Source organism: Lucilia sericata, unplaced genomic scaffold, assembly GCF_015586225.1.
Source record: "Lucilia sericata isolate MDLA Ls3-8-SP2 unplaced genomic scaffold, ASM1558622v1 Contig001127F_arrow, whole genome shotgun sequence".
Classification (NCBI taxonomy): Eukaryota; Metazoa; Arthropoda; class Insecta; order Diptera; family Calliphoridae; genus Lucilia; species Lucilia sericata.
In genome coordinates, this window is record NW_023995098.1 from 2,228 (window position 1) to 74,316 (window position 72,089).

The window sequence follows — 72,089 nt, forward strand, 5'->3', positions numbered from 1 at the left end:
TATTTCCTGGTATTGTAGAAAATTATAAGGAAAAAATAGAAATAATGAAACGATTACATAACACCCTGTACAAGTTGCATACATCCAACAAAGCAATAGCTTCCAAAGAGATTAAAAGAAACTTTGAATTCAATAGAAGCTTTACATAAGCAGGTCGTCCTTTTTTAAACTGAATCTAATTATGTTGAGATATTTTGGAAATTGAAAACTTAGTAACAAATTTAAATGGATAAATTGATAAATAGCAGACTACTACTTTGGAACGTTACAGATGACCTAATAAGCTGTAGGGTGTAAAAAATATAACAAGTTCTATAACAGTCCAATGAAAGAAACAACTTCAAAGGTAATAAATTAAAAAAAAAAAAACAAGTAAGAATTTATAGTCAGGCATGACCGATCATATGATACCCTACATCAGTGATTATGTTCAAAATGTTGATAATTTTTTTAATAATAAAGTATTTCATTTCATTTTTACCTTAATTCAGAAATATTTTAAAAATATATTGACAAAAATGGGATTTTCTAAATGAGGGGATATATGGGGGCAGGGGGTTAATATGGTCCTATCCTTGTAAATTTTAGTAGAGGGATTTACGTTTACATTCGTTATTTATGCACAATATCATCCTGATGTTAGTGTATATAAGTGAATTTTGACCATCATGTCATTTTCTGAAGAGGACATTGTATGGGGGTTAGCGTCAAATGGCCTTTTCATTACGACTTTTATAAAACTAAGTTTTGAAGATTTTTGAACTGATACAACAACATTTAACATATTTATGAGCTCAAAAGCCCTATTCGGGGGAGACGGTTGTATGGAGGCTATACGAAATAATGGACCGATAAACTTTGTCCATGGGTCATAGGAAGAGTATGTGGCAAATTTCATCAAATTATCTTGAAAATTGCGAACTGTAGAGTGCACACACAGACGGACAGACAGACAGACAGACGGATATAGATAAATCGACTCAAAAAGTGATTTTGAGCCGATTGGTATACTTTAAGTTGGGTGTATGACCTCCCTACTATAGTGATGTAGGGTATAATTAAGAAAATACAAAAAACGCCACCCAATTCTAAAGTAATTGTAAAACTAAAGTCCTACAAGTACAAGGACATTTCCCCATAAAACTTTGGGAAAAAAGAAAAACATTTAATCTGTCATAATTCACCTGCTGTTTTTGTACAGCATATACATACATATATGTACATTTATTCAACTCTTGGTAACAACTATTCAAGGCCTTATAAACTACGGAATAATAAGTGCTAGGGGGACAAAATCTGTTAGACACAAAAAAGCCGGCCATGGTCAGACACTAAGACGCGTTTCTTTTCAAACATCATTATTTGTACCACAACATGCAAATTTTTCTTTCTTTAACAAGTACAAAAAACTTCAACTTGTAACCAAAAGTACCAAAAAAAAAACCAAAATTTAAAAGAAAGAAAAATCATTTATCATGGCATTTATGAACTGTTCTAAAGAGAGCACAGTGTTGTGGTTGTGGCAATAGTAGACTTGTAATGGTAATAAATATAATTTACATCATTTTTCCAAATGAAAAAAAAAAAAAACGGAAAAAATATTACATGTGAAACATGGTCTCTGGGTTTCTATAAGATGAAGAAAATTTATTGAACTTTTTTAATTTTTTCTCTCTCTGTCTCACTTTTTCATTTTTAAGCATGACTTTTAAACCCTAGAGCCTCATTGGCACTTAATCATGTTAGAATAAAATTTAACATTATTTTTCGAGTTGATTTCCTGTTTTAGATATAAAATGATAGAATTTTTTTTACTTTTTGAAGTTTATTTAAGAGTCAAGTGGAGTTATTTTATTACAAGACTTTTTTTCTCCAAGGTTTACTATAGGTAAATGTTTAGTTAACCTTGAGGAGTTTTAATAATAGGTTTTAGTATGTTAAAGATGTAGAGGAAATTGAATGTTAAGTTAAAGGAAATTTGAAAATTTATGAGTTAAATGGTAGTACAACAGTCTTTAATAGGAAATACATTTTCAATAAAATAAAACTATAACAAGAAATTGTTCACAAGAAGAATTTAAAGACTATATCAACATGTTGCTGGTATGTTTTATTAGCAATGTATTGCAACATGTTGCTATAGGCCTGATATACACACTTGAAATGACGTTAAATCCTAACAAGGCGTTACTTTTTGATTCAATGTTTATAAACCAAAAAGTGGGTAAAGAGATTGCGATCTCGACAACTTTATGGCCGAGAGTTGACTATAAAGTTGTCTATAAACTCGACATTTTCAATTACAATTACATTTGAAGTAATTGTAATTGAAGCTTTACTAATTACAATTACTTTCAATTACAATAATATTTGAAGTAATTGTAATTGAAGCTTTACTAATTACAATTACCTTTAATTGTAATTGAAGTTTTTCCAATTACAATTATTTGTAATTATAATTGAAGTTTTGACAATTACAATTACTTGCAATGGTAATTGAAATTTTGCCAATTACAATTACTTGTAATTGAAGAATTTCCAATTATAATTACTTGTAATTGTGAATTTTGTTCCTTATAATTACATGTAATTTGTAATTAGTAATACCTTAATTACAATTACAAGTAATTTTAATTGGAAAATTTCAATTACAATTACAAGTAATTGTAATTGGCAAAACTTCAATTACAATTACAAGTAATTGTAATTGGTTATTGGTCAATTAAACATTACAAGTAATTGTAATGAAAAATTTCCATTACAATTACAAGTAATTGTAATTGGTTATTGCTCAATTACACCTTACAAGCAATTGTAATTGACCACGTAATGAACTACTTTGTGTAATCATTACCCCTCATGCCTGATCTAGGGTCCATGAGATCATCTATAGAGTGGACTAGAATTTTGACTATAGAGTCGACAAAACTACGACTATAGATTAAAATAGAGAGCCGACAATAGAAACGACTAGACATTAGACTATAGAGTAAACTGTAGACTATTGATTAGAATTGACTATAGAATCGATTATAACTTGACTATAGAGTCGAACAGAAACCAGACTACGGATTTGAATTAAGAATCTACTACAGAGTCTACTATGTAGAGACTGAAAACTTGACTATAGAGTCATATATAAGCTTTTTCTAATAAATATCAAAAAAATATATATATATTTTTCATTTTTATTTTCAAAAGATCACATTACTACTTTTTATAAATTTCTACATCATAGTTTTTGTTTAATAAAAAAGGATTTATTGTTTTTGTTGCCTGTTGGTTGTTTTTTTATTTATGGCAATATTAATGTTATCGTATAGTTTTTTCACACTATTCCACAACTAACCCAGTTTCCAGTTTTCAAATCTCGCCTCTAAACAAACAAAAAAAATAATAATAATACTAAAGGCACACCAAAATAGCAAATGTATGGAGCATATTTCACAGGGAAAAATAAATAGAGGAAAAAAGAGAAAAAAGTGTTATGCTGTAAATTCAAGTGTAAAAAAATGATGGACAAAATGGGAAAAAATAAAACTTTTTATATTTTCATTTAGACAAAAAATTTAGACAGTCACCACGTCATACCAAAACAGACAGACAAACAGTCAGTCATTCTTACATTCATTTCTTGCTCTATTCATATAATTTTTAGTTTTATGCTAAAAACCCACAATAGTTCAATATGGTTTTTATAGAAGAAGATTTTAGTGGTCTAAAATTTACTCCTCTTGTTTTTTACTTACAACCGTCCATGCTGGTATCTGGTTATTTTCTTTGGTTGTTAGGAAATTAAGAAAAAAATCCAACTTATTTAAAAAAAAAAATTCATTCCATTCAATATTTCCTTAGCTACAGTAAAGTGCTAAGGGGAGGTTGGGAGATTTAGCTAAAGTTACTACTGTCTATGAACAAAATTGATATATTTATAATCTTAAAATATAGTCACTCGTGTATCAAAATCAGTTAGTTTTTCTCTTAACTTGTCTTATTTCGTAGTATTTTTGTGTGGCTAAACGAAAAAGAAGAAACTTTTTGCAAAGTTTGCAAAAATAAAATATATAATATATTTTGTTGTATTAAGTAGTATATTCATATTGATTTTTTATCATTGAATCTATTTATTTACAATTTAAGCAAAAGAGTAAATAAAAATAAAGAAAAGTTTGTTTCTTTCAAGTATAATGAGGGTTTTGTAAGTTTATTATAACATTTGCCACACATTTTCATGATTTGCCTTAACATTAGACAATGGCTAGCAATTTTCTTAATCTGTATGATTGGTATTACGTTTTACTAAGGATATGTTGCAAAAAAAAAAAAAAAAACAGAACTTTTCAAATAAATAAAATTCAAAATAAATTACGGGTTTTTTTTGTTCTCTCTTTATTATATTTAGTGCAAACAATTTGTTAACAAAATAATATGGAAACAAAATTAATAAAGAAATATTTAATATAAAAAAAGGAAAATATCCTTAAATATTTGCATTATGGATTTAAAGGAGCATGATTTAGAAGTATGATTTTATTGGCAACATGTTTATAAGGAAATTGAATTTGTCATGAGATTACTCCCATATTCATAAATAGTATTAAATGTTTATTTATCGTTTACTACACACAGGGACAAAACCGGTATATAAGTCCCGAAATTGATACAATCCGTTGTCAAAAGTGAGCATACAACGTTTGTTAACGATGTGTATAAAATTTAAATAACAACCAGTTATCATTTTCACAACCACCGTTTTTATTTTTTACAACGCATCGTTGTCATTGCAAAAATGCATTGTTGTCATTTCGATGACGCTTTGTGTCATTTCGGTCATTCATCGCTGTGATTTCGACAATGAATCATTGTCACTTTGGCAACACATTATTGATTTGTTATCGTCGTGTATTTTAAAATTTTTGTTGTTGGATTGACAACTATCCGTACATACTTTGACAATGGATGTTATTGAAAAACTATAAACACTTTAGTGTCAATTTGGTGTGTATAATTTTAAAACGTCTTTTATTCCTCTGTATAGGCATTTTTTTACAAAATAAGTGTTTATCGGTTATTTAGAATTTTTAACTTGAAAGTAATTAAATATGTTGAAACAACATGTTTATAAACATATTTAAAAATCTTAGATTTGGTATATATTATCTTATTTTAGAAAAATGTTAATAATTTTGAAAAATCTTAAAAATTATTATCCAAATGTATATAAAATTTGTAAATGTTGCTAAACATGTACTTGTAAAACTAGTCTCATATGCCAGACAATTTCTTTCAACAAGTTGTGAAACATTTTCTAAAAAACGTGAAATATTTATAAATATACTTAATAATAATATGTAATAATCTTTAGAAGTTTCTGTTCATTTGTTGGCATACTTAATAAGGTTTCTAAACCTAATAACTGTAGGTACTTTGATTGCCGAAATGTTGCTAAACATATTATAGAAATTCATTGAATAAAACTTAAGAGATTCTATACAGTTTTGTGTTTTATATATAAATATGATTCCAAACATAACAACTTAACATAAACTGTACTTTTTTGTTAAGCCTCAATGTTTCTAAACATAGTAATGTTCCTTAGCATTATATCCTAAAGAATGACAATACAACCAGTCGAGGAGTTATAAAACAAATATTGAATTATGTGTAAAAACTACTTAAGAAGTATTTATGCAAAATGTTGCTAAACATTTTAAAGAACACTTTTGGAGTTGAACCTGCATACAAATATCCGTTTTACTATGACGGTGTATTTTATAAGTACAAATACATTTCATTGCAATAACAAAGTTTAAATGAACAAATTGTTATTAAAAGAATGTTGTATTTAAAATACAGATTACTAGTAAAGTTTCTAAGCATTTTGAAGACAATTTGTTGCATAATAAGATAAGATATTTTACAATGTGTATTACATTGTGTGTATAAAAACTAAAATATTTCGATGGCAACATGTTTAAACAAAAATTTTATAAATACAAATATTGCTAACATCTCGTTATTATCAAAAACCTATTGTAAATGTTTAGATACATGTTTATATACATGTATATAAAAAACGTAATAAAAATTATCATAATTTGAATGCATTTTTATAAAAGTTTTTTAAAATAGATTTCCAACATACCCAAATAAATAGTGCAAACATGCATAAAGCATACAACAAAAATTTTAAATAATCTCCATTACTTTTGACTTAATTTTTTGCAGCACTTAAACTCGTAAACTTCATACATCAATTTCCTTTTTAGTCAAATTTAAATCAATTCAATGTTCTTGCATTTTTACTATCTACTTGCTAAACAAATCAGTTTTCAATATAATCTATGATGGTTTCTTTATTTATGGCTCCCAATAAGCAGCATCGGCAGCAAAAAAAATGTTGCCAACAAAACGAAGAAACAAAAAAAAAAAACAAATAGAATTTGCAACTGTCAAACAGAAAATAAAGGATAATCTATGAAAAAATATCATTATTGATAATGATACATATGGTTATGTGTCCAAACTGTCTGTCTGTTCTTTTAACAGACTGTCAATTGTATATAAATAAAACACATACTTATAGAAAAAATATATTTAATGATACTTTTATGTTTTTTATGTGCATATGGACATATACAGATCTCTTTTTGATTTAGGGCACAAATAAATGTTGCAAAAAAAACAGTATCAACTTGCAACTAAATGAACATTAATTTTCATATACATATATTATAATTTTTTTCCAAAGAAAAAAAATGTATACAAAGAAGTAAATTCATTTTATGGGATCTAATAAAATATATTCAATATATATATTTTGTAAATGTTGCCAACAACTTTCAATGTCAGTGTGCAGTAGTTGTTGCCATTACGTTCAAGTTGAAAATCTTATGAAATTTTCAGGCAGACATATACATATGCATTTTGTGGCATAAAGGGCAACAGAAAAAAAGGGCAAAATCTCTTAAGGAAATCTTTTGAAAAGTAGCGCAAAGGAAATAGACCACCGTAAATAAAATCAAATAAAAATATACTAAACTACAAAATAGCATTCGTTTGCAGTAGTATTAGTAGAAGTAGGAGTACAAGTGCATTTTCACAAGATCATAAACTAGTGAAACTGTGGATTTCTTAGCTCTGCTTGTGCTGCAGAGGTGGTAATAAAGCGCTAACTTAATGGAACACTGCATAACATTTACAGTTTATATAGTCGTAAAAAAAGAAACGAAACGAAACAAAAATGAAAATGTTGAGAAGTCATAAAAAAATGATTTCTATTTTATTTCCATTTGCTACAATTCGTTGCACATTTGTTTAAATGTATAAAATGTGTTGGTTGTTGCTCTAAACCATCGCCATCCAAATAACACCCTGCTAGTTTGTTGAACTAGCTGCTGCTCAAGTTAATCTTTACCACCAAAAGTCAAGAATGTATAGAGATGAATTTTTGTAATTTTTAGAATTTCAAAATGTGTTGAAGACAGTGGGAAAAAATTATTTTAATATAACTTACTGTTTATTGGTGGCAATAAAATATTAGTTTATGATTTGAGACACTTACCTAGAAAGAAAGAGAGAGGAAAAGTGATAAAATTAGTTATGTTTTTAATAAAAATTATTTAAACGCGAATATATATGTATGTAAATATGTAAATTCTTATAAATATATACATACATACGAACTTGTATTCTACACTAGGAAATACAAGATCGAAAACTTCACGCTACATCGATTAAACGGGGTCGTACTTTCACTTTCGGATAGCGCGAAATATCTAGTTGTGATACTTTATAATAAACTATCATGGAAACACAACATCACAGCCAGTGTGAATAAGACCTTAATGGCAATGTACTTCTGCAGGAAAGCCATATGCAAAAGATGGGGACTTAACCCTAAATTAGTAAACTGGATTCATTAAGCGGTTATTAAACCTACTCTCTTTTACGGGGTGGTTGTCTGGTGAAAAGCACTTGACAAAAACTCCAACTGTATACTCCTTGATAAAGTTCTAAGGAGGACAGCAATCCTTATAACAGGAGCACTGAGAACAACATCGACCAAATCTCTATTCGCAATGCTAAATTGGATCTCAACCGATCAGTTAGCCAGAAAACTGGCACTGCCTTCAGACTCAATGCAATAGATGCATGGACACTATACGGTCATGCAAGTATTATTAATGAGACAACTTGTCTCCCAGTTAATATTGATTGCTGCATTCTCAAACCTTTCTTACAAAGAAATGTCGGCTACATTATCTCCGAAAACTCTGCTCCCAAGAATCCTTTCGGTGTATACGGACGATTCTATGAAAGGGGAATGAGTGGGAGGTGGCATTTTTATCCCTGAATTTGGGATTAAAATAAATTTTAGGATTCAGAATGATTGTAGTCCAATACAGGCTGAACTAGCAACCATAAAAAGAGCTGCAAATTGGCTTTGGTACTAGACGAGACATTCAACAATCGTGCTCAAATGGGTACGGAGACACGGGGATTTGATTGGCAACTATATAGCTGATGAATTAGCGAAAATAGGAGCCTCAAGGTCCAACAGGGACATAGACATCTATTGCAGCATACCACTAAAAGCTTGTAAAAGACACATAAATTGTTCTATGAACTTTCGCAGACAAAATGGCGTAATGAACCAACTTGTATCTGCACCAGAAAGATATGGCCAAGTTTGGATAGCAAACGTACGTCATATCTTCTACAACTAAGCCGTCCTCATCTCAGCTATCTTGTTGCTATTATCACAGTTTATTTAGAAACCATGCAAGAAGACTTGGTATACCACATTACGACTTCTGTAGAAGCTGTCAAGACTTCAAAGAGGAGGAAGAAAGCATTATACATCTCCTCTGTTATTGCCAAGCGCTGAAAGACTTTCGATTCGAATTTCTAGGAAAGCGACTATTTGACAATATGTCAGCACTATCCAGACTAAGACTGGAGAACATTAACACCTTAATCAGGCACAACAATTGGTTTTAAGACCCCAAGCCTAACTGTATCGAGACACTTACTAGTCCGCAAGGACAAAACTTTCTCTCACTTTCTCTACTTCTATCTTTAACTACTCTTAGAACTATACTCTAAACTTAATCTACACTTCTTTTATGACCTAACCCCACTTTCTCTCTTTTTGTTTTCATTATCTTTACAGGTATCACAAAGGGACCAACAGGACCCAAGTGTCCATCTTTTGCAGCCTGAATACCATACCATACATATATATTAATAACATATATTAACGAACATGTTTAGCAACATTTAAATTATCTAGATATTTTTGGTTGATTTTATTGATAATTTAAGAAAAGATTTCTTAAACATAAAATGTTTATAAACATGTTTCAAAGAATAGCTAAAACCATTTTTATATAATTTTTTATATATAAACAATTTTAATATATTTGTTTATAAACAATTTATATAGACATAAAATAGGTTGAATTATAATGTAGAATTTTCTTTAATATGTAAGTTTATTTTAATACAAAAAAAATATGTTTAGATACACTTGATTGATAAACTGTGCTTATAAACATGTTGCTAACAGAATTTGGCACAAACTATAGAAACATTACAGTAATTAAACGATTTAAATTTTATACTCTTGTTTATGGCAAATTAAGTTGTTCGACATAAAATATTTATAGACTTGTTCCAAACAATATATAAAAACTTTTCTAAATAAATTACACTAATTTTGTTAAAAATGTTTATAAACATTTTATATAGACAAAAATTTGTTTTAATTATTATGTAGAATTTTCTTTAATATATAAGTTTCTTTCAACACAATATAAACATGTTTAGATACACTTGATGGCTTAAACGTGATTCTAAACATATTGCTAACAGTATTTACCACAGAATAAAGTAAAACTTAAAAAAAAATAACAGTTATTAAATGATTTATATTTTCTATTCTACTGTTGTTTATGACAATTTAAAATCTATACATATATAAAATGTTGTTTAGACAAACAGCCAGCAGGCAGGCTCAATTCTATAATATTTCTTCCTGCAAAATCTATAGAAAATAAAAATATATGCCATACAACTACCCTACATATCAAGAAACATACATATACACATATTGTTATAAATGTGTAGTTAATATATAAATTTATTGTAAACTGTTGAAGCAATTGTTTGCTCTTCATTCCTGCATCAACGCATCTAGCATGTGAATTGCGTAAACAGTTGAGGGTCTGGCAAGAAATTGAATATACATATATATATATAGAAAAATAATCTCACATGATTTCCGCTTTAAAGTTCGTTTATATGCCAGTAGTATAAAAGTATTTGAACGTTTAGTTTTTTTTTTTTTTTCTACATTTACTTAGAAACCTTTATTTTGTTGTGTTTTTTTTGCCATTTTTATTAAGTCTACTCCACAACATTTTATTTTCATCTCTGACTTTAGAATTTTTTATTGTGATTTTAGTTGAGTTTTTATTTTTCTTTAACAAGTTGCTAAAAATATATTTCTTTTTTAATACTGTTGAATTTAGTAAAGGTTGCAGGTTGCCATTGACTGTTTTCCTATAGTGTTTTTTTTTCCAACAAAAATGCATTTAGTTTCATTTTGTAGAACAGCTTTTGAAATATCCTGGCAAGGATATGAAAATGGCAATAGTGTGAAGGGTTAAGATATTGAAAGTATAGAATTATTATTTAACTCTAACGTTTACCGCTTATAGAGTATTGGCAGTGTTTCTTGTTTTTGTTACTTTCTTCATTATTTCAAATTTTGTTGAATGTTGCTGGGCTATACTTCCCTTTAAATCAAACTAAAAATATGTATTTCTTTATTCTTTAGTTTATTTTCATTTTTTTTAATGTTATCAGGAGTTATTGTAAGCAGCTTTTACCTTTAGCATTTCATTTCGTACAATTGTGTTGCACCCCGGTAGTTTTTGCTTGAAGTCGGTAGTAAAATGTATAATAGTTGATATTTGTTGTATAAGACAAACTTATTGCTTCTATTTTATGAAAACTAGTCACGTTTAAGTGGTCATCATCAAAGTAGTTAGAAGAAAAATTGTAGAACGTACATACATTCATATGTATAGGTATGTAGAGAAGTAGGTATTTTTATATATAGTAAGCAATTTAGGGTAGTCCATACAGGTAAGGGATTTCGTAAAATTTATTTGCGTACCAAACCTTCACAGAATTTAAAGGATTAAGGAATTAAGAAACAATATTTAAATATCCGCGTAACCTGGAGGTTGAAAATATGTTCATATATCAATCGGGGATCGAGGGTTAGCATATAAATCGGTATTAGTACTCTTTTCATGTCTATGCATTTGGCTAACCCTGCAAAAAGGCATCTTTATAAAAATGCGACCATCTACAAAAAGTCCATACAACTAAAATATTTATATGTTACATTTCATTTCACTTCATCTTTTCCCTGAAGCTGATCAACAACTTTCCTCTTCCATGATTTCTTTATACAAATAGTCCAAAGAAATAAGAGAACAAAATAAAAATATATATTCCTTTTTACACTCACTACACTCGTATCTTTTTGAAATATGTTCTGTAAGCATTGATTAAAAAGGATACTTTATATTATACAAAAAAAAAAAAAAACGAAGCAATGGCCAAATGGAAAAAACAAAAGTAATACAAATATCACATGTAATGTTCGAAATTGAATTCTGAGAAAAAAAAATAAAGAAAATCATAGAAAGAAATAAGTTAGTCTTTCGACCGTACAGGAGTTCTGTTTTTTTCATTCATGTATGATTTCTTTTTTTTTTTTTTTGTTTTTGAAAGAAAGTCGAGTACTTGTTGAGGTGCAACGAGTCGAGTATTTACACCCAGTGGAATTTAAAGGGGCAAACGAACATTAATTGCTGGAAATATTTTTTTAATTTATTTTTTTTTTACATACATAGTTTGTTGGTTTTACCATCATATTTTTCTTATATCAGTTTTCAATGAAAACTGTTAAAGGCAGCATGTTAAAGCAAAAATGGCGGTATGTATATAGAACAGATGTAAAAAAAAAGAACTAGTAGATTCTTCAGGAATTTAATATAAATGGTAAGTTTTTGTAACATTTACTGTAGATAAGTTATGTTTGCAATATTTTGCATTGAAAGTGGAGTTTTGTAAAATTTACTATAGTTATTGAAATTTGATATACTTGCAAAGAAAATTTACTATAAAAAGTAAAGTTTGCACCAAATTTACCACAAACTTTGCCCAAATTTAGAAAGTAAATTTTACAAAAAATTTACTATGGAAACAAAATCTTGCACAAAATTTACTAAACAAAGTAAATTTTTCACAAAAGTAAATTTTGCTCAAAATTTACTTAAGAAAGGAAATTTTGCACCAATTTTATTATAGTAAGCATGATTTATTAATATTAATATTAAAAGCTAAATTTACTATAAAAAATTAAAAAGTATGCAAAAAAAATATGTTTTTGAAATCTCCGTACTAACTGTATATTGTTTAAAATTTTCATAAAAATCGGATCAGAACTTTGAAAATATTGAAATTGTTAAATGAGTTTTATTATTTTGTATTGAACTTTAAAACGTTCTCCTGAAAAGTAGAAAAAACTACTTATAGCTTTTGCCTGATTACATGTTCTAAGATTCAATATTGCACAAAAACCATAAAGTACCAGTTATAGAAAGAAAAAGTACCAAAAAGTCCCTTTTATTGTTCAATATTAATGAACATTAAAAAATTACCTTTTAAAGAACGAAAAAGTACCAAAATGTCCCCTTTTAGAGGTTATAACTTACTCCGGGCTCTACGTGTTTAATGTCATGTTTCTAGGTTCAATATTATAGAAAATTCAAAAAGTACTTTTGAAGAATGAAAAAGTACCATGTTTAATGTCATGTCTCTAGGTTCAAAATTATATAAAATTTAAAAAGTACCTATTGAAGTATGAAAAAGTACCAAATGTCCCCTTTTATAGATTCTCACTCAATCTAGGCACTACATGTTTAATGTCATGTTTCTAGGTTCAATATTATAGAAAATTCAAAAAGTTTTATATTTTATAGGTTCTCATTTAGTCCTTGTTTATATAAACAAGTACAAGAACAAAATTTACCATGTGAAGCTGTATGTTGTTTTTCCTTTTTGTCAAAGAATGCACAGAAAGTGCTTATTTTTTATGAAATTTTCAGAGATTGTCTCGGATTTTTACTCATATTTCCGTTACTTATGAACCCATTCAGTTGAATAGCGATCATCTTGAAAGCATTTTTGATAGAACTATAGAAGATTCGCATCTCGCAGATATCTGAAGTCTTTTGAAAACTAATTTCAACATCAGCTATCTATAAGGACTCGGAATATACATATATATTTTATAGGGTCGGAAAACTATATTATAGAAATTAGAAACGGAAAGGCAAATATATATATACCCTACTCATGCCCCCCGGAGCATGTCTCCTTGATGAACCTTTAGTCAGCCGGGACTATTAACTGGTAACAATCAAATGTATCCTCGGCCTTTCCTTGGAATGATTTGACATGAGGTCGAACCAGAGCATCCAGTACTACGGGTGGCCTGTTGCCCGCAGGACTTTGTCCTGGTTGATCAGTTGGTTGGGGTTCCTTCGGGATCCTCTATAATTCGGGATAAGTTCGGTGCTTTTGCCGATACCCCACAGAGGAGTGACTGTGGGACTAAATGTTGGAAATGTATATAATACAGGATGAACGTAGCACGGGTCTTCCCCCGCCCGTATACCTAGAGTGAGTGTGTCGGATGAATGAGAAGTGTGCTGGGTTGAATAATGATGGATGAAAGGTATCTTATACAAGTGATACCATTAAATTTTCCTTCCTTGTCCAGTTATGTTCAGGAAAAACTCTGTTCATACCAGATCTACTAGTGTGTTCTCTACACAGATATAATAACAGATATACGAAATATATAATAATCAATAACATCCGTTGTCAAAGTATATACATATGTACCACAATGTAATGTTGACAACGCAACGTTGTCAACATTGCAACAATTCGTTGTCGAAATCTAAATTTTATACACATCCGTTGTTTAAATATTAACAAACGTGGTAAGCTGACTATTGGCAACAGATTGTTTGTCAATAGTGAGCTTACCACGTTTGTTAACATTTAGACAACGGATGTGTATAAAATTTAGATTTCCATAACGAATTGTTGCAATGTTGTCAACATTGCATAGAGTTGTCGTACGTATTACTTTGACAACGGATGGTATTGAAAAATTATAAACAGTTTGGTGTCAATTTGGTACCAGACGTGTATATTTCTTTTTCGTTCTGTGTATGAACAAGAACCAAAGTCCTAGGCTTATTTGAGGGATTCGTGTTACGGTATACCGAATACGTTTCTAGGTGCTGTTGCCTACTCAATAGAGGCCATCCCATCTGCGTGGTTTATCTCGAGTACTTGAGCCACCTACGTGTAAGATACACAAAGAGGCTGTGGTGAGTCGTCAAAGAATCTCACCCAAAGGATGAAAAAGACCACAGTGAAATAAGGACGACACTCCAGGTGTTCACGTATAACAATTCGACATTCTTCTATCGTACTCACGAAGGTACCCTTCACATAAACTAAAATAATGTTTTATTTTTTTCAAAGTAGCGCATTTAAATTTCGTTTTCTCTAACAAAAATATGAAAAATTATTCTTTTATTTGATTTACATGAATTTCATTTCAAATAGTATATTTTTAATATGAAACATGTTTTGGTATAAAAAACCGAAAAAGAGAAAAAAACTACCAGAGCCCCAGTAAAACACACTTTTAATCAGGAATATGGAAACAAAAAAAAAAAAAAACGTTTGTATGAATATGAGATGCTTGCTGTTTGGTTTCATCTTCTTATTTAAATTTCATTCTTTTGCATTTCTTTTAAATAATTAAATTGAATATACTAGAGTATAGTGTGGAGTACTTTTGTCTCTTCAAGTATTTTAACTGTATTTTTAATGTTGCATATAGAAGTTGTGATGTGTCATGTTGCTAGCGCCATTGGAACATTATTTTAAGAGTTCTTTGTATTATTTTTATTATTTTCTTTTATATACAAAACTTATGTGATTTGACTTTTTTTATGTGTGTTCTACATGCATATTTTTGAGTACTTTTATAGCAATCATATCAATTTTTACACATGATTTTTGTAATTTTTTTTTGCAACACTACTTTCGAAAAAATTTAATTGAAATTTAAGGGGAATTTACATTTGTTATGTGATGAAAAGAACAAATTTATAATAATGCTAAATTAATTAGAATTCTAAAATTAAAGTTGATTTTTGAGCCAAATTTTTTTATTAAAAAGAAATTTTCCTAAATAGTAATTTTTTAAGAATTTTTTCCAAAGTGTAATTTAACATTGGAAAATTTTAATAAAATTCTCTTTAAATATATATTTTTTAAATGAAACTTAAACAGCCCCTACTCCCCCTAGATTGAAACCCTCAGCTTCAATAACAAATTCCAATTGTCGTTAAAGCAGCAATTTTCATTTCTGTCATTTGTGTCATGTATCATTGAGTATTTACTGCGTGCATTTTTAAGTTATGTGTACTTTTTTTAGGGTTTTCTCCCCACAGTTTTAATATTTGTTGCATGTTGCTGCTGAGTAAGTGTATGGTGTATGTTTGTACTTTTGTATTTATCACTCATTGTCAGTGATGCTGTTAAAATATATTTTGACATGTGCTTCCTTTCATTCCATTGCTTTTTCCTTGTTAATATGAAATTTTTGCATTTTTTTGTAACAAAAAAAAAATGGAAAATAATAAAAACAAAACTGATATAAAAACCGAAAATAACAAATAAACAGAAAAATTGTTGCAAGCGAGTGAGTGGTGTTATGCTGAAAAGTATGTGTGTGTTCTGGGGCGCTGTAACTGTTGCCACATCTGGTTTTTTTGTTTTTTTTTTTTTTTGTGATTTTTTCCCATCTTCATTTTATCTCTTCTCTCAGATGGTTTACCAACAACATGTGTTAAACAATATCACATGTATGAATGACTGAATGAATGAATAAATGGATGAATGAATGGATAGATGCAAGTATGAAGTAATACATTTACTTGCATTTCAATGTACAGAATGTTTGATTATGACTACATTTCACATATGAATGTGTTTATATATATATGTACAAATGTATGTTATGTTATATTTATGCCACACTTTATAATGGGGCATGTTTCAGTGCTACTGTTGTTATTGTATGTCACTGTAGTGAAGATTGAACAACACAAATGCAACAAACATATTTTGATGGTTTTGTAATGAAGTTTTGACATTTGTCTTGTATATTATATTCCCGCACTTCCACTATCTGGGCTGCATTCTTACGTTTTATGCTAGTCTTCCTACAATTGGAATACAATACAATTCAGTCACATTATTCGATCAACATTATTTACTACACATAGTGTTGTAGTTGTTGTTGCTGTTGGTAGAGGGATTCGTAGTGTCACTATACAATTGTTGAGGTTTATATTTTTTTGAAAACTCAAAACAAGAACTGATATTAGTTATTCTTGTGCAGAAATTATTGGAAAATTTCCTTTATATAGTAAATTTTTGAAAAATTTCATTTTAATAAAAAAAAAATATGTAATAGTAAATTTTTGAAAATCGCAAACATTTTAAAATTATGTTTTTAATAATAAATTTTCTGAAAATTTTGCTTTATAGATTTAAAAAAAATCCTTTAAATCATCCTCCAGTGTCACTGGAGCTACTGTAACTGCGACGAAATATGCAAGCACCCCGGGTTTCGTAGTCGAAGATGCTACTGGGGTAGACAAAACGGAAATGGTTTTTGATCAGACAGAACAGAGTTACCTCGGACGACAGTGACAACAGCCTCTCAGATCTAAAATGATTAAACCTTTTTGAGACTGATGATTAGGACGTGAGCATGGACAGAATCTGGATGAATCCGGATGCCCATGACTCTGTAAAGGGAGACCAAAAATAGGAAAACAAGAGACAGGGCTACAAACGCTCTCTTCGTCATGTAAGATCCATGGACTCCCGGCATCCTGCGTCTCTGACCACCAGGAAAATCGTTTGCGGCGCTAACATACCTACCACATACAGAAGTATGAAGCCCTGTTAAATACTACTATTGTGGAGATCAGGCCTGCTACGACTACGAGTTTTTGAAACAATTTCCTTTACTTTTAATTCTAACGTTTTGAAAAAAGACCTTTTAGCAACAAATACAGCTTCGTTTATTCCTTGTCCTTATGAAAGTCCCCTCCGTCATACTACTAGTTAGTTTTAAAAATAAACATGTAAATATTTTGTACCTTGTCTTAAAATATACATATTTCTCCCTGCCATTACGATTACAATACCCAACAATTTCATATCATTTCATGTGTCATGTTGTGGAAAAGTTTTGTTTTGTTCGTATTTTTGTGCAAACGTATACGATAATAATTCCCCGAGTAATAAAAACATGTACAACTTCAAATGAATGGGAAAAGAAAGGAAAAGAGTTTTTCTAGAGATGCATGTAAAAAAATGTAATTATTATTGTTTTACAAACATGTATTGTAATTGGTGATGAATATATAGAGAAATTGAAGGGAAATGTGAAGGCTTTTGAGTTCGTTGTAATCAATGCAGAAATTACAAGGAAAATTGATGAAAAGGAATATTTGAGGCAAATCTACTTAAAACATAAACTTTCCACAAATGTTTATAGCATATACCAGGCGTGTATAGTTTCCTTTTTCCTCTGTGTATAAGATTGTATGGGGGCTAGGTGAAAAAAATTTAACAATTTTCAATAGGCTTCGTCCCTGTGTCAAGAAACCAGTATGTGCCAAATTTATTACATATTTATTTATCGAAATATCTTTAAAATTGCGATCTGTAGCTTGCGCACAAGGTTTATTTACACACACAGATGGATGGACAGACGGACATAGCTTAACCGACTCTGAAAGTGATTCTTAGCAGATGGGTAGTATAAGTATACTTTAAGATGAGTGTAGGATCGATATGGCATTATGGCAGTGCCGAATCTTATATACCCTTCACCATAGTGTATTAAAAAAAAACTGTCAGTACGAATTTTATTACAGAAAGTCCATTAATACCAGTTGTAAAATGAAGAAGTACCAGGCCACTGTGTGTTTAATTCTATGGTTCAGGGATTAATATTAAAAAAAAAGATTCAAAAAGTACCAACTGAAGAACTAAAAAGTACCAAAAAGTTTAATCTTATAAATTTTTATACCATCACGGTCTTGAACGACGAAAAAGTACAAGAAGCAACCTTTTTATAAATTTTGCTTCAATCAGTATGACACCAAAGTACCAAAAAATCATGGTTGATTATGTGTTTCTATGTTAAATATTGTAAAAAACCAAAAAGTACCAGTTAAGAAATAAATAAGTACCAAAACGTCCATTTTATAGGTTCTCATTTACTCCAGATTAATTTTATGTTTCAAGGTTCAATTTTATAAAAAATTCAAAAAGTACCTTTTGAAGTACAAAAATGTCCCCTTTTATAAGCACAATAACAAAATGTACTATATGATGCTGTTTATTATTTGAACTTTTCAGAGGTTGTCTCGGATTTTTATTCATATCTCAGTTATTTATGGACCGATTTTGGTGATTTTAAATATTGATCTTTTTGAAACCGTGTCTGATAGAATTATTGAAGAATCGGATCTCGCAGATATCTGGGGTCTTCTTAAAGCCGATTGAAACATACATACCGACGGACAGGCGGATATGTAAGTATATACTTCATAGGGTCGGAAAACTATATTATAGAAACTACAAACGAAATGACAAACTTATATTCATGTACTCTTCTCACGAATGTGAAGGGTATAAAAGTATGTATTAGAAAATTACATCTGAGAAACATTAGTTTTAATTGAAATATTAAAATAACTATCATTAGCGATAAAAGTGCTTTTAATAGCTCCATAAATTACAATACTAAATTCAGTTGTTTTATTTACAGCACTTAAGCGAACCATTTTAGATAATTAACGAAATAGCCTAACTCATAAAAACTAAACTACATTTTATTACAATTTTAATAAAATAAAATATTTAATTAAATATCTTCTAAATGAAAACTAAATAGTAATTACAACTTATTAGCAAATACAAATTTTTTTGTAATATATTTAATACTTAACAAACATTTAATGAATCATTAACTTTGTTGGCGTGTCAGACATGCTTAAATTTTCCATCATCCACCAACCCTGATGTCCGTTGCAATTAAAAAAGTCTTAAAAAACTAATGCAATTATCCTGCTGAATAATCCTTGTTGTTGCAGTACAATTTTTTTTTAATTAATATTAAATAATAGAATTCTATGAATCATTGATTTCAGTTGCATGTTAAAGGGTGTTAAGAATTTTAGATTTTCTTAAAAGCATAGCATTTCTTAATTTCCCCTTTTTTCTTAATTTTCCTTTATTCCTACAAACAACTTAAATAAATAAGTGAGCATGTGTGTGTGTGTGCAGACAAACACTTTATTTCCGTTTAACTGTTTAAATTGCATTTTAGTGTGTTTGTATTTGTTTTTAAACTCTAAATAAAACTTTACTTTTTAATGTGTTTGTTTGTTGTAATTGGTGTATGGTTAAAACATTTAACCCTTGTTGAGAAGTTTTTCTGTGGCAGTTGTTCATTTAATTGTTTGTTTGTAAAGGCATAAAAACTCCTTCCTTTATCCTTTTTTTTCATTGTTGATTTTTGTCTTTTTGAAGTGTTTGTTTTTAATGTCACGCCTTTTTGATTTTACATTATTTGCTGCAATAAAATGTGTATTTGGCATGATTGAAAGGGTCAGTATACGTTTAATTTTTACTGAGTTTTTCTATGTGTGTGAGTGTTTTTTTATATTAATAATGTTTACTAGTGTACTTGTGGCAAGTATGTTTGTTAAACACGACATGCTTCACACGCTTTCCAATCAGTGTCCATCAGTGGTTGTTGTAACAGCACAACCAACACGAGTGGCTAACTAGACTGTGTTGGTTGGCTTCAATACCATAATGATGATGTTCGAGTTCATTTTCAAGTTGTTGCTGCTGTTAGTGATGATGTTCAAAATGTTGCTGATGAGTAATGTGCGTGCATTCATTGTTGATTAAACATAAAATTGATTTAATTTTTTTTGTCTTCTATTTAGAACTTATTTTTGTAAACATAGTAGTCATAAATAAATAGTGGCGAGGTTGTTGCTGGCAGCGACACACACTTACATATGTTTGCCTGCAACAAAGCACAAAAAGAGGTGTTGACCATTTAAAATGTTGTCTGGCTGACCCTTGACACGTCAATGCCACATTAGCAGTCGTGTTAAATATTAAACATGTCTATGCTTTGTCTGCTTTTGTTTCACACTCTTCACTCATCTCTTTCTCTGCCTCTACTGCTGTCTGGAGGCTAATGATAAAAATAATCATAATGATTTTTTAATATACGAAATCATATGTTGCCCTGGGTCTATAATCTCTCATGTGTCTTATAAGTGTTTTTATATAAATTATTTGTATCTTTTTTGTTGAAATGTTCAAGTATCTTTTAGTAGTCGTAGATCTTTTAATATGTTTATGTCAACATTTTTCACACTAATATGACTTTAATAGTGGACAGACTATAAAATAAATAAAAATGTCATGAAAGCCTCAAAACTAATACTGGGGGAAAAATGCAGAAAAAAAGGATAGACTGGCACTGAAGTGAAAGGGATAAACAAATTTGGCAATAGGTGAAAAAAAGTAAAAACTTTGAGAAGTTCATATCAGAAATCTTATTTTATCGAGTATAGTCCAAACTATAGATAAACGATCTCGGTGATTTTTAATCACAAAGAATAAGTTTTTATATTGTTAAAATAACCTTTAAATTAACATTTAAAACTGCAATTTCCCTCAATTTTTTTAAATACAATTTATAAAATGTATCCTTTAACTCCCTCTTAACACATTTATGTGAAAATATAATTTGTTATACTATTTACACATGTTATTTCTGTTTTATGACGATTACTTTCGCACCACATTTTATTGTCCTGCATCCTGTTCAGGAGTTCTGTTTAAACTACATAAATTACATCCTAAGTACACGTTGTAATTCATATATAATACATGTGAGTAAAAATGAACACAAACACAAAAATAATAATAAAAATCGCAATAATAATAATAACTACTATTATTATCCATTTGACGCCACAATAGTTTAGTAGAGAGAAAAAAAGGGTTAAAACTGTGTGCAAATAAACATAAATTACTGACACGGCATAAATAAAATAGAAAAAAAAATAAATATACATATATTGTGTCATAAACTTAATACTAGCACATAGATACTAATAATAATATTTTAATAACTTTTAAATTAATTGTTTTTTTATTCTACTGTTTATTGCTCAAATTATTTGTTGTAAAAACAACGCTTGTCATTTGTGTATTCAGTAACAGAAATAAATTGAATTTTAATCTAAATTGAAAACACAAATTTAAGACTAGAGATTATTAGGTTACAGTGGCTGCACGAAGAAATTATAATTAAACACAACTTTTTGTTGGAGATATTAAGTTAATGACCAGCCTAGTCAAAGTCAAGTAATAGTCTAGCCATAGGATAGTCAGCGTCAAATTATAGTCTAGACATAGGTTATCATAGTTTAGTCATAGTCTAGTCATAGTCTTGTCATAGTCTAGTCATAGTCTTGTCATAGTCTAGTCATAGTCTAGTCATAGTCTAGTCATAGTCTAGTCTAGTCATAGTCTAGTCACTAGTCATAGTCTAGTCATAGTCTAGTCATAGTCTAGTCATAGTCTAGTCATAGTCTAGTCATAGTCTAGTCATAGTCTAGTCATAGTCTAGTCATAGTCTAGTCATAGTCTAGTCATAGTCTAGTCATAGTCTAGTCATAGTCTAGTCATAGTCTAGTCATAGTCATAGTCTAGTAGTCTAGTCATAGTCTAGTCATAGTCTAGTCATAGTCTAGTCATAGTCTAGTCATAGTCTAGTCATAGTCTAGTCATAGTCTAGTCATAGTCTAGTCATAGTCTAGTCATAGTCTAGTCATAGTCTAGTCATAGTCTAGTCATAGTCTAGTCATAGTCTAGTCATAGTCTAGTCATAGTCTAGTCATAGTCTAGTCATAGTCTAGTCATAGTCTAGTCATAGTCTAGTCATAGTCTAGTCATAGTCTAGTCATAGTCTAGTCATAGTCTAGTCATAGTCTAGTCATAGTCTAGTCATAGTCTAGTCTAGTAGTCATAGTCTAGTCATAGTCTAGTCATAGTCTAGTCATAGTCTAGTCATAGTCTAGTCATAGTCTAGTCATAGTCTAGTCATAGTCTAGTCATAGTCTAGTCATAGTCTAGTCATAGTCTAGTCATAGTCTAGTCATAGTCTAGTCATAGTCTAGTCATAGTCTAGTCATAGTCTAGTCATAGTCTAGTCATAGTCTAGTCATAGTCTAGTCATAGTCTAGTCATAGTCTAGTCATAGTCTAGTCATAGTCTAGTCATAGTCTAGTCATAGTCTAGTCATAGTCTAGTCATAGTCTAGTCATAGTCTAGTCATAGTCTAGTCATAGTCTAGTCATAGTCTAGTCATAGTCTAGTCATAGTCTAGTCATAGTCTAGTCATAGTCTAGTCATAGTCTAGTCATAGTCTAGTCATAGTCTAGTCATAGTCTAGTCATAGTCTAGTCATAGTCTAGTCATAGTCTAGTCATAGTCTAGTCATAGTGTATGCAAGTAGCTGTGAATGAGTTACGTCTAGCTAATAATTTCATAAACATAAGTGAATCAATGTCTATGGACATTATGACACACCGAAAAGTGTCATAGTGTCCATGGACGTTATGACAATTCTTAAAAGTGTCATAATGTCCATGGACATTGGAAGATTTGTTTAGAATTTAGGAAAGAGACACTATTACCGCGAAAAAAAATTGAAAAATTTTTGGTATGTCGAGTTTTCATTCCTTTAAAAAAGTTTCCTGGATAGCAGGCCGTGCGCAGGAATTTTAAACTCTGGGATATTTTTTTTTGATAAATGAACTCTTTACAATCCATGGACTTTATGTCATTATGCTCTTAAACATTGTGACACTTTTGAAATTGTCATAACGTCCATGGACGCTATGACTCAATTTAGTGTGTCATAACGGCCATGGGCATTATGTCACTGGACATTATGACACGCCACCTAATTATTTATCAAATGTTTATAATACAATATTTCATACCTAATTTGCTCTATAAACCATTGATAAATGATTATTAAAATGACTCGGTATATTTAAAAGATGTCTTGAACATTAAGTTATTTGTAAAGTTAAATTTCTATAAATTATATTATTTTATTTATATGAAACAATATTATTTTAGCAAATTTTTGGACTTTAAATATTAACTTAAATTTTGTTGTTATTTAAACAAATTTGATTCTAACTAAATAAATCAGCACAATAGCTAATTTTTATACTTTTAGTTTTACATTTTTCATTATTGAACATGACAATTTAAGCTTTTTTAAAAATAAAATAATTGCTACGAAACCTCAGACGTCGTAAAAGGCTTATAACTCGATTTTTATGTGTATACATACGCCCACACTTTCTTGTAGCTAATAGCTCACTGTAAAACTCATGTTCTCACTTTTCGCTTTGTCTATTTATTTACTATTTATATAAATTTATTTATTTAATTTTTTTTTGTATTTTTCATTGTCACATTGTCTCTTCAATTGTAATCAAAATAACAAAAACAGTGGGTGGTGTCAAATGCTTAAATCCGCCATTAATGATTATTTGTCTGTCTTACCGTCTATCGGCCTATTTGTCTATGACATTCGATTAATGTCAGCGAACAGATTAAACGTATAAAACTGCACAAAAATGTATTGTTTGGCCTTTTGTTTGGCAACATGTTGTTTGCTGAATGGACGGGCGGACAGATATTTAAAATGTTTTTTTTTTTTTTTTGTAAATTTGTTAGTTGAAACTTAATTAAAACCGATAAATTTGCTGTACAGTATACAAAGAAGTGTTTGTAATTATAAAGGAAGGCAAATGGTTCTTATGGAACCTGAATTTTCTAGATATTTTTGTAATTATAAAATTACTTGTAATAATTTTAGATTAATTATTTGACCATAAGTATGTATTTAGAGCAATACAGCAAATCAAATAAATTTCTCTACTGTTTTTACAAATAAAAATTAAAATTTAATTATGTATTTAAATTTTAACAAATATTATATATGTATATAATTTAAATATTTATGTGCAAATGCATAAAAATTCAGCTTAAAAACTTTATGGATATTTAAATAATCGGTTTAATAATATTTAAAATATAAAAACTATATATTCACATATACTTAAGTGTATTGAAATGAAAACCCCTGTTTACACATAAACTTGTAGAGCTGAAGTACTATTTGTTGAAATCATAACCACAGATTATATAAATACTATTAAAAACAATATTATTTTAGATTCATAATATCATTACGCTCTCTTTCTCGCTCACTCTTTCTCATGCAACTGTGGAAAAAATATGAATTAAAATCATAAAATTTTTAAATATAAATTCATGCTAAATTCATAAAATAAATATATAAAATTTTGGAAATTGTATAATAGATTTATTAAATATTTTGTGTAATTTTATATGCATTTTTTCTATACAGTTTTTTTAACAAATTATTAAATGGACCAAAAACTGAAAATTTAAATAAAAAATCTAACTTCAATTATACTGAATATTCAATATAAAAAACTTTTAAATTTAAATAAATTCAAAATAAATGTAGTTTTTCTGTTTGCCTGTTTGAGTAGTATATTTGAGGTCCTTTTGTGTATGTGTGTTAGGGAATATACATATGTATGTGTGCAAGTGTTTATAAGTATCTGTGTAAATTGGGTGTTTATAATTAGTTTGATATTTTCATTGTATATGTGTTGGCGTTTAGTTTGGTGTTAATAGCTGTTGTATATGTTTTAAGTGTTGTAATTGTTGTAGTTATTTTATTTTTAGTATATATGTATGTATGTATATTTCTAAAGGTAATTGAGTAAAGCATACATATGCATGTAGGTATATGTATGTATTGTTGTACAACTATATATATATCATTGTTATAACCACAAAATGCGTTGCAAGTGGCACATGTTGTTTAGTGGTTAATAACAATGTTTAATCTAAAACTAAATGTGCTTATGTAAAGAAAAATATAAACAAATATTTATACATATGTATGTATATATAAATAAGTGTATATATTAGGAGGTTTCAAACAAATCTTTTAAGCGGAATTTTTTTTAACATTCCTAAAGAAATTATTGAAAACTGAAGTGATAAGTATTGTTGAAAATCCTACCACTTTTCAGAAGCTTGGAAACAAAGAAGAAGGTTCACAAATCCGAAATTGAATATTTCATTGATTCCGATTTATTTGCGATTTTTGACGAAAAACTAATTTTCTGAAAGAGGCTTTATATGTTGGATAGGAGCGATAAAATGAGCTGGATAAATTTATATTTATATAACAAGTAAGAAATTATAGTCGGGTGAGGCCGACCATATAATACCCTACACCTATTACACAATTAAAATGTGATTAAGTTTTCAAATTAAAGCATTTAAGTTGAATTGTACCTTTTCTCAGATATGCTTAATCCATTTATTGTTGAATAAAATTGTGGACATTTAAGTCAAATTTTGAAGGGGGCTTTGTAGAGGGGCTATGGTCAAATGAGATCCTATAGCTAAAAAATTTTTGAGGGTCATCAAGGCTAGTAGAGAACTTGGTTTTGCAGCTTTTTGTCGAGATACGAGTATATTAAACGTAATTATGAACTTAAGAGCCCTATTCGGCGAGTTCAGTTGTATGGGTGTTAGGTGAAATAATGGACCGATGTTAACCATTTTTAATAGGCTTCATCTCCGAAACTTTAAATGTTTTACTGCAACATTACGCCTGCTTATGTTGCAACCCTAAATTTTTCACTACCCGATAACTTTTTTTCTAATCATTGTCAGATTCCTAAAACAGCTGTATCTTTTTCTGGTTCTTACAAATGTATCTACCTTAATATATAGGTTTTGCATATATTTGTTTATGAATTTTTAGTCTATAAAATTGTATATGTGTGACTAAGTCTCTGTGTATTTGCCAGCCTTGTGGTATTTACCATTACATTAGATAATGATAACATAACAAAAACCAAATAAAGCCGATCTCTGCACTGTGGGACAATACTAATGAAAATTATCATACTATCTGGAGAACGTTTAAAAAAGCTAACTACTAACTATAAAAATTAGTAAAATCTTTTCTCAAAGTTAAAGACAACAATTAACTAAATATCCAATATTCTATTCTCCAATTGAGGATTCAAAATCTTTATAGAACTATCCAATAAAAGAGCTTTTTAGGAATACCACTAAAAAGTTTACATAAAATAAGCTTTTGCAGTAATTTATAGACGTTTTAATGATTTAATTTAAAACTGAGTAGGAAAAGAACTTCTTTTTAAGAAGGGTTTCAAACATTTAATCAATATTTAAGACTAATAGACATGGCTAAGTCGAAGTAAGAATTAAAGGATTATGTATTATATACAATGTGACTAACGGGGTATATTGATGTTGTCATTCCGTTAGTACAAGTATATTAAGGATTCTTATAAAATATCAAAACTATTAAGCCATGTCCGTCTGTCTATTAGTTTAAAGCATTCGACATATAGCACGAGCCATATCGGTCTTCTGTTTAAGATCTAGCTCCCATACAAGTAGCATTCTTCAATACTGTTTAAGTACATTCCATATTTTAGCTATATCCGAAGATATTTAAGAAAAAACAAACTTGGAAAAATTGTCTTTAGCGACCCATAGTATAACTTTATTATTAAAATAGCATATAACCTTAAAACAACTCTATTTTATGCATACATATGTACATATGTATGTTTATTTGTGTATTATTATAATCCGTTTGATAATGGTGTTTATAAATGTTTTAATATTTTGTGATCCTGTTGTTGTCCTGTTGGTTTTAATGGTTAGTTGGCTGGTTATTTTGGTCTATTTTAACCCAGTTTTTATCAAACAATTTTTATGCCAATTTTAAGCAATTTAAAAAAAAACGAATGACTAAATAATACCAGCACAGTAAGTACACATGTGTTTTAATTCCTATTGATTTTTTTTGTTAAAAATTTGTGGTTGTTATATTTTTTGTTTACAAATACTACATTTTTAATAGAACATAATAAATTAAATAAAAAATTGTTTTTATAAACCTCAAAAAAAAAAACAAAAAAAATAAAAAATAAATATAATATGTATATGTATATGAAAATATGCTTTGAGGCTCAAATCATTTAGGACAACCAAAATCAAGCAATTCAATATTTGTTAATAAAACTGAATGATGTTGCTTATGTAAATATGTATGCATGTATTGACCAGCTGCCTGTAAATGTGGTTTGGAAATGAAAAAAAATAAACATAAGCGTTAATTCCTTATTGCTTAATCCGTTTTCCCTTTTGTAACCATTATTATTTATTGGCCATGTCCCTGAAATTTCTTTTTTATACCCTACACCACTTCAGTGGGGAGGGTATATTGGGTTTGTGCTGATGTTTGTAACGCACAATAATATTGGTCCTATACCCATCATAAAGTATACCAAGCGGCTCAGAATCATTTTCTGAGTCGATTTAGCTATGTCCGTCCGTCTGTCTGTCTGTCTGTCTGTCTGTCCGTCCATGTAATCAAACTACAGGTCGCAATTTTGAAGATAATTCAATGAAATTTGGTACATGATCTCCTATTGTCCCAGGGACGAAGCCTATTGAAAATGGTTAAGATCGTTCCATTATTTCACCTAGCCCCCATACAACTGAACCCCCCCAATAGGGCTTGTAAACCTTGTAATCAAACTACTCGCAATTTTGGAGATAATTCAATGAAATTTGGCACATGATCGTTTATAGTACCGTAGACGAAGCCTATTGAAAATGGTTAACATCGGTCCATTATTTCACCTAGCCCCCATACAACTGAACCCCCGAATAGGGCTTTTAAACTTTGTAATTAAACTACAAGTCGCAATTTTGGAGATAATTCAATTTGGCACATGATCGTTTATAGTACCGTAAACGAAGCCTGTTAAAAATGGTTTACATCGGTCCATTATTTCACCTAGCCCCCATACAACTGAACCCGCCGAATAGGGCTTTTAAGTTCATAATTATGTTTAATATACTCATATCTCGAAAAAAAAGCTGCAAAAACCAAGTTCTATACAAGATTTGATGACCCTCACGAATTCCATAATAATAGGTCCTCATATGACCCTAGCCCCTATGAAAAGCCCACATCAAAATTTCACTTAAATGTCCACAATTTTATTTAACAATAAACGGCTTAAGTATGTATATCTGAGGCAAGGTACAATTCAGTTTAAATGCAAATTTGCAATTATGGCAAATAAATCACATTATATATCGGCCTCACCCGACTATAATATCTTACTTCTTTTTACTTATAGTTATTCATCTGATTTTTTTACAATTATTTAGTTCATTTGCAATTCTTTGGAGTATTTAAATTAACATTATATAGGTACTTTTTATAATCAAAATAGTCTATTACTATAAAATAGCATTTTTTCTGAATTTTAGCTATTTAATAGCAGCATTTATAATTGGCCGATTATTGCCTTTTGGCATTTATTTGCAAGTGTTTTTTTTTTATTTATGACGTTTTTAATTGTCACTTGTGTATTAAATTGCATTATTTTGTATAACTTTACCCAGTAGAATCATTAAAATTTACAAAAAATATAAAAAAAAAAAACAACTCATGGATTTTAACACGGCCAAATGTATACAAACACTGAGAGAACCTTAATCACTCTCTTAACTATACTAATGCTAAACAAAATTTTCACTGGCTGTTACATACCATTAGACCAGTCCCTTAAAATTAGACTATCATTTGAGGTTTATTATTTTATTCTAAAACTAAGTGAAGCAAATTTTGAGACAATATAAAAAACAGTTTGTAATTTACTAACTAACCAATAATTTTTCTAACCAAATCTTTTGTTGGGTCTGGCCTAATGTTTATAAACTGGCTTTTGTACACATATGTGTTGGCTTGCTTAACAAACAACATTTTTTTTTAATAACTAAAAAGTTTGTTAATTACAAGTTTTCTAGTAAATTATTTCTCAACTGTATAATTAGTTTAGTATTGTGCAAATCAACAAACTTTGAGAAAAAAGTAGTTCAACATCAAAATTCAAATTAGTTTCCAAAATTCCATAGATTTTTATTTGTTGCAGTTTTACAAAAGGCATCTTCTTGCATCTTAAATTTCAATAAAAACAAGTGAGAGTGTTATATGCGGCTGTGCCGAATCTCATACACCCACAATATGACCTATCATAACTTTTTGTAGACCGATTTTGGTTCATATAAAACTTGTTTACATTGAATATCATCGCTGTACTCGCATTTTTATTCCAGTAATTAGCGTTGAAGTAATTTTCTGAAGGAGGCTTATATGGGGGTAGGGTGAGTTACCGACACATTCCGCATGAAATTCGTAAGCAAGATGAACGTTCGTATAAAAGTTTCTTATGTCGCATTTCATAACCGTATTTCATAGATCGCGTTTTTAAGCCAGCAATGATCGTTTAAGTAATTTTATGAAGGGGACCTTATATGCGGGGTAGGGTCTATTATGGAACGATGTACATACAATGTGGTACTCGTATTTTTAAGCCAATAATAAGCGTTAAACCCATTTTCTGAAGGAGACCTCAAATGGGGAGCGGGTGGTGTTAATTATGTACCGATCCTCAAAAATTTTGGTAGAAAGAATTTGGCTCATATGAAACTTATTTATGTAGAATTTCATCGCTATACTCGAATATTTAGGCCAGTAATGAGCGTTATAGTCATTTTCAGAAGGGGACAGACAGACAGATGGACAGACGGACGGACATAGCTAGATCGTCTTAGAATTTAATAGAGATCCAAAATATATAAACTTTTGTAGGTCTATGACCAATATTTCGATATACCCACCATCTTTTTTGATGGTGATAAAAGCTGTATTTCAAGAACATCCTTGACAAGTGATTTTATACCGATGGAAAACACTTTGTCTTTTTGAGAACTAATAAAACATCTTAGAAACTAAAATTTTCCCTCATATATCTAAGAAGTCTTTCTTTAGATGAAAAAGACCCTATTAGAAAGTGAATAACACCGCTTATCACGAAATTTTCCCTTCATAACCAGGCGGTCTTACTAAAGCGAATGTATGTACATATATCTACGGAAAATATTTATCACTCAAAAAGCTATGTATATTACCTATAAACAACACTTTCAATTAAAAGTAGCTTTTTGTTTATCAACTACACATTAATTTTTCCCCAAAAAGAAACCAATTCGTTGAAAATCATTCAATATCTCTCATCTTATTAACCCAAATACAAATTAAATGATATTTACATAAATGTGAAGGAAAACACATCAGCATTAAGCAAAGAAAAATCTCTCACAAACAAACACACACACACTTAACCACCCGCTCAACCCCTTTTCAATCTACAAATAAGTAAATAAAATTAAATAAATAAACGTATGAGTGTGTGTGTGTTTAAATGAGAGTATAAATGCGTGAGAAAGGATGTAGGTAAAAGTAAGTAAATATACTTACTTAAAATACGTAAATATGTATTTGTTTATTTAATAAACGTACATACATACGTACATATGTATGTATGTATTCTTATTTATTTGTACTTACTGTTCTTTTGAAAATCCTGGGACTCGTCGCAAACAACCAGACCACTTAATGCGATCAATAAAGAGCCAATCACAACCAAATGTTCCACAATTGATGAGATACTTCGAGGACGAGGTAACCAATTTTTTAAGCCATCCACTGATGTTCTGCTTGTTGCTGTTGTTTCTGTTTGTTTTTGCTGAGGAGACTGCTGAGGCTGAGGACAGTGCTGACGATGATGATGTTGGACTTGCTGATGGTGGAGTAATTGTGACTGGGCAGATGATGAGGTTTGTTGTGATGTGCATTGGCATATTGTTGTTGCCGTTGTTACTTTTTGTATTGATATTGTTTTGTATGGATGTTGCTGCGTCAGCTGCTGCTGATTTAGCTGTAGTTTTTGTTGTTTCTTCAATTGTAGGCTGGAGGCGGTTAAACAATTCTGATTTGCATTTGTTATAAAACTTTGATTTTCTACATGTTCTGGACGTTGTTGATGTTCCTCCTCTAACTCTTGCTGTGTTATAGCATATGTCTGATAGTGATGATGACGATGTTGGTGATGATGATGGTGTTGTATATGATATTGTTTTTGTAATATTCTCTGTTGTTGGTATTGATTTTGGTCTGGCATTAATTTGATTTTGTTTGTATTTGTATAAAATTGCCAAGTTTCCATTTTTAAAGTCTGTTCTCCTTGTTTCAGTTGTTGCTAGTGTAACTTCTGCTTTAACCACGTTTTTCCTATTTATTATTGTTTTATTTGCATTAACTATTATTGCACTAGTTTTTGTAGTTGTAAACTCAATATCATGAAAATACGTCATTTATACTTTGGCATAAAAATTATTTATAAATTTTAAAACTCTCAACAAGAGTTTAAAATGAATTTGAAGCTTTATGTACATTAAAGTTTTTGTGCTTTAAAATAATTTTATTTATTATTGATGTATAACTTTGCTTTAGGATTTAAGCTTTTTTTTGGCTTAAGTGATGATTATGTTGCCAATAATGATGACGATGATATGTTGCCAAGCAAATTTTTGTAAAATTTCTAATGTTTGACCACCTGTAAAAAAAAGAAAAACAAGTATTAATGTAAAAGTTTTAAGCTTAAAGTTTGGGAAATTTTTCTAAAAGTATTTACTTTTTATGGCTCGTAGTACCATAAATAAATTAATGATAAATGATGCAGATTAAAGTATATTTTTGAACATAAGGTAAAGAAAAGAAAATATTCTTAAACCTTTAAGGAAATTGTAAAAAATCGAAGGACCACATTTACTGAAAACATTCAAAAACAGATTATGCCCTTTCGGAGACTTATACGCATAAAAAGTGGTAAATATAATAATTTTGTATGTGACTTTTTTGTAATCAAGAACTTTCTGTTTCTGAAGTTGTAAATTTCCCTAAGATTATTCCAAAATTTGGTTCGAAGGACCATAAATTATATTATTTTATTTGATTTTATTCCACGAACACCCCTTTGTAAATAATTAATGTAAAACCTTCCCTTTGATTTTCCGCCAAAAATCAATTACACATAAATAAGTCGAACATAAATTTGATGGTTTAGAAGAAAAGTACGTACATACATACATACATACTTTTAAAGCTATTTGAAATATTGATTTGTGACACCCAACCCCAAATAAACCGTGATCCTAAAAGCAGACTTTATACATGGCTAAAGTAATAACAACAAGCTAAAATTGTTTAGAAATGTTTACAATATTTGAAACTTTTATTGACAACTTGAGGTCATAAATAACACAACATCACTCGTAAAAATCGTATGTAATCGTCTGTTATTTTCCCATCAGCCTAAAATAATAACAGTAGCAAAGAAACAACATTAAACATATTGTGAAGGGTACATAATTCATACATAAATACATATATTTATTTTGTTGTTGACATTGTTGTCGTTATTCAACAGAAATAAAACAAAAAAAAAAAAAAAAAATAGCTGGAAAAAAATATAATATTTTGAAGTCATAAAAGTGTCAATATCCAATGTTAAACCCAGTAACTAATACTGCCTGCCTGCTATACAGGATTCTATTATTATGGCTAAACAAAAACAACAACTTTCACATGTTGTGTCCTTTGTTTGTTAACGTTATTGTTTATTGTTGAAATGTATGTGAGCTAAAGTTTAAAACAGAAAACAATTTTGAGAAAATGAGCACAAAACTTTTGTTACTTTAACAACCATGATTTACGTCTATTAGATTTGCGATTTGTTAAAATGAAAGTAGTAGCAGCAGAGACAGCCACAATAAGCGAATAACGAAAGTTTTTTTTTGCAAACGTGGGTAGATTGTAAAGTATACGAAGAGAAAACTGGTACTGAAAACTAATGTATAAAAAAGGAATTCAGTTGTTAGAATACAAAAACTTTCACTGCTTGCTTAATATGACATCATACACAAAAAAAGTTTCTTTCTCCTTTACGCAAGTCCCTTTTTTGTTTTTGTTATTTATGAATTTTATGTATTAAAGTAGCAAAACAACAACGACGACATTATAAAATAATATAAAAATATTACAACAAATAAACGACATCCTTCTATTACAGAAAAAAAAGGATATAAAATAAGTATAGTAAAAACAAATACAAATGAAACAAACAAAACAAACGCTTAATATTTTGATTGAAAAGAAGATTAAAAAAAGGACCTTTCTATAGAAAAAATGTGTGTATAAACGTATGTAAAAGTGTGTTGATGACACTTTGAAATAAAATTCATAATTATTACAATGTAAAATACTCAACCACATAAACTCGTTCACACACACACACACATCCTACTCATACATGTAGTAAAATAAAAGTTTTTGTCTCTCTGTTTTCAGCAGACCAACCAGACTGTTTGATTAAAACTTTGTTGTTTGTGTGTTTTCATCCTTTTTGTTTAATTGCACTGAATATGTTTGTGTATATGTGTTTTATAATGTATGATAGATAAATAAATATGAATACATTTATATATAACTTTTTCACAACACTCTTTGACAATTACAAACAATACTTTTTAACTTTTTCTCGCATACACAACACATGCACACTTCTTATGTTATCCTTTCTCTCTCTCCATATAAAACACATGTTCATTGTATGTATGTATATTTCATTAAACAAAGGCTGCAAAAAGGAACTTATTTTTTCTGTAAGTGACTGACTGAGTAAGTTGGTAATAATTACGGTACTTTGTAAGTGAGTGACACAAATATTCTCTTTTTGCAGCTTGGCTTCTTTTGCTCAGTGCTTTTTTTCTATCTTTATATGAGTATGTAAACAGAAGTCTACTATGCTGAATTAAATAAAGTTGTCATCTAACTGTTATTTATATTTGCTATTGTTGTGTTGTTAATGAGCATATATGTAAGCTTATGTGTGTTTGTTTGTCTACAAATGTGGGAGTTGTTAAAAATAAAAATGAAGTTGTGATTTAATCTCCTGCCAAAGTTTATCTTTTATTCCTTTTTTGTTAATTCTCATTCTACTTAAATTTTCATAATGCTGTCTCTCTATCGTTCACTGCTGATGACAGAGGCTGAAATTGGTGTTAAAGGCAGACAAATATTAAAAAGACATACATACATTTAGTCACAAAAGCATAAGTTCTAATTTCATAGTTTTTTTCTTTTTCCTTTCATTTTAATTAATCCATAAAGATAAATAAAAAGGAACATAAGTTTGATATTGGTTTTGTAACACATTCATTAAAGTATTTAGAAAGCGTCTGTATACATTGGTATCGAGTTTTTATTGTAATTGGAATGTGGTCAATTATAATGGGTGGTAAAGGAAAATGTGAATCAATTGATTATTTATTTTACGGATTACAACATCTTGTTCTAGTTCTAGTTCAGTTCTAATTCAGATCTAGTTCAGTTCTAGTTCAGTTCTAGTTCAGTTCTAGTTCAGTTCTAGTTCAGTTCTAGTTCAGTTCTAGTCAGTTCTAGTTCAGTTCTAGTTCAGTTCTAGTTCAGTTCTAGTTCAGTTCTAGTTCAGTTCTAGTTCAGTTCTAGTTCAGTTCTAGTTCAGTTCTAGTTCAGTTCTAGTTCAGTTCTAGTTCAGTAGTTCAGTTCTAGTTCAGTTCTAGTTCAGTTCTAGTTCAGTTCTAGTTCAGTTCTAGTTCAGTTCTAGTTCAGTTCTAGTTCAGTTCTAGTTCAGTTCTAGTTCAGTTCTAGTTCAGTTCTAGTTCAGTTCTAGTTCAGTTCTAGTTCAGTTCTAGTTCAGTTCTAGTTCAGTTCTAGTTCAGTTCTAGTTCAGTTCTAGTTCAGTTCTAGTTCAGTTCTAGTTCAGTTCTAGTTCAGTTTTCAGTTCTAGTTCAGTTCTAGTTCAGTTCTAGTTCAGTTCTAGTTCAGTTCTAGTTCAGTTCTAGTTCAGTTCTAGTTCAGTTCTAGTTCAGTTCTAGTTCAGTTCTAGTTCTTCTAGTTCAGTTCAGTTCTAGTTCAGTTCTAGTTCAGTTCTAGTTCAGTTCTAGTTCAGTTCTAGTTCAGTTCTAGTTCAGTTCTAGTTCAGTTCTAGTTCAGTTCTAGTTCAGTTCTAGTTCAGTTCTAGTTCAGTTCTAGTTTCAGTTCTAGTTCAGTTCTAGTTCAGTTCTAGTTCAGTTCTAGTTCAGTTCTAGTTTCAGTTCTAGTTCAGTTCTAGTTCAGTTCTAGTTCAGTTCTAGTTCAGTTCTAGTTCAGTTCTAGTTCAGTTCTAGTTCAGTTCTAGTTCAGTTCTAGTTCAGTTTCTAGTTCAGTTCTAGTTCAGTTCTAGTTCAGTTCTAGTTCAGTTCTAGTTCAGTTCTAGTTCAGTTCTAGTTCAGTTCTAGTTCAGTTCTAGTTCAGTTCTAGTTCAGTTCTAGTTCAGTTCTAGTTCAGTTCTAGTTCAGTTCTAGTCAGTTCTAGTTCAGTTCTAGTTCAGTTCTAGTTCAGTTCTAGTTCAGTTCTAGTTCAGTTCTAGTTCAGTTCTAGTTCAGTTCTAGTTCAGTTCTAGTTCAGTTCTAGTTCAGTTCTAGTTCAGTTCTAGTTCAGTTCTAGTTCAGTTCTAGTTCAGTTCTAGTTCAGTTCTAGTTCAGTTCTAGTTCAGTTCTAGTTCAGTTCTAGTTCAGTTCTAGTTAAGTTCTAGTTCAGTTCTAGTTCAGTTCTAGGTTCAGTTCTAGTTCAGTTCTAGTTCAGTTCTAGTTCAGTTCTAGTTCAGTTCTAGTTCAGTTCTAGTTCAGTTCTAGTTCAGTTCTAGTTCAGTTCTAGTTCAGTTCTAGTTCATTCTAGTTCAGTTCTAGTTCAGTTCTAGTTCAGTTCTAGTTCAGTTAGTCTAGTTCAGTTCTAGTTCAGTTCTAGTTCAGTTCTAGTTCAGTTCTAGTTCAGTTCTAGTTCAGTTCTAGTTCAGTTCTAGTTCAGTTCTAGTTCAGTTCTAGTTCAGTTCTAGTTCAGTTCTAGTTCAGTTCTAGTTCAGTTCTAGTTCAGTTCTAGTTCAGTTCTAGTTCAGTTCTAGTTCAGTTCTAGTTCAGTTCTAGTTCAGTTCTAGTTCAGTTCTAGTTCAGTTCTAGTTCAGTTCTAGTTCAGTTCTAGTTCAGTTCTAGTTCAGTTCTGTTCAGTTCTAGTTCAGTTCTAGTTCATTTCTAGTTCAGTTCTAGTTCAAGTTCTAGTTCAAGTTCTAGTTCAGTTCTAGTTCAGTTCATAGTTCAGTTCTAGTTCAGTTCTAGTTCAGTTCTAGTTCAGTTCTTAGTTCAGTTCTAGTTTCCAGTTCTAGTTGCAGTTCTAGTTCAGTTCTAGTTCAGTTCTCATTTCAGTTCTAGTTCATGTTCTAGTTCAGTTCTAGTTCAGTTCTAGTTCATTCTAGTCAGTGCTAGTTCAGTTCTAGTTCAGTTCTAAGTTCAGTTCTAGTTCAGGTTCTAGTTCAGTTCTAGTTCAGTTCTATTTCAGTTCTAGTTCAGTTCTAGTTCAAGTTCTAGTTCAGTTCTAGTTCAGTTCTAGTTCAGTTCTAGTTCAGTTCTAGTTCAATTTCTAGTTCAGTCTAGTTCAGTTCTAGTTCAAGTTTCTAGTTCAGTTCTAGGTCAGGTTCTAGTTCCAGTTCTAGTTCAGTTCTAGGTCAGTTCTAGTTCAGTTCTAGTTCAGTTACTAGTTCAGGGTTCCTAGTTGCAGTTCTAGTTCAGTTCTAGTTCAGTTCTAGTTCCAGTTTCTAGTTCAGTTCTAGTTCAGTTCTAGTTCAGTTCTAGTTCAGTTCTAGTTCAGTTCTAGTTCAGTTCTAGTTCAGTTCTAGTTCAGTTCTAGTTCAGTTCTAGTTCAGTTCTAGTTCAGTTCTAATTCAGTTCTAGTTTAGTTCTTTTCTTTAAATCCTTAATTTAAAATTTTAAGTTAATGTTCAAATTGAAAAACTTTTTGTTGATTTTAATAAAAACCAAACTATTTTAAAACTTCCTGGTATCAACTTTATCTATAGTTTGCCATTCATATTGCATTTTATACAACATTTTCGAATTAATTTACCTTAAAGTAATTCTAAATATATGATTGTTTTGTAAGTTGAATAACCTGACTGCAGCTAACTCAATAAATGAGCAGAGTAGTCAATCAACACCGACAGCACAGTAGTGTTTTTCGTGCAGGATAAGCTGAACAAAGAGTCTGTGTCTAAGTTTCTGTTTTTTTTTTATTTTTTTTTTTTGTAATGATTAAATTGTTATAAGTTTTCTACATCTGTTGATTAACAGCAAACAGCAGCAACGAAAACAAAACGCACAAAATTTTCTAATGAACAAAGTTTCCTGTTCAGATGATGTTGTTCAACTCAACAGAAAAACAAAACTAAACTAAAATCAAATTGATGTTCGAAAAAAGTTTTTCATACAATTTTTATGTTGGTAAGAAACAGGAAGATAAAACTTTGTTTTACTTGCCACAAATATTTACCTGCCTATAAACTTTTTTCTATTTAACTCTGTTCATCCTTAACAATATTTTTATTATTTTTTTTTTTTTTTTGTAGAGGTGATGATAAGCATGATGCTCTGTAAGTAACTATGGGCTTTAGGTCTAACCTATAGTATTGAGTGGAAAGAAACGAATCGTGTAAGTACAAATTAACCCACCTTGTATCTTTAAATTAACATTAGTAGAGTTTCGTTTAATGTCAGATATTCAGTACTCAGTTTTTTTAGTTGAGTTTCTTAGTAGATTTTTATTTATTGTTTTTTTTTTTTTTTTTCAGTTATTTGTTACCTTGTGTTATAAATATATACATATGCATATATATAAATACATATGTATGTATGTATTTATGGTTAACAGAGTTTTGGTTTATTGCTTGACTAATGATAAAAGTTCATAAAAATAAATGGCAAAAAATAAATATACGTATGTATAGCCTTCATCCTAGTACATTACATTTTCCTGGGAACTTTAAGCGGGCGAAAAAACTGAATGTCCTTGTGGATTTTTTGTGTATTTGTTTATGTATATATGTGGCTACATTTGTTTACTTTACCGTTCATTGCTGCTGATTACTGTTATTGCCATATTTAAGTTTTGGTAATATATATCTAATTATATAGACATACGTGTGCCATACACACATTTAGACCATTGAGTGTTACTCTTTCCCTCTTTTTTGTTTCCTTCCTAACAGGCTTATTGCTTGTTTCTTTAAATTTATTTGTGCTTGTAAAATTTCTAAGCTTTTTATGGTTCCTTGGGTGTACATTTGAGGTGGGTTATATTATAGGCTAATTGCCATTAAATTTAAGAGACAAAGTTGTTTTTATAAACTTTGAAAATTAGTTGTGGTTTCTTTTCTAAAACAAATAAATGATCTTAATTTTGTAGTATTTATAGCGTAGTAGTATTTTATATCAAAAAAAGTATTGAACATTAGGTAAAATTTAGACTTACATATGGATACTGTGGCAATGTTTTTTACGGCTAAATTGATTACTTCCAGAAGAAACTAATTAGTGGTTTTGTTGCGAAACGTCAGTAATGAAATGTTATAAAAATAGGAGTTAAAATTCTTATTGAATGCAATGGTTAATAGTCGAACAAGTACTGTAATGGAACTGAACTACCATCAACTTCTACAATGTCATTAAAACCTACGGCAAAGTTTTCTCCTACTATAATTCCCTAAACAATTGCCTCAAAATTATTCAAACCTGACAAAATCAGCAAATAATTTGATTTATCAATTTTTCACTGTAGTCTTGCCTTAAACTTCAGTTAGAAAATAAGAAAAAAAATCAACAATACTTTAAAGAAGTTTTTCTTAAAATTGTTCAAGTGTTGTTGAGTTTTTTAGCTTGTGGTGCCAGAAAGAAATAAAGTCTAATAAAAAATGAATGATAAAAGTCACAGCATAACGTTTAAGTTCTCTTTTTAGTTGAATTTTTTCTTCTTAAACTCATAATAAATTAATTTTTATGCTTTGTACCAATCTCTAGCAAACAGCAGAAATTTAGCAGTAAAAGCGAATAAACGAAAATGTTGTGAAGTTACACCTTCTCCAACCCTCCATTTACTGCTGTTGTTGTTTTCTTTTCGATTAAACTTTTATTATTTTTATGGGTTTGGTATGCTTTTGTGTGGTTTTTCAACAAACTTGTAGATACTTACACACACTCACTCACTTCTACCCAAAAAAAAAGAGTGAAATGATATAAAATAAACGTTGAAAAGTTTGTGTGTTTAAAACCTCAGAAACACATCTTTAGCTTTTTAGCTTCAATTCTATTTTTTTTTTCCTTTCTCGTTTCCTTGCCTTGCTCATCTTCAATTGTGGTATAATTTAAGTTTGCCAAGTACTTTTTCTCTACTAGAATTCCATTATATTAATTGCTGGGTTAATAGCAACAAAGAGGTGAATATTTAGGAAATGTAAGGATGTAATATGGTGTAGAGATACCCCAGAAAAAAAAAATTAACGAAATGGGTGACTGAACAACTTTTTATCACTTTGACTTGTAGTGCATTTGACAGTTGTTGGTTTTTATGTGAATTAGTTTTTTTAAGGAAAATAAAGTTAAATGTAATGAATTGCAAAGAAAATTGGGGTGCAAAAATTTAAAAAAAAGTATATGAAATAAATAAGATTTTTTCCCACCAACTATTTATTACCACAAATTTTAGTTAAATAATGCGGAAAATTTGCAAAATTATTATTTTCCATAAAGAATAATCATATTAGTTTTATTAAAAGAAAATTATTGTTTAAAGTTTAATGTTAAATAAAACAATTTAATTTGTTTATGTCCCCGAAGGGGTGGTGGGTATGTGTTGATATTTTATTAATGCCGTATTAATTTCTATGACGTTAAGGGAGTTAAAATATTGTTTTAATTCAAACGTTCAGATTAATTTACAATTAGTCATTCAATTAGATGGATAGATATGTTTGGGTATTGCTTCATTTGCTTTCGTGATTTCTAAGAACTTTCTTATATAATGTTGTTAAACATGTGGATTACATTTTAATCTAATGAACATAATCATTTCCATTATATATTATTGTTAACATGCAGCTGTATTTGAAACAAATAAATTAAATGTAAAATTTAATTAAAAAAAAATAAAGTAGAACTGAACTAGAACTGAACTAGAACTGAACTAGAACTGAACTAGAACTGAACTAGAACTGAACTAGAACTGAACTAGAACTGAACTAGAACTGAACTAGAACTGAACTAGAACTGAACTAGAACTGAACTAGAACTGAACTAGAACTGAACTAGAACTGAACTAGAACTGAACTAGAACTGAACTAGAACTGAACTAGAACTGAACTAGAACTGAACTAGAACTGAACTAGAACTGAACTAGACTGAACTAGAACTGAACTAGAACTGAACTTGAAGAGAAAATAATACGAGAAAAATCACAGTAATTACAAATCCCTTACCTATTTATAATATATGGATTTATCCAACTTTTGTAGTGATAACAACCAAATTTTGTTCTTAGGTACTTTTAAAACCTTATAATCCCGGAAAAAGAACTCAATTAACATCAACTTTATGCGTTAATTTGCTAACAAAAATGTTCTATAAACCATAGCAAAATAATCTTAAAGGATTTAAAATATTTATAAACGTATTTTCAAAACCTCCTTCCCCTCTACTATCGCAAAACAAAGGTAACCAAGCTACTTTTAACTTCTTTAAAGTAATATTTAAATTGGTTTAATTTAATATCAGTGGTAAGACATCTCTTCATGTATGTTCGCTGTATAATTGTTTCATTAGAAATTTATGAAAATAACACAAGGCTCTTTTATACTGGAAATTGGGGTGAGATTTGCTAATGTAAGGTCTTACGGAAAATCGTTTCATATACTTTAGATATAAGAATCAGATAAACATTTTTGGTTTACCCCTTTTTAAGTCATATAAATAATCATATGAGCGAATGTGAAAAGTGAGCAGGGGTAAAAATATATGTATATTAACTTGAACTACCTGTAAGATATACATACAGAAGTGAGAGACACACTCACTCATATAATGATAAAGTACTTTTGTGGTATTTTTATGTGTGTGCGCTTTGTTTGAGTATGATATCATTTTGAATCACATTTGCTTAATACTGCTTACTCAAGCTTATCACTTTATAAACACATGCGTTGTCACTCATGCTTAAGATAATTTCGCTTATATGAAGTGTTTTTTTTTTTTTTTTTTTTGCAATTTTTTCATTTTTCAGCGAAATAAAAATAATAACAAATGCATATATTTACACGCTCGTACATATACGCGTACATATTCAACTAAACAGGTGTATACATTTACTCCCTCGATAGGTGCGTGAAGGCGTAGACTTGGCAGAAAATAACATTTGCTTCTGTTCTAAATGTGTACAAATACTTGTATAGCTAATACATAGTCACAGTCACAGCCTCAGTCACTAATACTACTCTACCGCTTCTCTTAACATTAATAAATGGTTTTGTTGTTGATGTTGAAAAATGTATTGCCTATATTAAGGTCGTTGCTTGGTTAGCATTAACTTGACAATGTTATTCTCGTTTTTTTAACAGCCAACTTTCTCAATCTTACACTTTTTTCTTCTCTTGACAGGCACTTTTCCTTTTGTTTTTGAAGCTTAACAGATTTCTTACTTATGAGTGTAAAGGAAAAGAGAAATCAAGAACTCAAAAATTTCAAGAACAAAAAATGACTTGTGAGGAATATATTTAAAAGATGCGGTAAATATCAAGTTTAAGGTGTATACCAACAGTAACAACATAAGCAGCAGTAACAACATTGTGGCAGCAACAGCAACATCAGTTTTAAGTAGTAGTACTCAAGGAAACAATTTGTTTATTTTTTTAATAAAATAACAAAACATACGAGGCATCTTAACAACATGCCACTACACATATTAATATGAAGTAGACAGGGTGCTGCAAGATAGAAATGCAAAGAGTTTTTATTTAACGGAAATTTAACTTTTAAAGGGAATTGTTAATGAATTTTTCAAATTTAGGAAAATTTCAAAATATTCAAGAGATGTAGATTTTTGAATCAACGGTGGTATGAGTAATAACTTACGAAAACTTTTTTTTGAATATTACTCATACGGCTAGTAAGCCACTTCCACAGTTTAATTGAACTAGAACTGAGCCAGAACTGAACTAGAACTGAACTAGAACTGAACTAGAACTGAACTAGAACTGAACTAGAACTAGAACTGAACTAGAACTGAACTAGAAGAACTGAACTAGAACTGAACTAGAAGCACTGAACTAGAAGAACTGAACTAGAAGAACTGAACTAGAAGAACTGAACTAGAAGAACTGAACTAGAAGAACTGAACTAGAAGAACTGAACTAGAAGAACTGAACTAGAAGAACTGAACTAGAAGAACTGAACTAGAAGAACTGAACTAGAAGAACTGAACTAGAAGAACTGAACTAGAAGAACTGAACTAGAAGAACTGAACTAGAAGAACTGAACTAGAAGAACTGAACTAGAAGAACTGAACTAGAAGAACTGAACTAGAACTGAACTAGAACTGAACTAGAACTGAACTAGAACTGACTAGAACTGAACTAGAACTGAACTAGACTGAACTAGAACTGAACTAGAACTGAACTAGAACTGAACTAGAACTGAACTAGAACTGAACTAGAACTGAACTAGAACTGAACTAGAACTGAACTAGAACTGAACTAGAACTGAACTAGAACTAGAACTGAACTAGAACTGAACTAGAACTGAACTAGAACTGAACTAGAACTGAACTAGAACTGAACTAGAACTGAACTAGAACTGAACTAGAACTGAACTAGAACTGAACTAGAACTGAACTAGAACTGAACTAGAACTGAACTAGAACAGAACTAGAACTGAACTTGAACTGAACTAGAACTGAACTAGAACTGAACTAGAACTGAGCTAGAACTGAACTAGAACTGAACTAGAACTGAACTAGAACTGAACTAGAACTGAACTAGAACTGAACTAGAACTGAATTAGAACTGAACTAGAACTGAACTAGAACTGAACTAGAACTGAACTAGAACTGAACTAGAACTGAACTAGAACTGAACTAGAACTGAACTAGAACTGAACTAGAACTGAACAAACTGAACTAGAACTGAACTAGAACTGAACTAGAACTGAACTAGAACTGAACTAGAACTGAACTAGAACTGAACTAGAAGAACTAGAACTGAACTAGAACTGAACTAGAACTGAACTAGAACTGAACTAGAACTGAACTAGAACTGAACTAGAACTGAACTAGAACTGAACTAGAACTGAACTAGAACTGAACTAGAACTGAACTAGAACTGAACTAGAACTGAACTAGAACTGAACTAGAACTGAACTAGAACTGAACTAGAACTGAACTAGAACTGAAACTAGAACTGAACTAGAACTGAACTAGAACTGAACTAGAACTGAACTAGAACTGAACTAGAACTGAACTAGAACTGAACTAGAACTGACTAGAACTGAACTAGAACTGAACTAGAACTGAACTAGAACTGAACTAGAACTGAACTAGAACTGAACTAGAAACTGAACTAGAACTGAACTAGAACTGAACTAGAACTGAACTAGAACTGAACTAGAACTGAACTAGAACTGAACTAAGAACTGAACTAGAACTGAACTAGAACTGAACTAGAACTGAACTAGAACTGAACTAGAACTGAACTAGACTGAACGAGACTGAACTAGAACTGGAACTAGAACTGAACTAGAATGAACTAGAACGAACTAGTAACTGAACTAGAATGAACAGAAACTGAACTAGAACTGAACAGAATGAAACTGAACTAGAACTGAACTAGAACTGAACTAGAGAACTAGAAACTAGAAACTGAACTAGAACTGAACTAGAACTGAACTAGAACTGAACTAGAACTGAACTAGAACTGAACTAGAACTGAACTAGAACTGAACTAGAACTGAACTAGAAACTGAACTAGAACTGAACTAGAACTGAACTAGAACTGAACTAGAACTGAACTAGAACTGAACTAGAACTGAACTAGAACTGAACTAGAACTGAACTAGAACTGAACTAGAACTGAACTAGAACTGAACTAGAACTGAACAGAACTGACTAGAACTGAACTAGAACTGAACTAGAACTGAACTAGAACTGAACTAGAACTGAACTAGAACTGAACTAGAACTGAACTAGAACTGAACTAGAACTGAACTAGAACGGAACTAGAACTGAAAACTAACTGAACTAGAACTGAACTAGAAGACTAGAACTGAACTAGAACTGAACTAGAACTGAACTAGAACTGAACTAGAACTGAACTAGAACTGAAACTAGAACTGAACTAGAACTGAACTAGAACTGAACTAGAACTGAACTAGAACTGAACTAGAACTGAACTAGAACTGAACTAGAACTGAACTAGAACTGAACTAGAACTGAACTAGAACTGAACTAGAACTGAACTAGAACTGAACTAGAACTGAACTAGAACTGAACTAGAACTGAACTAGAACTGAACTAGAACTGAACTAGAACTGAACTAGAACTGAACTAGAACTGAACTAGAACTGAACTAGAACTGAACTAGAACTGAACTAGAACTGAACTAGAACTGAACTAGAATTGAACTAGAACTGAACTAGAACTGAACTAGAACTGAACTAGAACTGAACTAGAACTGAACTAGAACTGAACTAGAGCCGAAAAACGTTCAATAGATTTTCCCAAAACACTGTATTTTGCTCTTTTAACTTCAAAAACTGTCAAAATTCCAACATCTTCATTTACTTTAGCCCTGAGCTTTTGCTTTATCATCTAAATAACATCTCTTTTACAAACACAACATACACCTGAATATTTAAGCATATTAACCTAAACAGACAAGCACACAAATACAAGTACTTGTGTGTAGTGTATGTATATTGTCTAAGTATATGTAGATTTACTTGACATATGACATAATAAGAATCAACCGGTATATAATTTTATTTTACATGTTTTCTCATACATTTGCTTCATCTAATTTTACGTTGTTTTTCTGATAATTTTTGTTTTTTATCAAAAGATAAAAATTCTTCTTTAAGAACACACAACCTTATTATTTTTTGCTTGTTTTATTTTTTTTAACCCAACACTTTTCTTTACATTTTCTTTACTTTAAAATTAAATATGTAACAAATATAAACAAGAATATGCTCATATACGTACAATATATGCTTATTGTTGTTTCTGCTTTCCTTTAGAAAAATTCATCTTCTTCATTTTGTGGCAAGTTACTACGTACTATATACATATGCATATAGAGATTCTCATTGAGTACTGTAGCCGAGGATACGAGTAGAAAAAACCACAAAACAGCACACGTATTTCTAACGAAAATTATATTATAGAAAATAAATTTAAAATAACAAATTCCACAAAATTGCATTAATATAAAAACATACTTACAAACACTTATATTTGTAGATACTTAGACGTAAGTATGTGTGTACCTAGTTACATAAAATGTTGAAATATTCTTACTGCTTAAGGTGTATAAATATATTTAGTTTCTTTTATTTTTTTTTTGCTAGAATGTAGCAACATATGCAGTCTGTATATGTATTGGTTGTTTTTAGTCTAAATGAAAGATAAAGCACCCGAAAAAATAATATTAGTTAAATTAAAGGAAAATCCAATTTTCAAACAAAATGGAACATAAATAAAGGACATTGCATTTTTATTTCAAACTTAAACGAAACTTCATAGTGCCAATAGCTATAGCAAACTTTTCAATGAATTGTGATAAATATTTAATAATATTTAAGTTGTAATCAAATTTTTTTGCATGAACTCTTTTTTTGCTAAATCTTTAATTTAATAATTTATCACTTTTACTTAAAGAACATTTTTGTGGTAAAATTTAAATTATATTTTACTTTAAACCGCATAATTTGTCGAGTGTAAAGTAAAATTTATACATTTCAAATGTTTTGGCTTTCTAAGCATCTAAGTAAAATACTCTTATTTATTTATTAGAACATGAAGTTATGCAAAAAATTTAATTTTGTGGCATTTTATACAGACTGTCAAGTTGAAGTGAGCACCAGGTTTTCTATCTATTTTCTTACTGTTTTTCATTCTGCTCTGCTTCCTGCATATTTGTATTACACAGCTATACAAAAGCCTCGTAACACCAACATAACAACAATAACAATTTAAAGGTATTTAGTTGTAGTGGTGTCTTTTCAAAAATGAGAATAAAGAAAGAAAAAGATTGATGATATTTTATTCAACTTTATACACTTCACTCAACTGCTTACTGGCTGCTATGTATTGCTGCTGTGTAATATTTTTCCTGACAATATTTATATTAAAAAGCCAAAAAGTTTGTTTTTTGTTTACGGCAGAGGCCTGTTGTATTTTCTTTAATTTATTATGTCTTCTTACAGTTTCTTTTAATTTTTTTTTCGTTGTTGTACTTTATTATTTTTATTCGTTGTTTTGCTTTCGTTTTACTTTTTCCGGTAATGTGCTTTAATTAAGAGTGAAAATACCGCAATTTATAAAAAGTTAAAAAAAACGCCAGGATATAGGCATAGAATAGGAGTAAAAGATATAAGACGAACATTTGGTTTTAGAGATTAGTAAAGTAAGAATTTTGGTAAGTAAAATGAAAAAGTTGTGTTAAAGTTAAAAAATTATATTTAAATACCAACAATTTTACAAAGCGTTAAGAAAAACATCTGAGACATTCAAACACAACAGTGGGATGAGTAAAGAAAAGAAGTTTACACTTTAAACAAAACAAGTATCGGCAGAGAGCGACAATTGAGCTCTCTGAGAAGATTTGCTCTATACCAGAGATACGCAGGAATGCTTTAATTAACTTTATTTATCTTTCACGTATACTTCGCACGTACATATGCACAAAATATGTCAACGAGCTCACTGTCGATCTCTGTTTTATACATATGTATGTGCGGCTACGATGTGTTTTTTAATTTTTATACCCTACACCACAAAGTATATCAATCGGCTTAGAATCATTTTCTGAGTCGATTTAGCTATGTCCGTCCGTCAATCCGTCCGTCTGTCTGTCTATCTGTCCATGTAAACGTTGTAATCAAACTACTGGTCGCAATTTTGAAGATAATTCAATGGAATTTGGCACATGATCTTCTATTGAAAATGGTTAACATAGGTCCATTATCTTACCTAGCCCCATACAACTGAACCGCCGAATAGGCTTGTAAACCTTTTAATCAAACTATAGGTCGCAATTTTTAAGATAATTCAATTAATTTGGCACATGATCTTCTATGGTACCGGAGACGAAGTCAATTGAAAATGGTTAACATCGGCCCCCATACAACTGAACCGGGCTAATAGGGCTTTTAAGTTCATAATTATGTTTAATATACTCGTATCTCGACAAAAAGCTGCTAAACCAAGTTCTATACTAGCCTTGATGATCCTCATGAATTTTATAATTATAGGGTCTCATTTGATCATGGCCCCTATTCAAAGCCCCTTCAAAATTTGACTTAAATGTCCAGAATTTTATTCAACAATAAATGGCTTAAGTATAATTCAAGGCAAGGTACAATTCAACTTAAATGCTTTATTATGAAAACTTAATCACATTTTATTTTTGTAACAGGTGCAGGGTATTATATGGTCGGGCTCGCCCGACTATAATTGTTTTTAAAAATTCTTTAAAAAAATATTATAAAAAGGAATTCGTTATAAACTGGTTTGACTGTATAAGAATGTCACTTCGTTTCTAATTTTTAAAATATAACTTTCGAACCCCATAAAGTCCATTAAAAAGATATGTCCGTCTGTCTGTCCGTCTGAATATTTGCTGAATTTAATTTTCTGAAGAACCCAGATATCATCGGGATGCAAATTTTTAATAATTCTGTCAGACATGCTTTCGTGAAGTTTCCTATTTCAAATCAGCAAAAACGTTCCATAAATATAGAAGATATGAACAAAAATCCGATGCAAGTCTTCATAAAACTATAGAAAATTTTGTGCATGCTTTGACAAAAAAGAAAAAACAACAACAACATAAAGCTTCATAGGGTAAATTTTGTTCTTGTACTTAGTTTGCTTGTTTATAAAAACAAAAGTTGCGTATGAAGTTGTATGTTGTTATTGGTTTTGCCAAAATCAGAAATGGAAAATTCTGTGTGTAGCACAATTTCGTAAAGAGATGGGGAAAAATAAAAAAATATTATAAAAAAATAGTTTTAAGAAATTTAATTAAATTCTTTAAAATTAAAAAAAAATCTAAAAAAATGTATTAAATGCCCTTGTAGGATAGTGGGTAGTGTGCTAGTTTATCAGTCTTGTGGTTGTGGGATCGATTCCCATTAGAGACTTCGTTCACAAAAATGCTACCACCTGTTGAAAAAAGGTATCCAACATAAGATCCTCAAACATAAGAACTAGGGTTTCTTTATATTTCATTTTGGAAAATTATTTGTCTCCTAAAATTTTATTTTGCATGCCACTGTATTTCCTGCTGCTGGTTTTTCAAAAAAAACCCCTTCTATTCGTAAAAAGTGTATGTTTGTTTACTGTTGGGGTGTTAGCGCATTTTTCGTTTAATTTTATTTGCAGATTAAGTTGTTGTTTAAAAAAAGTTTTGTTTTTTTTTTTTTTGCTTAAACAAATCTTTTAGTATTTGTATGTATAATTTTAAATCTCAAAATCTTGTACTTTCTCCCTCTTTTCTTCAACCTTTTGTTCTACTTCATTTAATTTCCTTTGTTATTTTGTGCCCCCAACTTACTTCTTACTATTTTTTTTAAAGGTTTAAGGTTTCTTTAATTAATAAACAGTGATTACAGACAATTTTGCTTTATTTTCTATTATTGTATTTTTTTCTTTTTTTGCTTAGCCCTTTTTTTGTTATTGTTGTAAGGACATTAAGTAAAATATTTAAGTTTATTTTTATTATGGGCTTTATTAGTAATAACAAAAAAAGTGTTAGAATTAAGCTTTACAATAAAGAACAATTAAAATTATGTTTCAATAAAAGTTTAAAGGAATTGTTAAAGAAAAAAGGTTCAGCCTTTTTTTATTGTATGAAAATAATACAAGTATTATAATGTTTATTGCTATTTGTTGCTTTATAAATCATATAAAAACTTTTTTAAACACCTGTTCGTTTTGCTTTAAGATTAATAAAAATTGAAAGAGTTTTAAGAAAAATTGTATTTACAAAGTTTTATTTAAAAATTTTCTTTAGTATCAATTTCCAAAATATAATTAATTTCTAAAAATAATCATATTTTTGGCGGGTATTGAACCCGAAATCTGTCTTAGTGCATTTTAGCTAATATTGACATTTGCTGTTATGAATAATGTCAAGTTGTGTATAAATATTAAAATTTATTTGACAATCATGCCACTCATTCAACAAAATTAAAACACAAACTCAATGCTAAACTAAACAAATAACTAAAAAAATAGGTTAAATCTTGTTATAATTTTGACAACCACAAAAAATATATTATTTTCCAGTAAAAAAATTTAATAAAAACGTTAAAATGTTCATTACTATTGAAAATAATTTGAAATCATTGAAATAGAAACTAGAGCGGGGGTTATTTTTTTATTAAAGTAAAAAGTCAAATAATTTCCAATTGATTAGAAAAAAATGTTGTCTAGTTTTTATTGATATTTTAATATTAAAAGTAATAATGATTATTTAAATTTGAACAAGTAAACGGAAAAAATAAACATAAACATAAATAACTGTTTGAAAAATTATTAACAAATGCAGAGAGAAAAAATATAAAAAACTTAAAAAAAAAACAAATAACAAGAAAAATTTTTATGAGTTTTTATTTAATATAAGATTCATTGAAGTTGTCATTTGTTGTTATTGGTTTAAAATGTAAATAAAGCCCCTAGATTACACACTCACACACATACAAACTTATACATATTTAAAGAGTATGAGAGCTAGGGAAAGATCACTCTTTATATATTCATATTATTTAAAATTGTGTATCCCTGCTACAAAGCACAGCCACCCACACACACACACACATACATACAAATAAATATTAAAAAGTTTAACTGTGTGGTATATTGCTGTTTATTTATTTATTTTTATTTATATTTCCTTTTCCTCTCTGTAGTAACGGTAATATAAGTACATACATACATACATATGTACATATGTAGTTTTTGATGTTGTAAGAATGTCTGTTTTTCATTGCTTGTAATAATATTCACTGATAGTATTTGTTATTTGGTTGGTTTGTGAATTGGACATTTAAGCTAAAAAAATTGCCAAAAAAAAACATACGTAAAAAATCTGAAATAAAATAAAACTATAGCATAAAACCAAGGGGTAGTTTGCATGTAAATGTGTCGGTGCGTGTATTTTTAAAAAGTGTTTACAGTACAAATACCAACAACATGTCATGATATTTAAATTTTATATATTTTGTATTTATTACTTATATAATAATATAAAAAAAACAAACTCGGTTAGAGTTTTAAGCTCATGGTGTTTGTGGTCGCATTAGGTGATCCCATAGAATCACTATTTATATTAAAAAGTTAAAATTATTTTATAATTTAAAAAAAGTCCTAAACGGAAAGAAGAATGACTTGACACATATTCCTTCATTGATTCGTTATTTTTATAGGTTACTAGCATACCCTGGGTGCTTCGCTACCCTAAACAAAATTAAATACATACAAAATTTTGTAAAAGTTTTGAAAGTACTATTTGAAAAAAGTATGTACTATAAAATACCTCTTATAGATTCTCATTTAATCAAAAATCTTATGTTTCTGTGTTCAATATTATAGACAATTCAAAAAATATAATTTGATGAATGAAAAAGTACCAAAAGTCCCTTTCAGTAGATTCATTAGATCATTCACTAAGGTGATGAATGAATCAGTCAGTCAGTAACGCTACTCTTTTATATATATAGATTAGTCTACAGCTTAATCTTTGGACATGCTTATGAGAAGTATACTAACTAACCTCCGGACTAGTTTTTGGACTTGTCTATGAAACAGACGATTGACTTGTATATGGAGTTGCCATGGACTCATCTATTGACTATTGGTAAGTGCACTAACTAGATCTTGAACTGGTCTATGGAAGAATCTACTGACTACCTTATGATCTAGTCTATTGAATAGTTTATTGAGTAGAGTATGGATCTATCTATAGTCTATAGAACAGTCCATAGAATAGTACGTAGAGTAGTCCATAGAGTAGTACACAGAATAGGGCATAAAATAGTCTATAGCATAGTTCATAGAATAGTCCATAAAATAGTTCATAGAATAGTACATAGAATAGTCCATATAATAGTCCACAGATCATGGAAACTAGTCTACGTAGTTTATTTATGACTTATCTGTAGACTTCGACTAATCCGAAGATATGTCTATGGACTTTTCTATTATCTATTGTCCAGTTTATTGTGACGTCCATGAACTTGTTTATGTATTAGTCTACGAAGTAGTCTATGTCTTATCGGTTGAATTGAACTAATCCGAAGATTTGCTTATGAACTTATCTGTAGACTTGTCTATGGACAAGTTATCTACTAATCTATTCTCCTGTTTATTTAGTCTAGCCTAGTCTAGACTAGTTTATGGCCTTTTTTTTAGGCTAGTCTACTGATGAGTTTGTTTATTACTCTATGGACTAGTCCAATCACTAATCTCTTATCAAATCAGCAGAATATTTCACCTATAAAGTAGAGTACCAAATAACGAATATGGCGAAAAAAATTGCTCAAGGATAACAATGATTGTTCACATGTAGACGACATATGTATGTATATATAACACGTACTCCTGCTTGCACATATGCTTATTTGCTATTCATTGATACGAATGTAGACCAGCAGTTTTTGAAGCTTTCAATGTATCCATTTTTGGGTGGTATTTTTTCTTAATGTTTAACAGTAATTTTTATAGTTTTAGAACATTTAAATTATATTTAGTTCAGAATATAACTTCACTTTTGTCCACAACCTACCAAAGTGGTTAGTGTTCTAGTCTGATAGACCAGTGCCTCCCTCCTGAGGCACTGGTTAAGGAACACACAACATGCTCGATAGAGGCCTAGGTGTATTCCTTAGGATTTGATGTATATGTGTACATCCTCCTTTCAAACTAACTAACTAACTAGTCCACAAGTAATAGATTTAGTTTAGGACCAACATCTCGAACTTCAGGGGCTTATGGCACACATATACAAATATCAACATTTCACAAATACTGTCACTGTGTAGCAGCATAAAGCCTTGTTGGTCCACGGCATGATAAAGTCTTAATGGCTGCGTGTGACAAGTGTAAGAGTATGATTTTATGTTTTCTACAATTTTGTTTGCCACCGTTTTATATATTATATTTGCATAAAAGAAGAAAAAAGTTATTTTATGCTGTTTACATACCTCCCTACCTTTTTAAATCTCAAAAAAAATCCTTGATAAATAACAAACAAAATATACGTTTATACTCACTTTGAGCTTACACTCAAAAGTTCAAAGGTTTTTGTTGAACTTTTTACTTCTATTTTTTTTTCTGGGTTTTGTATAATAATATTTAATTATTATTTGTATTTTCATTTTTAATTAAAACATAAATAACTCTTTTATGCAATTGATCTCGTAAAAAGGGAAAATTTTAAATGGTATTTAATTGAGCCAAAATAAATATTAATTACAATATGTTTAATGCCGCAAAAAAAAAAATAGAAAATATTAATATAATTATTATTTTAAGCGCAAATTAAAAAAATGTGTATGAATGTATATGTTTCAAAGTTTTGATTTCCAAATACAAAGAAACAAAAAACGAACTAAATAATGAACAAGAATTTAATTGTTTGTTGAGTTATTTTTATACTTTTTACCTTTAATTAATTTAAAATTAACTTTGTTTGTTGAGTACTTTGGTCCGTATTTTTACGCCCTTGTTTTTGTTGTAGTTGTTGTTTTTGCACTTTTTCAATTAAGTTTTCTTACAACACCTGTTAGTGCGGTTAGAATATATATACAAATATACAAATACATACATATGAATGAATGTATGTACCTCAACCCAGCAGTTCGGTCGGACAGTCCCGAACTCCCTATTTAACCTACCGTATAGGGTTACACCTAGCCACCGACTGTCCAGGTGACTAGCTATTTTAACATGTGCTTGTCCTACGAGGAAGTCAATCGTCACCCCATAGGTTACAAAGAGGCAGACAAGTGCTTTTTAAGTGTCCTCTCTCTCGCTTACAAAGGGGATACAAATCTGACGATTATCTTCACCCTCGTTTACAAAGAGTACATCCGTGACGAAAGACGAATTAGAGCCAACCAGGTGGTTAGACGTTAGTGGAAATCACTGTCCTTTTCGGATGCATTGACTCTTTGTCGAACTGCAGGGAAATGCTTATTTACTTATACACATAAATTCTCTGCTACTCTAAGCAAAACTATTTAAAACTGTTTATTTAAAATAATTAGTTCTTTAGTACTTTTTTAAAAAGACCTTTTTTTAAATGTATCCTGAGAAATACCAGATTTTTTATGAATAAAACTTGACCAAAAAGTCCTATAAAAGTTAAATTTATAAAAATCCAAAAAAATGTATATTAAATACATTTTAATGGAAATTGTTTAGATTTTCCTAATGAATGCATTAATCTAAAGGATTTTTCTCAAAAACTCCTTGCAACAAAACACATACATACATATCTCACTGTGAAAGCGTGCGTATGCATTTAAGTGTTTCTGTTGGTGTTAAAGTAAAAGAAACTTAAACAATTTTATTTCTCTCACCGATTATGTTGGTCGAAGTTTTCATCTTTGTTTTTCGTTGCCCCACCAACCATTTGTTTTTTTTTTTTTTTTTTTCTTCCTTCGCTAGCTAAAATGTAAACCATGTTGAATAAATGTTTGTTGCACCAGTTTTTCAGTTGCATGTGGTGGTGGTAGTGTTCTTGTCCTGATTTTTTGTTTCTTTGCTTGCTACTTGTATATAAAATATATGCCTTTTTACGAAACTTTTAACAGTTTCTTTAAGCCCATATTACGTTAACGTTGGAAATAATCATAATGCTGACGCCTACTTACACATGTATTGAAATTGAACTCAAATATTTTTGATTTCTCAACAAAACAATTAAATATTTTCTCTGTTTAATAGTTTAAACAATAAGTATTAAATGGAACATGTGTTAACAATTGTATATTGTAGTTTATAGCTCATGGGGGTCAAGGCAAAAATTGCTTAATGTTATTCATAAGTTCTGATTCTGTTAATTGTTAATAACTTTAAGCAAAAACAAACTACAAACTGCTGCTTGTTAATTAAGTGAAGTGTTAAAAATAATTTTATTTCAAAAATTTTGAAATTATTATGAAATAAAAGAAATAATCTGGACTAAAGAAAATTTTAATAAAAACCTAAAAAAAACACCTTTCAAATGAATTTCTTATTTTATTTATAAACATAGCAGATATTGATTAATATTGTTTTATCTTTATAAAAACCTTTCTGATTAAATAATCAATTAATATTATAATTCCTTGAATAGAAATGAACTTTTTTCAATGCGTTTGATAAGAGTCATAAACAATTGATGTATGAAGACAAAAGTTTATTATAGATTTTTTTTGTCTTTTAGAAAACTTTCCTACACATTTCTGCTTGACCAGGATTATTCTATTAATTTTTTTTATCTCTATGTCAAGCTACCCCCACAAAAATGTGCTCCATTTTAACACTTGTCTTAATTATTCTTGGAAAGACAACAAGTCTTGATAAACAAGATTAGAAGAAAGGAAAAAAGTACAAAAAGACAAAAATCCATCTGTATTTGATTTACTCAAATAAAATACAAATACACACATAACATAAAGCAGTGAGCGGTTTTTATGCTAAACAGAGGACGACAGCAATAGGAACGTAAAGGAAAACAAGTTTTTACAAGCTTTCAGTAAATTTATATCATAACTGTACACAGAGGGAAAATAAAATATAAACGCCTGGTACTAAATTGACACCAAAATTTTATACACATCCGTTGTCTAAATGTTAACAAACGTGGTAAACTCACTATTGCCAACGTATTGTTTGTCAATAGTGAGCTTACCACGTTTGTTAACATTTAGACAATGTTGTCAACATTACATAGTGTTGTCGTACGTATGTATATACTTTGATAACGGATGTTATTGAAAAATTATAAATAGTTTGGTGTCAATTTGGTACCAGGTGTGTATATTTCTTTTTCCCTCTGTGTAAGTGTAAAGTTCTAAAGTTCTCTTATTGCCAATCACTGCTATAGGGAGAGAGGCAGAAAAGAAGAGTTGTAGTGATAATAAAGTATTTATATATACATTTTTAAGGATAAAAGTATATAAATGAGTAAATGTACATGACACTAACATAACACCCGTTTAATTAATGAACACAAATTGTCAATTAATCAATCAACAGGAATACTGTCATTAGGATTTCTTTCCTATTACACTCTCCACCTCTCTCACACACACACAAACACTCTTTTTATACACACAAAAACAAATACGAATATTTGATATCGGTATATACTTTTAGGCTTGTACAACTTTAATTAAATCCTTTAAATGAATTCACCACCAGTATCGCCGCAATGATGAATTTAAGTCAATTAATTTTAATAGTTTTTTAAAACTCTAAACAATTTCGGTTTTTTATAAAAATGCCGTTTTTAATTTAAAAAAAAAAATATTTATTTATTTGTTTCATTTTATGCTTTTTATTTAGTTTGTATTTGTTTTTTTTTTTATTGTTGGTATTTTTGGTTTCATATGTTATATATGTATGTATGTATTTATGTGTTTGTATATAAATAATTGTATTCAAAGAAATTTAATAAAAAACCATAAATTAAAGCAAAATATTATTTTTTATTTAACTAAATAATTTTTTTTTTATTAAAAATTAATTTAAATGGTTGTGTGAACATTTTATATTTATTGATGTAGATTTTTAAATTTCATACGTTTATAAAATCTAAAGCAATAAATACTTTAAACTTGAGAAGTTATAAAATACCAGGAAATTTATAGAGAGAAATTTGTTCAACTACTGTGAATTGATTAGTTCATAGATTAGTTTATATAATAATTAATAGTAGTAGTACTATATAAATGACATTATTCCAGAGAATACGCTATAAACTAGTCTGTAAACAAATGATTAATCAATAGATAAGGAAACAATTCATTGTATCAATGTAGAATGTTTCATTAATAATATGAATTTTCATTTCGCCACCTTTATGAAATTAATTAATTAATGTTATGAAATTAACCATATTTCAATGGATTCTATAACAAATCTGTCCATATACTAGCATAAACTATTCCACAAAATAAAACGTAAATGAGTCCATTAATAAAATACTTCGTAGATTATTTACTAGTTAATAGACTAGGTTATATATTTGTTCAGAGACTATTCAATAGAGTAGTCAATTGACTATTCTATAGAATAGTTCACAATCTAGTCTATATACTAATCCATTCTTTATTATATGGGGCAAGGGCAAATATGGACCTATCCCTATACATTTTGGTAGAGGGACTTACGTTTATGTTAAAGGAGGAGCCACGCCTACTATAGCTAGACCGCCCATTTTTCCCCATATGTTCATATGGATGTCAAAATTTGAGGATTTTACCTGATACAGTCTCTGAGATATGCAGTCCACTTAAATTTCGAAATATAGCCTATAGTTCCTTCCAAACATACAGGAAGACACTGTCAAAATTTCAACGTTTAAACGTCTATAGCCTTCAAACAAACCCACAAACAAATAAACACACATTCATTTTTATATCCTACACCACTTTAGTGGGGAGGGTATATTGGGTTGTGCTGATGTTTGTAACATACAAAAATATTCGTCCTATACCCACCTTAAAGTATGCCAATGGGCTTAGAATCGTTTTCTGAGTCGATTTAGCTATGTCCGTCCCTCCGTCTGGCTGGCTGGCAGGCTGTCCATGTATACCTTGTGCGCAAGGTACAGGTCGCAATTTTCCAGATAATTGAATCAAATTTAGTGCACACGCTTTTTTTATCCTAGGATGAAGTCTATTAAAAATGGTTAAAATCTGTCCATTATTTCACCTAGCCCCCATACAACAGAACCCCCCGAAAAGGGCTTCTGAGCTCATTATTATGTTAAATATACCTGTATATTGATAAAAAGCGCACAACTAAGTTTTATACAAGCCTTGATGACATTGCCAAATTTCATAAAGATCGGGCCTCATTTGACCCTAGCTCCCATACAAAGTCCCCTTCCAAAAATTACTTGAATGTCCAAAATTAACTTATAAACACAAATATAGCGATGAAATTCAGCACAAATAAATATTATATAAATATAAATATATTCACAAAAATTTATCGGGCTTGGTCCATATTTGCCCCTAGCCCCCTCTTCAAGAAAATTAGTTTTTCATCCATAAATTGCTTAAATGTATCGGAACAATGAATTATTATGAAAAATAAATCACAGTTAATATTCATATTCACGCCCGACTATACTTTTTTACTTGTTATATATGTATATAGATTAATGATTTTGATGTAATTTTCTGAAGGGGGACTTTAAATGGGGGCTAGCGTAAATTGATGCCCTTTTATAAAACTAAGTTTTGCTAATTTTGGTAGAGGTACTAGAACATTTAACATAACATGACCAAAACCCTTTTCAAGGGGTACAATTGTATGGGAGCCGAGTAAAATAATGGACCGATAAGTAAATCTGAAAAATTGTGACCAGTAGCATGTGCACAAGGATTACATGGGCACACTGACAGACGAACATAGCTAAATCGAAAGTGATTCCGAGTCGACTTCAAAAGCTTTATTGAAGGGGTACAGTTGTATGGGCGCTAGATGAAATAATGGACCGATAGGCTGAATCCTTGGGTTAAGATAAGTGCATGTTACAAATTTCATAAAATTATCTGAAAAATTGAGACCAGTATCGTGCACACAAGGATTACATGGACACATAGACGGACGGAATGGACATAGCTAAATCAAAACTGATTCTGAGCCGAATGGTATAGTATACAAACATCAGCACAAATGCATAATACCCTCCCCACTATAGTAATATAGGGTATAATGAAGCTTAAAATAGTTTAGATTTTGTTTGAAAAAACTCATACTATTTATGAAATCATTCATAATGAAAGCACCCAGCGGTAAATGAAACAAAGTACTTAGATAATATTCGATGACATCAGTATGACGTTCTAAGCGAGCAATCTAAGTACTTAGAGTGCAATGTATGCGTAATCTAACATATCATGCACTTTAATTATAACATTGATTACGATTTAAGCAGAGAGTTAGCTGCCTTTTTCATGTTGTTTTTTGTTTTTATATCTTTTAAAAAAACAGAACTAAAGTACCGTTTTATTTTTCTATTGTATGTATAGGTACTACATGAAAAAAATAATATTTTTGTTTCAGTTTAAAGTTGATCTTTTGTAAGTGAAGTTGTGTTTTCTTAAAAATGTATTTTATTGTAAAAATTTAAAATAATTGTGGTGATCTAAATGGCACAAACGGATTTAAAAATTGGGGTAAATTTACTTCATACATTCTAGTTTTAATACTAACAATTTCCTCTTGTTTGTTTACAGTATCTGTAAAGGAAGATGACCGAAAGTTTCAAAAGAAAATTAAGATTCATTTCATTTATCTTCGTTAAAATTGTTTAATTATATTTTTATTGAATTAACTATAATACATGTTTATTATTTGATGATAATTTTTAAATAAACTTGCATAATTTTAAAATAAACGTAAAAAAATATATATTTTTTCTATAACAAAATCGGAAGACATGGTACTTTAACTTACAAATGCAAATAGGATTGTAATCTACATACATTACATTCTTATTTGCAAGCGTTTATAGTCGTCTCATTAAATTCGCTTAGAACTCCACACATTATGTAAGTGAAATTTTAATTTGTCTTAATGAAACTGTGGCTTACATTCTAAGCGAGAGCACATCGATGAGGCAGCCTAGGACACTTTTATGTTAAATCTAAGTGGAAGAATAAGTGAAAGCATCACCACTGACTGCCACGAAATATCACTTAGATAAGCGAGTACATAATGTGTATTTTTACCGCTGGGCAGTTCAGTTGAAACTTTCTTCTCTGAGCTAAATGTGTTATTTTCAACTGTAAAGAGTTTATAAGTGATGAGTATCTTTAGTGTTTAACAAATTTTGGCGCACAGTGTATACACTAAATAACTCTAAAATTAATTAACAAAATGTATATGAATGATTAAAAAAAAAGAAAACAAAATCATATATTATGTTGTTATAAAAAGTTCTGTTGGTGATTTAAATGAGAAAAAAGAAAACAAATATTATAAACAAACATATACATTAATACAATAAATGCAAATAAACAACGCACATACATATGTACATATATGAAGAGATATGTTAATGCAGCAAAATGTTTAACTCCATTTGCGAATCATTTTAATTATACAAAAATAAAATTGTTTATGTTAAAAGTTATTTAATTTCCTTACACTACATGTTTAGTCACAAAAAAAAAATGGATTTAAACGTTTTGGCTTCAGAGTATGTCATATATATTTTTTTTATTGTTAAAAACTAACACTTTTTGCAAATCAAAAACAGCAATGAAACGTGTTATAAATATTTGAATACAAAAAAAATTAAACAAATGCAGTGTTAATATCTGCGTAAAAGTTTCTAAAACAATTGCAAATAGAATAATGAAAATGACAGTTTTTTTTTGCAAAATATGACAACTAAATAACTTGTTAAAACATGCACAAGCATGTCATTTTTGTAAAAAAAAAATAATAAAACTAAAATGTTAAATGATTAATTTCCAACATTATAGATTAATCTTTCCGCTAATTAGCATATTTAAATGGTTTTTAATTTAGCATGTAATAAAAAAACAGCTTTGAAATTATAACAAAAGGCTTAATTGGAAGGAAAAAACGAGATAGCACTAAATATTAGCAAAAAAAAACTTATTTTAAAAATACAAAAAAATTTAAGAGAGAAAGGTATAAATAATTTATACAGAAATTGAGGGAAAATTAAAATAAATTTATAAATTTAAAACTCCATACTGTCTCGATGTTTTTCCAAATTTTTCCGGTTCTCCATTCAAGGTAAAACAAAATTATCAAAATGACTTTCTCTAACCCTAAAAGATTTCAGCCTTTTTTACATTTATTACAATTCACTTTTATTTTTAGTTTTTTTCTATATATTTTTGCACAAAAAACAAGCCTAACAAGAATTGTTTACTACACCAAAGAGACCTTTGCAATGGTATTGGTTTCATTTGTTTAATGGAAATGAAATGAACAAACACATGTCCCCAACGATTTGCATTCAATAAACAACAACCCCAACTATTATGTATGTATATCACACAAAAACCAACATACACACTCACATGTACTTATAAACTTGCAACAATGTGTGGCATGTTATATCAACACTATGTATAGAATAGAAACAAATTCTATATTCACAGGCTTTGTTGCAAATAGCAGCGAACAAAAAAAAAAAAACACGAATGAAATACCAAAACTTTATATAGTATTCCACCAAAAGAAACTACAGAAGAGTCACTGTTTTATGAAGGAATATATAAATTTGGCAGAGACGAATTTAAGAGACTCTACAGTGTTTTTTTTTTTTTTTTTTTTATTTTGGATAGAAAGTCCTTTAAGTGATTTTATAGAAGAAGGGTATATAAGGGGGTAAGGTGAAATATGGGTCTATCGTTATAAACGGATTTCATAGAAGGATTTATGTTATTTTTGATTCAAAGGAAATGTTTAGACAAATTTCATCAAATTTTCTAGGAAATTTCGACCTGTAGTTTTATTAGGAAAACTCAATGGTATCACTTGTATAAGATAACTTTCATTCATCTCAGCACACTTCTCATTTATCTGATACACTCATAAGAGAACAACATCCGACACACTTACTCTAGGAATACGGGTTGTTAAGGCCCGTATACCCCTACATTCATCCTGTATCATATACAATTAACACCAACTCATTTCCAACGCTTAGTCCCACAGTCACTCCTCTATGCAGTATCTGTTGTCATTCGGCAACAGCACCGAATTTATCCCGAAATATAGATTTCACCGTGCATCAGTCTTTTAACCGCAACTTACTCTTCTCGCGAATTTGGATTTAAACCACAGCCACTACGTGGATCCCGAAGGAACCTCAACCAACTGCCCAGACAGGACAAGCCTTACGGTCAACTGGCCACCCGTAGTACCAGATTATGTTGTTCTCTGGTTAGACCCCATGTCAAATCATACCAAGGACTAGCCGAGGAGTGAAGTGACATCGTCAGTTTATAGCCTCGGCAGACTAGAAGTACTGGTAGCACTTCTTTACCCCGGGTTTGCAATACACCAAGTAGAGGTCAGACGGACAGACGAAGGGACAGACGGACGGACATAGCTAAATCGATTCAGAAAATGATTATCAGCCGATTGGTGTACTTAAGAGTGTAGAGCCAATATTTCAATGCGTTACATATATCAGCGCAAACCCAATATAGCCTCCCCAATAAAGTGCTGTAGTGTATAAATATGTAGCATTATGCGGATCTTGATTTTTCCTTTCTTAGGTTTCATATCTAAGGCTCTCCGAACTACTCTCGGGGCTATAGTGACATACTATATAATATTTCATACAACCTTGAATTTTTTACAGATTTTGCTTGTGCAGTTATATCCACAGCAAAATCTTTACTTACCCGGTAAGTAGTAAAGTAATATTGGAGCAAAGTGTAACTACTTACTTTTTAGGTGAATAACTACTTATTTTTGTTCGACAATGACCAGAAAATAAGTGGTTACAAATGTGCTTACTTGACTTTTCCGGATTTAAAACCGGCTTTACAGTTATTTTCTATGTTTATTGCTTTATTATCTTCCTCAATGCTCCATTAACAAGTTATTTCATCATTCTATCTGGAATGGTTTTTACACAAATGTAAAAATCAATATTACTTTAAAAAACTTCTAATATCGACTAGGGTTAGATCCACTAGCTAATTCCTTATTAGACATGCACCATAGACAATTGGCTACAAATCTTATTCAAAAAATAATTAATGTTATTGATAACGGCTACTCATTACCAAGTAATGTATGAAATAACTACATTACCTACAATACTCATTACCAAAATTTGAAAATATTTTACTGGGTCTCAGCTATTTAGGGAGCAAATTTCGGTGAATTAGTCTGATAATCTAATATAAAATATAAGTGCAAAAGTGGAAAAATGGGCAGATTTTTCCCATTTTCAATAGAAAATTTCTTTATATTGATGTACATTTTGTACCTCAAATATACAAATATGAAGTCCAAGGAAACTAGATTTCAAATCACAAATCAACTGCAAACCGATAGCCAAGCTTGTCATACCAATGAACGCTACACAAATGTATAAAAAAAATGCTATATTTCCTACCCAATCTTTTAAACATTTGAACGGTGAATTTGTTGCTATTTTACTAACTCAAGCACTGGTACATGACATGCTTCAAATCGCAATGCGTCTGCAAGAATTTTGCTGTCTTTTTTTTATAAAAAGCACATATTGGAAAAAAAAACCTAGCAACAACTGATGCCACTACTCAAGGCAGGCAATATAGTAGAAAACTGCAAAAAAAGAAGAAAATAAAGCAAGTGTAAAAATAAATTTCGAAAAAATCCTGCTGCAGTTTATTTTTAAAATCCAAAAACGAAATGTTATTTTGCCCCGCTATATAAAATTAAAACAACTAACAGCCAGCCTGCTGCCTGACTGCCTGCCTAGTTGCCTTTAAAATGAGGAAGATTTTGCCTTAAAAAAAAAAAAAACACAAAAATGGCCAGGAATTAAATGCAAACAATTTCATGTAATTGCACTTAAAATCCATTTACTTAAATGTTAAGGATAAGAGAGCGAAAGAGAAAGATAGTGTTTCAACGCCACAATTGAAGAGCGTGTAAAAAAGAAATGTTACAGCCTAAAGGGGCAAAAATGGGAAAAATACTAAGAATTTTACACACTTTTTGCAATGACAGGAATGTGTAGCATATACATACATATAAAAAAAAACGTATGTATGTAATAACAACACAAATGGACCAACATTTACATAGATATACATACATCAGCCGCACCAGCTGTTGGCAATTTGTCAGCATTTAGTAACATCTGTGGGGCAGGGCAGAGGGGTTTTTGCAAGAAATGGATTTCCATAAAACTATAAATATATTTTGAGGATTTTGAATTCTTTTTTTTAAGTACCAGGTTCTCTATTAAGAGTAATTATTTGGGGTTATTTTTTTGTTTTAATTTTAAGATTTATGCTTAAGTATTATTTTTAGTTAGATTTTCTAATTTAAGATTTATTTAAAATAGTCTAGCCTTTGAGAATTATATGTTCAGCTAATTACCTTCTGTTGTATGCTTAACTTAAAGGGCTAAAGGCAAATGAACTTGAGTAATGAAGAAAATATATATATGTTTTGGAGTTTAAAACACTTCGAAATTTTGTAAATTTTAAAGAAAATATATAGAGAAAAATAAACTTTTGTTTCATTACTTCATTAGCGGCAGTTATTTGAAAGAATGGCATGTTGTAACCCTGTCCAAACCTTGTTTTAGAAACTTATTTGCTAAACTCATTTGAAAAAAACCCCATGGAGACATTTAAGTAATATTTAATAATTATACCGGAAGTTATTTTTCTATACTCCTGCTAAGTTAATAGTATTCTTCCAAATAATCTTATAAAAATTAAGATTATTACTCTTACAAGATGACATCACTACAAACTACAACTAAACTAATATTTTGTCATAAATATAACAATTTTTCTCATAAATTTCTATTTATTATTTAAAATATGATTTATATTTATTTATATAAACATAAAAATTTTCTTTACAAAAAGTTTTTTGACCTCATAACTATAATTTGATTTAATTTAAAAATATAAATATATTTTAATATTTATTTTGACTTTAGCACAAAAAATTTTTGTAAATTATATAAGAATTTCAATAACCATGGGAGATTACTTACAATACCCCAACAAACACTTAAAAAAAATTACAAAGTTTTCTTTTCGTAAAATTTTCCTAACTTTTTAGAATTATTTTTTTTTTTATATGTATTTGTTATACTTTTCTAAGTTTTATTTGTGTATATCAACATTTCAGGAAATAAGTAAAAGTAAACACACACACACATATACACAAAAATAAAAGAAAATATTATATTTTTATAAATAAAAATAAAATATGTCACTAAAGTACATATACATACATAAATACATACATTTCTTTAGCAAAGAGGCCATATTTTGTCATTAAAAAGTAAATAGTATGAAAAAGAAAATTATTCAACAGAATTATTAGGAAAAAGTTTTGTTTTTTTTATTATAAAAACGAATTGCAGATACCCTTTTTTATTTAAATATTTTAGTATAGCTTAATTGAAATTTATGCAAAATGAAGAAGGTCAGACATAAATATCTACATATAAATTAAATGTAAACAAATAAGTAAACAAATAAATTATTTAAATTTTTTAACAAATGAAAATATAAGTTACAAAAAGTATAAATTATAAGAAAAATTAATGTAAGAAATTTTTTATTTAAATTTATTTTATTTATATGAAATTACTTACAGTTAGAAATAATATTTCTGTAACGTATGACAACAATCGAAATTTTACCCCAGACTGATAAATTAGCATGGAGAAATATTTGTCACAAAAGGGAAATTATTATTTTTATTAAAATCATAAAATTTGACTATTTTAATTTAAAAATACGTAATTTTTAGAAATTTGACCTTTGACCCAGAAACTTTATTCAGACAGTTTGCATTTACCTTATTTAAAAATACGTAGTTTTTAGAAATTTGACCTTTGACCCAGAAAACTTTATTCAGTCGAGTGAAAGCATTCAGTTGCCCAGAGTGCATTCTATCTGTTTGTATTTAGCTGTGCCGTTACAGAAATAAACCTAAATACTGGCTCATTTCTTTAACTGTATCATGGGGGCAACGATATAATACTGCTGATGAAGTATACTAATGCTAATGGTAGTGAGTTGCAAGGGTTGAATAAAAGTATTGGAAATTCATACGATCGAAATGATACGACATTTTACGCATTCCCAGCATAATTGTAATTAACAAGGTAAGCAGGAAAGTAATGTCCAATCTTAGTAAGTATTACTTACTTTTGCGGTGAATAATTACTTATGTGCTGATGTATATGCTGATGTTTTTAACACCCAAAAATATTGGTCCTGTATTCACCTTGAAGTATAGTAATTGGTCCAGAATGTTAACCTATTTCACGGTGGTCGTTTTCATCCACTGGGTGAGCAAAAATATAACGACTCTCCACCTTGTGTATCTTACACGCAGATTGCATTTTACGTAAATGGATGCTGGTCCATTATATGCGCCACTTTGCTCAAGTACTCAAGCTATCTAATCTCTTGCCTTTGTAGTCCCGTTGAGGAAGAACTAGTGTCATGACCAAGCTCAATATAACACCGATAAAGGAAAAACCTTATATTTTGATCAACCACACTACTGAGATGACTCTGTTGATTCGGCAACAGCACCTAAGGGGCGTAATTGGTAGTCCGAAACACGGTTCATTTTAATAGACAAGCCTTATTTCAGTTGCCACAAAGACCTACTGTGATAAGTTGGGAATGTTTTAGAGTAAACTCTAACACACTCAACTATGAAGAAAGAAAGAGCAGTGACGACCTTGCACCACAACTCCACCTCCGCCTTGATAAACCATTATTTAACACATCATAAGCCACCAATCACTCCATCCGTCAAATCCATCGATTACTCTATCCGCTCTATCGAATCAGAGTACACATCATAAAGCACCAGAAAAACTCCACCTCGTATACCCAATCTTTGCATTATCAGCTCAAATCCAACATTTTATTAATCCAATGTCATGCTCTGTAGTTTGTACCGCTCCTAGCATCTAGGGCAATAACAGAAATTCATCAGAAAAATTATATTTCACCGAGTATCAGTCTTTTAACCAAGCACCCCCTTACTGCGATTTAGGTTTCAACTACAGGCACTACGTTGATCCCGAAGGAACCTCAACCAACTGACCAGCCAGGACAGTGGGCAACTGGCCACCCGTAGTACTAGATTATGTGATGCTCTGGTTAGACCTCTTTTTAATTCATGCAAGGACTGGGCCAGGTAGTGAATTGTAAACACCAGTTTATAGTCCCGGCAGACTAGAGGTATTGGTAACACCTCTTTTCCCCCGGATTGCAATACACCAAGATGCGGTCTATCATCAAGGAAACATGCTCGGGGGGCATCCGTCTGGGTCCAAGTAAACCTTGTGCGCTCGCTACAGATCACAATTTTCAAAATAATGAAATTTGGCAAATGCTTTTTCTTTGACCCAAAGATGAAGCCTATTGAAAATGGTTGAAATGTGACCATTATTTCACCTAGCTCCTATACAACCGTATCCCCCCAATAGAACTCTTGAGCTCATAATTTATAAAATGTTCCAATATCTCTTCAAAAATCGGTACAACTTAATTTTGTACAAGTATGGATTGTACTACAGATCCCTCTTTCATAGTCGTCTTCATAAAATGATTTGTAGGTCAAAAATTCGCTAGAATCACGATAAAATTCTGCATAAATGTGAACGTAAATCCCCTTATCAATAGTTATAAGGAGCATACTTAAGTCCCATGTTTACCCTTGCTCCCTTATAAACCCACTGTCAGAAAAGTCCTTTTCTTGTCAACTATCTTTCTCTTTACTTAGTTAATTATTCTGTAAAACTTCACTTCACAGTTAAAACCCTTTAAAAACATTAAAGGTTCCAGAACCGTTCCTAATTTTACCTATTCTACAGGAGCAGTTTCGAAAATAATAATTTCCAACAAAAATCAATTTTTAGCAAATTTATTTTAAAAAATAGAAAAACAAAATTTTTAGTTTTTATAAAAATCCGAATTTTGGAAAACCCGGTACTTCGGTTAACCGAAAATTTACAAATAAAGCTACTTCGTCGGTTAACCGAGTTTAAAAAAACGGTTTAACCGGTTAACCAAAATGTTTGGAAATCTTGATTCGTTAGGTAGAATGTATATAGAAGTAGTCATAAGAGGGAAAAATTGACCCAAATATGTAATAAAAACCGGATTTTCGGTTAATCGGGTAAACGGTTTATAAACTCTAGTCAAGTTTCAAATTTATATAGCAGACTAACAAAGTGTCTATAACAATTTATTTCCAAAAATTTTCATTTTCACCCCTGTGTCACATTCGTAACAACCAAATTAATATACATAAATACTTTCTCTGTCTCCCCCGAAAAAAAAAAAAAAAACAAAAATTTTATAGTGACATTTATAATGAAATTGTGAAAAATTTTAAGAGGGAAAATGAAGCACACATACACCCAGCAAAAACTCAATAATGACTTATACAATCACTTGCTTATCAATAACAACTGCATACCTTCTGTATTACTTTGAAGTACTCTTATGATGAGTTACAGATACACAGTTTTTTTTTTACTCTTCCATTTTATATTTTTGATAGTGGGCTATCGACTGATTTTTTACACTCATAGAAAGAAAATAGTTATTATATGTGAAATACATTATTTGACACAGAATAAAATAACTAAGCAGTGGTATTGTGAGACCGACAGCGAACTAACGAACAAGAGGCCCAGATTCGCATTTAGTGTGAACATTTTTTTTACGTAAAACTAAACAACTTTTTGTATATACTTATGTAAGTAGTTATTTGTTAGCGAACGTTATTTGTAAACATAGTATAAAAATAATGCTAATGAATAAGCAGTGAAAAGCTTTTTTCAGCTTTTTAACTCATATCCTTTCCATATAAGTTTTTGCTGGGCATATATTACAAACAATATTTTTTAAACTATAGACTAAGATACACAGACAAATATCATATATTTTTGCTAACAATAACAAAACTGAAATTTTAGGGTCATTTTGGGATCAATTTGAAAGATGAATGTTTTCTGTTACTTTAGTTTATATTTTCCTAAGAATAAAAAAAACATATAAGTTTAAGATATAAACCTAGCTAAGGATGCGTAGTTACATACATATGTATGTGTATTAATACTTGTGGGTGTTTGTGTCTCGCGTAGTCCTTGGTAATGGTTGTTACCAACAATACAAATAATACTTAATAATGATACATAAATATAATAATCACCAACAAAATAAGTTGTATAAAATTAAAGATAAAGATGTTTAGTAATAAACTGTGAAAGTGGGTAAGTAGTAGATTTTTTTTTCTATGTATAAATGTCAGGAAAAAAGTATGTTTCTTTTACTTTAGCCCTGTAAGTAAGTTATATAGTCACACGGGATTTTTCCATTTGATATTAAATAAATTGTCTGCATTTGTAATTTTAATGGTTTTTCATATATTTTATTTTGGGATTTTCTTTTTTGCTTAATTTTTGGTTTTTGGCAAAATAATAAGAAGAAAACTTTTTGTTTATTTTAGTTTTTATTAGATTTAATGGTAAAACTAAACCTTAATAAATTGTGGCTGCTTTTTAATTTGAATGAGTTTTAGAAAATTAAAATTTATGCAGAAATATTTGTTATTTATAAGATTACTTTTACATATGTATACTACATCATCATATCAGTATATATTGTTACATTGAAAAAAAATGATTTTTTAACTTTAGGAAAAAAATTCATAACTACTGTTTTCGTAATATTAATGAAATATTCGTGTATAGTACGAAATATTATTCATTCAAAGACTATTAAGAAAAATCCTATTTATCACTAAAATGCCGATTTTCATTTACCCAAAATAGACAATTAACAAGTAAGAAGTTATAGCCGGGCGAGGCCGACCATATAATACCCTACACCTGTTACTAAAATAAAATGTGATTTTGTTTTCATAATAAAGCATTTAAGTTGAATTGTACCTTGTCTCAGATATATTTTAGCCATTTTTGTTGAATAAAATTGTATACATTTAAGTCATATTTCAAAGGTGGCTTTGTATAGGGTCATGAAGGCTAGCATAGAACTTGGTTTTGATGCTTTTCGTCGAGATACCAGTATATTGAACATAATTATGAACTTAAAAGCTCTATTCGGGGGGTTCAGTTGTATGGAGGCAGGGTTAAATATTGGACCAATGTTTTTTCGTATTCGTCTCTAGTAGAATAGAAGATCATGTGCAAAATTTTATTCAATTATCTTCAAATATTGGACCAATGTTTTTTTAATAGGATACGTCTCTAGTAGAATAGAAGATCCTGTGCAAAATTTCATTCAATTATCTTAAAAATTGCGACCTGAAGTTTGATTACAAGGACAGACGGACAGACAGACACACAGACAGACAGACGGACATAGCTAAATCGACTCAGAAAATGATTCTAAGCAGATTGGTATACTTTAAGGTGGGTATAGGACCAACATTATTGGTGTAGGGTATAAAAACCTTACTAGTAGGTTGATGGGTAACTAGTGGAGATTTTTAATAACTGAAACCTACTTAGTCTCCAAATGACAGAATAATTTTGTTAATATCATTTCACAAAAATGTATTTTGAAATTGTTTTAATATTCTTTTGAATTTTAGTCTTAATAAAGGTATGACATGTATTTGTTGTTCATCTGTTCTTTTAGCAACAACAACAAAAAAACATATTAGTGGTTAAAAAACAATAAAAATCAATTGTTTCAAATCAAATTTTTTAAAAGAAACTTTTAGCCCACAAAATACAAAAAAACAATAAAACATTGTCTAGAAACTTTTTAATGACATGAAATGTTTGGTGTTTTGTTCATTTTTGTTTTTTTTTTTTTTCAAAATCTTTGGTAAAACATGGCTGAAAACTTTGCACCATATTGCAGATACCAAAACAACAAAGACAAAATTTAAAACTACTTAAACCACAATAATCACAATGACACTGAAAATAAATCTATTAACAAACAAACTAAAAACAAGTTAAATTTCTTTATTTAAAAGAAAAATTAAAAAATTTGAAAAATATTTACTTTTAAACAAGAAATTTTAAAAGTGTATTCATATTCTTAATTAAATTTTTTAAAAGTATAATTAATATTTTTTATATATTAAATAAAAAATAATTAAACCTTTGAGCTTATTATACCACAAACATTCTTTCATTATGTTTTTCCCGCTCTAAAGTGTTTAAACAAAATTTTATAAACGACTGACTGACTGGCTGGCGTGTGGCCTGCTTAAATTTTTATGAATTAAATCGTTTTATAATTATTTAATATTTTTTTATTGATCTGTTTATCAGGCCATTGTATCGGAAGTCGCAACACTATTGTCCTGGGTACTTATGACTTTATAAAAAGGATTATAGATTTTTAAATTGCCGCAGTAAAATGCAAAAAAGAAAAATAAATATAGAGAAAATTTTAAATGAAATTAAAAGCGGGAAATATTAAATAAAAATTCAATTAAGTGTGTGTATATGTTTTAAAAATACATACACACAGAAAAAAGATCGATCGGAAATCGATTATAGATACAAATAATTAGTTACTATAATAGAATATTAATTGCAATTGTTAAAAATCTAAAAACTCAACTAATTTTTTATAATAAGAACTGAAAAGACATGAATACAATCGAATTAAGGTTCACACAATCATTAAATTAGATAATTTAAGCAATTCGAGCTTTTAAAACTTTTATTTTATTATTCTGTCAAGCACAACCATATTTAATTTAATAATTATTCACTCTAATTGTAAATATCAATACTTTCAATAAAATATTCGGTTAGATTAATATATTTAATGCAAAAATATGCTATTAATTACTGTAATTCCATATTTCAATAGAAAGTATAAATAATTCAATTGTTATTAATACAATAAAGCCTAATTCGGTATTTCCAACTGAATAAAATATAAATTTTGGTTACATTGATTGCAATAAAGCTTTATTCGGTAGTTCCAACCGACTATATGATACAAATGGTAAAATTTTCATTGACATTTGTATAATATTATTTAGTTCTAAAAAACAAAAGTCATCAAACAATTTTACATTTCTTATTGAAATATTTCTTTATAAATAAAAATAAATAAATTTATTAAAATGTAACACAACTCAATAAAATATATTTGCGCAGGACGTTTTTGATAAGCAGGACGTTCAAGATAAGTAACATAATGAAAATCGTTCCTCTGCACCAAATTTGCAAAAGTAATTTTTTTTTTTGGAAAATTATGTGACTGGACGGACATCAGTCAACTATATGTACTGCTGCTTCAGCGAGCTTTGCATTGCTGGAAAATTTCAAGATACTTTTATGGACAAGGCAAGACCACTTCAAATAAACAATGTATGCAGATGTGTATTAAATTTGTTATTATGTTCATATGTATATGTTATGTTATGATTTTTAGCAAATAACTTTTGCGCTTTTTATGTACTTATATATTTATAAATATGTACATATGTATATTTAATGAAAATTGCAAGAAATAATTAAAAAATATATAAAAATAAATTAATTATTGGTCCCTAAAATGATAGTTTCTGTATTTTCAACCGAATTATATTTTAAATTAGT

At 29.6% G+C, this 72,089-nt stretch overlaps 1 protein-coding gene across 1 annotated transcript; it reads right to left on the minus strand.

Moving 5' to 3' along the window:
• Positions 1 to 7,224: 7,224 nt before the first annotated feature.
• LOC119610142 (putative cyclin-dependent serine/threonine-protein kinase DDB_G0272797/DDB_G0274007) lies at positions 7,225 to 31,942 on the minus strand. Its single transcript, XM_037965252.1, has 2 exons — positions 30,899 to 31,942; positions 7,225 to 7,564 (listed from the first exon to the last, which is right to left on the minus strand). The coding sequence occupies exons 1-2, from the start codon at positions 31,554 to 31,556 to the stop codon at positions 7,545 to 7,547; spliced, it is 678 nt and encodes a 225-aa protein (XP_037821180.1). The 5' UTR covers positions 31,557 to 31,942; the 3' UTR covers positions 7,225 to 7,544.
• Positions 31,943 to 72,089: the final 40,147 nt, after the last annotated feature.

Bases quoted from the DNA above. Each gene is read 5' to 3' on its own strand.
- LOC119610142 (XM_037965252.1), bottom strand. From the start codon at position 31,556: ATGGAAACTTGGCAATTTTATACAAATACAAACAAAATCAAATTAATG. The intron at 7,565-30,898 runs GTAAGTACAAAT...CTTTCTTTCTAG, and splicing joins CCAGGATTTTCAAAAGAACA to GTAAGTGTCTCAAATCATAA.